Source organism: Scleropages formosus, chromosome 7 (genome assembly GCF_900964775.1).
Source record: "Scleropages formosus chromosome 7, fSclFor1.1, whole genome shotgun sequence".
Lineage (NCBI taxonomy): Eukaryota > Metazoa > Chordata > Actinopteri > Osteoglossiformes > Osteoglossidae > Scleropages > Scleropages formosus.
Window position 1 is genome coordinate 29,543,328 of NC_041812.1, and position 72,089 is coordinate 29,615,416.

The 72,089-nt window shown below is 44.2% G+C and overlaps 1 protein-coding gene across 1 annotated transcript; it reads left to right on the top strand.

The window, feature by feature from the left end:
- Positions 1 to 13,674: 13,674 nt before the first annotated feature.
- On the top strand, positions 13,675 to 44,443 carry LOC108929030 (cyclic AMP-responsive element-binding protein 3-like protein 1). The gene is made up of 12 exons (XM_018743318.2): positions 13,675 to 14,091; positions 25,631 to 25,832; positions 28,912 to 29,072; positions 31,395 to 31,461; positions 33,208 to 33,365; positions 34,891 to 35,040; positions 35,949 to 36,007; positions 36,777 to 36,845; positions 40,885 to 40,984; positions 41,283 to 41,409; positions 43,137 to 43,386; positions 44,045 to 44,443. Exons 1-12 carry the CDS (start codon positions 13,990 to 13,992, stop codon positions 44,082 to 44,084), a joined length of 1,485 nt encoding a protein of 494 aa, XP_018598834.1. The 5' UTR covers positions 13,675 to 13,989; the 3' UTR covers positions 44,085 to 44,443.
- The last annotated feature ends 27,646 nt before the right edge of the window (positions 44,444 to 72,089 follow it).

Here is a 72,089-nt window from a genome sequence, read left to right on the forward strand (position 1 = left end):
AGCCGTGCCTGCGTCCTCGGTTCCGCGTGACAGCACACTGCAACCACTGGCATTGTTACCATTATAAACACTGGAACTCCTGGAACGTTTACCACTATAAACACTGGAACCACTGCAACTGTTACTACTCTGCACAGTGGAACCACTGGAACCTTTACCACTCTGCACACTGGAACCACTGGAACCATTACCGCTATAAACGCTGGAACCCCTAGAACTATTACCAATATAAATCTGGAGGTACTGGAACAGTTACCACTATAAACACTGGAACCACTGCAACTATTCCAGCTCTGCACACTGGAACTACTGGAACCTTTACCACTCTGCACACTAGAACCATTACCACTATAAATACTGGAACTACTGGAACCGTTGCCACTATAAACACTTGAACTACTGGAACCGTTACACTGGAACCACTGGAACCTTTACCACTCTGCACAATGGACCCACTGGAACAGTTTCCACTCTGAACACTGGTGCCACTGGAAGCATCAACAGGCTGGAATATAGAGTTCTGTTTGGTTCACACATATTAGGTGCGACTGCTTACATGAGGTGCTCTGCACTGACATGTGGATGCTGGTGACACAGTTCATCCAAGGGCTACATCACCTGACTAAAAGGTGCATTAAGACTTATTGTGCTGCCCATGACCCTATTTATACAGAACTCTGTTGAACCTGGGACAACATTCATGGGGTCCCTCTAGCACAACCTCTCCATAAATATGAGATTCATATTTGCTTTGTACTGGACTTTGCTGGAAATAGTAGTGAACATTTTATTTTCCTTGTTGCAAACTGCCAGACTGTTTTCAATACCCTTAACAGGGATGTACTGAGGACATGGAACGTGACTCAGTGCTGTGCAGAAACCCAAATACCTTCCCCTCTGGTCAGTAGTGAAGCCAGGACACGGATGGGGGAGGGTGGTCAGCATTCCCAGGACATTAGAAAAGCCCTTCTCTGTGAAATGTCAACGCTGGCAAATTAGATGAAAATCAAAATACGACTAATAATGAAGAAATGGTAGGGTTAGACAAAAAATGTTTTCCACATTTCTGCATGTAGCGTTGTGGTGGTTTAGCGCTTGTCCCAGAAGCATAGGGCGCGAGGCAGGGTACACACTGGACGGGAACACCAGTCCATTGCAGATCAATCTCACACACACATACACGCGCACACACACAATGGGGCAATTCACTTATTCTTGTAAAAAGCACGTATAAAGGCAAATATAAGGAGAGCATACAAACCCCAACGCTGAACTGGATTTGAACCAGTTATCCGAACCCACAGCCCAGGAGATGCGAAGCATCACGTCTCGATGCTATTTCACCGTTCCACCCAAGAAAAATATTCACCCTAAAACATCAGTCCTTGGGAAAAAATGCGGAATTGTCAGGTCATAGGCGTAGGTCATAAATGCCTAAATCTTCGACAGTGCGTCCACGCTACTTTTTTCTTTTTTTGCCCCTTCGCAGGCTGAAGTCTGTGCTCCGCCGCTGATTTTGGGTTTAAAATAAAATAAAGATTGGCTGAAGATGCCGACCCTCATGTTTGCCCTGTCCCAGAAACCTTTACGTCACCTTGGGGACGAGCGTTTACGCAGCGCCTAATAGAGCGTCGCTAAGTGTGCGGGGTGATAGGGCACGTTAAACTGATTTAGCGCAAACATGTTGCTGATGCTGCAAGAAAACATATGGTCTCTGGTCAGAACCGTATGAAACAGCGGGCCCTGGTTTTAATTTTGCTTTTGTTTAAAAGCACAGTGAGATTGAAATATTTGGGATCCTGCATGCTTGGGCATTTTCTCCGCAAGAGACTACGACTGCTTCAGAAGATGTATTTGTTTTATGGGCCTCTTTAATTTGAGGAGTGGAGCAAATTGAAAAAGACTTACAGAAGAAATGTTATTCTGTGTTTGTGCATAAAGGCGTTCTGGTGATATTTACAAAGCAGACATAAAGTTCTGCAGAGCTGAAGTCAAGTTTGGACTGTGTTTTCGGTGATTTCAGTCATATTTCCACGAAGAGACAATTTTCCTCCCCATTTATCAACCAATGTTGGTTTTATGTTCTGGCTCACATAGCCAATACATTGTGTACTACTGCGCACTTCCAGAAATGACTCCATGTTTTCAGATGAAAACGAATCACTTGTTTGCACGTGATATTGCAATGCTTTGCCTTTAATGTTTCATCAATAACTGGGCTACAGCTTGGAACACGTTTCAGTCTTTTTTCTGAAACTAAAAACTGCAATTACATTTTTTACCGCCAATTTCAAACACGTAAACAGACGACGTGCAAATCTCATAATTTCCCTGCACATCCAAATAACATGTTACAAAAGGGATGTTACTGGAAGAAGACCTGTATTGTTGTGATGACAATTTTTATATGCTGTGGTTTTATTTAAAATGTTAATAATATCAGGTAATAAAAATGTCGATAACCAAGGACATAAATGAAAACTCTCCCGACACAGTTAAATGAGCTTCCAAATTGTTTGGTTTGTTCCTGCATGTGTAGTAAAAATATTTTATTAGACTTTCTTTCTCCAGCTTGATTAAACTGTAAAATGTGTGTCTTTGTGGACACTGACTGCAGGAAGTGCAGAGGTGCGCATCGTGGAAAGGGTTAAAATGGGCCCTGGGGGGCGAGGATGGTTTTATAAGAGGGGAGGAAGCAGCGCTGCTCAAACTGCTGCTCGAACGCAAGGCGTGCAGGCGACCTTGCTATTCTCGCTGCGCGCTAGAACTCTTTTCACATCAAAAGCCTTTCTTCCCGACTCCTTGCATTGGTGTAATTCATTCACGGACCGGAATTTGATCCCACGTCTTCGTACGCAGGACAGGGAGAGACCACAGGGCCGCACCCTGCCCTTGCTGCCCGTATAATTGGCCTTGTGTAAATGATATAATTACTGATATTCTGCAGCGGGTTAAAGCTCAACTCAGAATTAAGTCACAGCCCTGCCCTACTCTTAGGTTCCCCCAGCCAGGCAGACGACTGACCCTGAGGCTTTCTATAAATACCCTCCTTTATTACAAGCTGGCGATTTGGATGCAGTGCGGTGCCGTCATCTTGGCGTTCCTGGGTGGAAATCAAAAGCCAAGCTGGACCCCAGAGCCTCTGAGATGTGTGTCACGGAGGGGAAAAAACACAATGCTCCCCTAACCAAATCCCAGCGGCTAAAAACAATGGGAAAGAATGTACCTGGACTGCTTCCATGCAGCGGGTTGTGTTTTAAACGAATGCCTTTTATTGGGCTAGTCAAAGCGCTCCTTCTCCCCTCACTTTACCCCTTGTCCTCCCACCTTAGTCACATCACATTACTCACTTCTCAGTCTTGTTCTTAAAGAAGGACGCCCACGCCAGCTTCTGATCACGGGGGGAACGCAGACGCGCACGCCTCCTCCGACGTGCGCAGCGTGAGCCTCCCTGCTCTTTAAGCGCTCGACGCTGCATTGTTAACTGGAGGATCTAACATACCTGGAGGACGATGGAGTTGCCTTGTTGACCGTAGATGTCCCCGGGAGCAACGGTGGCAGGGGAGAATCAGCACTCTTTGCTCTCTACGCTGGAGATCATGGACCAGTCTCTGTGCGACCCCCTCTTTCCCTGGAGCCACTTGTCACAGCTGGCTTGGGTCATAAAAAAAGAGAATTGGGGCAGCAGGTGGCGTAATGGCTAGAGCTGTAAAAATGACCCAGCTTCATAACTGTGTAAATCACTGTAAGCAGCTTAACGTTCAAGGTTGCTTTGAGCAAAAGCATCAGCCAAAGAAATGTAAGCGCAAGCAAGTCGCCTGAATGATGCAGTAGGAGAGCTTAGTCAGAGAAGTCTTAGTTTATTCTAAAACCCTTGCAGTGACTGTAAACTTGAAAATGTGAAATGAGCAAGACAGCTGAAGATGCGACGATGTTATGAAGCAGGGATTCTCGTTCCTCCTTGAGACCGCTTTAGAGTGACGTGCTCCGAATCGCAGATTCGCTTCCCAACCCCCCCTCGTTACAGCCACTTGTAATTCATGCTCCCAAACCGCTTCCAAATGTGATGCGATCAGGTGCGCCTGCTGTGCGGAGAGGACAGCTTGACCGAGCTGCGTGCTGTGGAAAAATAAACCTCAGCGACCCCGTGTTAGCCTGACACTTCCGATGAATCACACATCAGTATATTTATGACCTTGACTCAATTTGCTGAGGCTTCGCAATAATGTGATGCCTTATTCTTAGGTGCTCAGCACAGGTCGCCTTATTGCCTGTTTGCTCTGTTGAGACTCACGTACACACAGAGTGTCTGAAACCGCTTGTCCCAAGTGGGGTTGTGGAAAACCGGAGCCTAACCTGACAACACAGGGTGCAAGAACGGAGGGGGAGGGGACACACCCAGGACGGGACACCAGTCCATCGCAAGGCACCCCAAGCAGGGCTCAAACTCCAGACCCACCAGAGAGCAGGATGCAGACAAACCCGCTGTGCCACCTCGCCCCCTCTGTCGAGGCTCTTGCTGAGTAAATCTATCGGCTTATTTTAGTCGACCACCTTCTATACTTTTAAGATAATTAACAAGTAGCTTGGTTTCTATTTTTGGGTTTTATTGCATAGCATAATAAAATTCTCATTTATAATAATAATGTGCATTAACAATATATAATAGCATCCATCCATCCATTTTCATGAACCATTTTTAGTGTCTTAGTCAGGGTTGTGGGGATTTACTCATTCAGAGATATGACGGAACACAATAATATTTGGGTATAATATCATATAGTATAATAAAAAGTATGATAGAAATGACAAGGGATTAGTCATCAGTGGTGCTGTGAGAAACTCAAGGACTGGAAATGTGACCTTTGCAGATGCCAGAATCGAACAGTGTGAGATAAGGGGTGTCATTCAAGCGCATTCTTGTCATTCTGCACACCGGCCTATCCCACTGAAACGTACAGTAGGCGTGTAGTAATCACGCCCACGTGGGCTGTGCTGAAATTGCAAACCTGACGCGGTATGTTTACACGGACTGGAAATACGAGGACGTCAGTACAAGAGGCACCGTCACGGAATATGTCTACGTATGTATGTATGTATGTAAGAGCCTTGATTTCGGTGAAAGCCCGGCCTGGATATCGGCAACCTCAAAAACATTTCAAAGGTCTGTCTCCACAGCAGTGCAGTAAAACTGTAGTAAAATAGGTCACGGAAAACAGCAACGTTAATGTGATTATTGTTGTTAACCCATATTTAGCTGAAGCCTTAGTCCGAGGTGACTTACAATGTTAAGTTTTGTACATTATGGTACATACAGTGATTTAGCTATTTGCACGACTGCTTGGTTTTTACTATATCAGTTCAGGGTAAGAATCTTGCTCAGGGTTACTGCAGCAGGAGGTGGGGTTTGAAATTCTACCAAAACATGAGGAATAACAAAATCCTCATGGTAAACTGAATGAAATCACTGCTGGGTGTTGTGATAAAGTTTCTAAAATGTTCCCTAATTGCACCGTGTTTTAAATAAATTACATGAGAAGATGTTTTTTTAAAAAATCTGAGCTTCTCACAACCTTTACTGCCCCACGCTTTGCCTGGCTGGGGTTGCAGAGTGTTTCAGAGTATTGATCACAGTTGTCAGCAAATCCAATACACGAGTAAAGCACCAAAGTCAACAATAACACATGGGGTCCTGGAAAGATAAAGGCAGACACATCCAGGACCTATGCAACTGCTCCATGGAAATACTTATGGAAGGAGGGAGCAGAGCACATTAAAATGAGCAATGGCTCCAGGCTCTGTGGGTCTCTGTGACTGATTAAGCTTTGGTTTGTGGATGGAGCTGATGTGGGGTGAGTTGGGGGGGGTGGAGTCATGCACTTAGTCACGCTTTGCGGCATGCGACTCGAGGCCGAAGGTGCTTCCCAGGTGCCGCGGAGCCGCGGCTCACATCCCCCCGGCCCCTGCCGCATGTCTCGGTGAGCGGAGGTCAGTCTGCCCCATGCGCTCCATATGTGCGAACGTGAAGGAGCTTACAGCTTCCCGACCCGGGATCTCTGAAGGATTACAGACCCGTCTCAGGTTGCCGGTTGCCCAGAGGTCACGACAGAATTTGTTTGGACCCACAGTCCGTTTCGCCATTAAATTCCGAGACCTGGCAACGTGTGCACCGGATGCTGCGCTTGTGCTTTGCTAATTGACCGTTTCTTCTGCCTCCGATGGCCTGATTTAAGGAGGCTCACGGCACAGGAAGAGTAATGAGGACAATGCTTTTTCAACAGATCCGTGTTCATCGCCCTTCGCGTGATAGATGTGTTCGTAAGCTGGTGCTGCTAACTGTACCGCGAGTGCAGATGTGAAGAAGTCAGGAACGCAGCGCTGCACCGCCGCAGAATGGACTTTAGGGCTAATTGGCGTGCTGGAACTGACCTGTGCTCTCCCTCCACGGCTCATTCAATTAGACATCCTTTGGCATAACAACACATGAAATGAACTTTGCTTTCCAGCTTTCAGATGAGATTTGATCAACGCCCTGTGGAGAAGCAAGAAAAAAACAAAAGACATCATTATTTCCATGTACCATAAAGTCCTACTTTATGCTTTAGCAGCATTTCTTCAACCAAGATGGAGTTGGAGTAAAACAAACGAATGTGCAGTGCTTATTGCTGAGATCATAAAATGGGACAGAATGTCCATTATGTCAGGTCTGGCAGCTAATAGATCCAGCGATTAGATAAAACTGTGTTTCACAGCTGTGTTTTATGCCAAAAAAATGGAAACAGTCTGGATGAAAATGGCCAATGGGGCCTGCGTAAAGGGCTTTCAGAATCCCAGCATGCAGCAGATCAGATGAGTAGAAAACCAGTAGAGTACCCTACCATGCTAAGTGTGACGGGCTCCCTCGGTTTTGACGGTTTAAGGAATGTTCTCTTTTCTTATTAACAGCTATTTAGTTGACGAATGTCATTTTTTGCTGGAGCAATACAGGGTAAGTAGTTTGAAGAAAGGTGCTGTAAAAGGACTGGGGGGCGTGGTGGAGCGGCGGGTTCGGCCGGTGCCCGCCGCGTGGCGGTCCGGGGCTCGAGTCCTGCTTGGGGTGCCTTGCGATGGACTGGCGTCCCGTCCTGGGTGTGTCCCCCTAGGCCCTGGCTTGCCGCAACCCCGCTCAGAACAAGTGGTTCTTGACAATGGATGGATGCTGCAGAAGGACCAGGGATTCACATTGCGATCCCTTTGACCCCAAAGTGAGAGCTCTCACCACTATGCTGCCCGCAGATACCGTTGATTCATCCTTTCTTGCACGTGTCTGCGCTCCCTACTTGAGCCTGGTTCAGATGAATGTTGAAGATGAGTGCAGATGGGAGCTCAAAGGGTCACGCTCCTACACTCAGGAGCACTCAGCGCTCAACACACAGCAACCCAACCTTTCGACTCCATTAGGGTTCGCAGCACAGGCTGGAGGAGAGCCGCTGCATTCTTTACATTGCCCTCAGTTACACTCATTCATTTCCGTTCAGTCCAAATGCATTTTTAAAACAGACTTTGATGAATATCCGCTGTGACAATGGTATTTTTTAAGAATTTCTTGTGGCTGACAGTTTGAAGAAATGTGAATGTAAATGTAAAATATGCGGTGACAAAAAAGAAGAATTGTAGGACTAATCAACGGACAGTTTCTATCCTCATATATAAGCAATAAAAATATGAACGTGTTAGAGACAAATATTCACGCTGTCCATGTTAAATGTACTGTTGAAACCATATAAGTCACACAGTTTGGGAAGCATCACTGCCCATCTCGATCGCTGCCATTCGCGGTGTAATTTTAATGGAACCAGATGATTTCGCAGACACGTTGACTCAGTGGGTAGCGTTGCTGTCTCACAGCTGCAAGGCCGCGGCTTGTGCGTGTCTGTCTGTATGGAATTTGTGTACGGAGCACATGTTGTGCATTTACCTGTTGCCTGGGTTTCCCCTCCAGATCGAGCAGACTTCACACATTACGCTTCCCCGGGTTTGTGATGGATGACTACAAGTCGGATTAGACCAGATTTAATTTGCGTTATTTTTAAATGTAATATTTGCAATGTAGGGTAGAGGTGTTGACGCCCGGCCTTGCGGTAGAGAGAAGAACGATTGAATGTGCGCTCTTACGAAACCTTTCTGTTATGTTTTCAGGTACGTGTGAAATGAGAAGTTGTGGACCTTCAAGACCAGGAGTGCGCACCGTTGATACGGTGCATTGAAAACAAAAAATGAAATGCTGATATACGGTATGCATGCGTCTAGAGAGCTCCATTTTCAATACACACACACATATTGTCTGAACCGCTTGTCCCATACGGGGTTGGGGAGGGAGTTGGAGCCTAGCCTGGCAACATAGGGTGTGAGGCTGGAGGGGACACACCCAGGACAGGATGCCAGTCCATTGCAAGGCACCCCAAGCAGGACTCGAACCCCAGATCTACCGGAGAGCAGGACCCAGTCCATCCCACTGCGCCACTGTGCGCCCCCCCCCCCGTTTTTATTAGCAGGTGGTTATGTGATATCAAACTGGAAATGACTGTGGCTGTTTCTCTAGGACTGTTTATTATCTCAGTGCACCAGGATCTCTGTTGACACATAATAATCTGACCCAACTAACATCGCTCCCTTTTCAGGCACAAGGTGTGTGTGTGTGTGCGCGCATGTATTCTAACGATCAACCTGGTTTGCCTTGATAAGGATCGCAGGCTGTGTGTGAATGACAAACTCCTGACACACACGGAAGCCGGAGGAGAAATGAGCACAGACGGAGCCATTGAAATATCGGACTACATCGATTGCTATCGCAAGTCCTAGATTACACCTGCTGGGGAGTATTACACAGCAGGGCTTTGTGCGCTGTTGCACAGCCACGCCGAGGAGCATGAGGTGTCTGTTACCTCCGACAGAGTTGTCTTTTGTGACCCGACTAACTTCCTTTCCCCTACCTGCGTTATTTACTGCTCCCGTGCACCAAGAAATGGTAAACTGACTGTATTATTTCGGAGGCTGTTATACATCTGCGGATCACGAGTTCACGTTGTTAAGATGAAAATGGGGCCACCATAAACGTAACATGTCGGTGAAAGCAAACGCTCATTTGGTTCGACAAAATTATGAACACGTTTGTCTTGCCGTGTGCGTCTTTCGTGGTCCGCAGTTCATTATAGTGCGATCGTTTTCCCCGAGGGAATGGATGAGTTTCCACAATGCTGCTGTATAATTAAACTGAAAACAAATCAGACGTCTTCGCGTTCGTAAGAATGAGGACGCTGCTCTGGGCTCTCGCATTATTGCTACCGGTCATATCCCTTTAGGCAAATGAGCACTTTACCTGTTCGTTGTATTTGTTGTATAATGCATTCTTGAGGATTATGTAACAGAATGTCACTGGCAGGTGTAAAAGGAAATTGGTAGGAGATCAAGGTCACCAAAGCTTCAGGGAAATAGCTGATTGAATTTCTGAGAAAACTAGAACAAAATATGCACCCGAATACCATATCCCCCATCCAGGGCATATTTCACGGAGTGTCTGCGTTTAACATGGAACCACCTGAGTGATTACTGGTTACAGCAAGTAGGCCAGAAAGGCACAAAGGCAAACAGACAACTTGCTGGTGTTTGGAAAGTAAACACAGCCAGATGCTGCTGTGGAGGATGCCTTGATAATTAGTTGATTTATTTACAGGCCATTATTATATGCTTTGTTATTAAGTCAAATGAGAGAAGGCAGGGGGCAGCCGGCACCATAGTGGTTTGCGCTGCTGCCTTTGGGTTCAAAGGTCAGGGGTTCAATCTCTGCCTCCGGCAGCCTTGCGTAAGGTATGTACCGTAAGCTGCTCTAGTAAAATTATTTGCTTTTAAGTTGCTTCGGAGAGAAGTGTCAGCTATACAGATAAATGTAAGTCATATTTATCTGACACCCTTAATTGCGGCAACACGACAGTCTAGATACAGACGCACACATGCTTTTAGGATTCTGATGTGTAAATCAAATCGTTATAAAAGTTCTTTTGTGCTAACTGCGGTTAAATTATTGAATAGAGAATTCCAAAACTGAGATTTTAGATTGGTATACAGTAGGTTTTTAATGTATTTTGATTGTTGCTTTATTTATTATTTTATTGCATGTTATGGTACGTATAAGGGGGTGGGTTGGTCCAGGTCCTGCTCTTCGGTGGGTCTGGGGTTCTTGTCCCACTTATGGTGCCTTGCGACAGGCTGGCGTCCCGTCCTGGGTGTGTCCCCTCCCCTCCAGCCTTACGCCCTGTGTGCCGGGTTAGGCTCCGGTTCCCCGTGCCCCGTCTGGGGCAAGCAGGTTCAGGTGGGCCTTGCTCAGGGTTCCTCTATCCACCCATGGTATGTATTGTTTTATATGAGTCCAGTGTCGTGCACTGGCCGTGTCATGGTTGTCCAAGACAAATTTCCCAGAAATGGGACAATAAAGTATATTCTATTCTATTCTATTCTGTTCTATTCTGTGGAAGTGACATTCCTCCTCAATCCACTTGAAACGCATATCTTTTCGACTGTGGGAGGAAACCCATGTGAACGTGGGGAGAAAATGCAAACTCTGCTCAGACTGACTCGCACTCAAACTCAAGTCTAGGCCCACAGCCCGGGAGCTGTGAGGCATCGGCGCTGCCTGCTGCACCGCCATGTTGCTTTACTTACGTTTGTGTTGTTTCTCACGATAAATGGCAAAGGGCCCATTCACTATAATAAAGTCTACAGTCCTGTGGGAAAAAATACATGTGAGAAAAATTTATGGTACTTCCGATATAGATCCATAATTTATGTAGCGCAGGACAAAACAAGCAACAGTTTGCTTGTAATTAAAAAAAAAAAAAAAAAAACGCTGTTGCAAAGAAATCAGAGTGGGAGCCACGCAATATTTCCAGGACAGTAACATTGCCCCCTGTGAAGATCAAGGATGACTGTGAAACCTCACTTTCATGACTAAGATCTTCTAATTGAGAAAGCATGCAAGGCTAAAGACATACAAATATTGCAACTTTAAAAAAAATCTCCAGTGTCTGGTTTTATCTGCCTTTGCTTAGTACTGGAGCTCAGAGATTGAGGGGGGGGAAGAAGCAAACAGATGCACGACGAATCAAGTACATATTCAGCCTCGTGCTCATTACGGTCCTACGGCAATTTTATGAGAGGAACACGTTTGGAGAGTTGGGTTAGAGCTGATTCAGAGGTTTAGTGTCATGGTTTGGCTGAACATGGAGCGCCAGCACTACTTCCAAGAGGCACCCAGTTAACGTCTACAGTTAAACTGATTGTCTTTATTGTGAATATTTCTCTTCTTTGCTTTTGAGTTAGTGGGGGTGCGGTCCTCCTCTCCGGTGGGTCTGGGGTTCGAGTCCCGCTTGGGGTGCCTTGCGACAGACTGGCGTCTTGTCCTGGGTGTGTCCCCTCCTCCTCCGGCCTTACGCTCTGTGTTGCTGGGTAGGCTCCGGTTCCCCGGGACCCCGTATGGGACAAGCGGTTCTGAAAGTGTGTGTGTGCCTGCCTTTGAGTTGCAAAGTAACCATTTCAAGGCAGTTCTTCAATAACATTTAGGAGAGAGAGAGAGAGAGAGTGTGTTTTCATGGGAGATCTCCTGGCTGAAACTTTCCGATGTGATGGAGATGCCGCATGTTTGTGTTACCAGAACATTGCATCATTCATGATTAAATGCACTGGAGAGGTCCCAGGCCCTTTAAGTAATTAAGTTATGCTCACAATAAACTATCAATAAAAAAAAAACAGTAAAAACAAGGAAATAGCTCTTTCCTCTCAAACAAGCCCAGCAGGTTATGGTATTCGCATGAAAGCTAGCAGACAGATGGATGCTAATTTAATTAGATTTTATTGCCTTTGACAGAAGACGCTCCTTGTCAATGTGGAGATTGCATAGAGAATGGTTTTTTCGACAGTCCAGAATTGGTTTTATGAACCATGACAAAGGAATGGGAAATTCCTGAAGATTATTTCTGCATTTTTGGAGCAGTAAAACCAGTTGAATAACCAAGTCTCTTTTCCATGTAACTCTATCTTCAGAACGAAGAAATCCTATTCTTTAACTAGAAGGGGTGTGTTCATATATATTAGTATAGAGAACAGCCAAAGGATTATCCTCCCCAGCAGTTTTGCTTTCAGTTGTTGATATTTCATGATGATTAAAATCTTTTGATTTACATTACATTTACTTAGCCGATGCGTTTTTCCAGAGTGAGTCACAGTGTAAAGCTGCTTATGATTTCCTCATTTATACAACTGGGTAATTTCAACTGGAGCATCTCAGGATAAGTATAACTAAGTATTGATCAAGAATACGAAAATAGGGCAGGCTTTTCAACATGGATACTTGGAGCTCAAAGTAGCTCTAACCGCTGTACTACCTGCTGGCCCACTACTGGCGTTCTTGCAGTATAAGTTAGTGCCATCATTCTGCCCTCTGTAACTAGTACCATCTCATACGTGCAACATTCAGCGTTGTGCGGTAAAAGACAAAATAAGGCATACATACAAATTTGTATTAAAAATGGCCAAAGTATTAAAAACGTTGAGCTCAGTCAAGTGGATGTGTATTTTAGTAAATACAGTATCTCAAGCAGATTAAACACATACATTGTTCTAATACAGAAAAGCTGTCCAAAATACTTAGGTCAAGGGTCATTATTTTAAATGCTTCCAAAATAAAATAGTGTCCGTAACTTCTACATACGCATGTTTCCCAGTCTATAATTACTGTAATTATAAAACTTGACAAGATAAACTGGCACAGGTCAGTAAGTGAAGAAACATAAGCATCCCAGTGCTACAACTGGGAGAGGTGATGAAGGAGTTTGTCAGGTAACACCTCTAAAGATAGATGTTCACTGACTGACCACATGCTCAGGTGTTGTCTTCGGCGATACGATGTACTCTTTTCTTTTCAGGCCAGCCCTGCCAGGGACCGGTGACACCCAGCAAGGACTGCAGCTACAGGATGGACAGGATGGACAAGATGGAGATTGAGCCCCACAGTAATTCTGAATTCTGCAGAAGAGACGATGTCTCTGAAGCTGGTAGTTTTTTTTTGGGGGCTAAGTAAGACCGTGGACTGAACATATGCTGACATAAAACAAATGTAATAATTTCTTGTGGATGTAAAGTACGTTATGAAGGTTAGGGTACAGTAGAGGTTAGCGTTAGGGTTAGGAGACAGTAGAGGTTAGGATTAGGGTTAGGAGACAGAGGTTAGGGTTAGGACACAGCAGAGGGTAGCGTTTGGGTTAGGAGACAGTAGAAGTTAGGGTTAGTGTTAGGAGACAGAGTAGGGGTGATTCCGACCTGGTCTCAAAAAAGCAAGGGCAACATTGGCAATAGTTCTCATTTCATCCCTGCTTGCTGCTCCAGTTTTTGCCCTTGGAAACTTAGAAATGCATAACTACTGATTAAAAAAATGTGCATTGTTGATACAGTATCTATGGCAATTCGGTTTTATTAGTAAAGAAAAACACTTTCATGGATTTTTAAAGTTGACAAGTAATGTGACAATTATTACGAGGCGAAGCATGCGCACTAGACTTAAGAAGTACTGTGACTTTAAGTGAGAAATGGGCGGGGCTTCCGAGAGACCGAAGAAACGAAAAGAAGGCGGAGCTTATATAAATATTAATCATCTCATTTGTTTCTAAGAGACAATCTGTAGCCGAATGTGACAGAATTGATAGACCCCTGAGGAAGAAACCTTACCGCCGCATAGAAAGAGCGAAATAGTATGATAATAATAACGGAAAGGCAAACGTAATCCATGTTAATGCAATTTCTATAGTATGTTCACCGCGTTTTAAAAGTCGTCTCGCGACGGACTAGGGGGGGAGCGCGCGCCGCGAGCGCGACACTGAATGACATTTTTCCAGAAGAAATTAAAAAAAAACCTCATATTTTAGGTGGTTTTCACGTGGATGACATAAGCTCGAAGCCGTGATGGAAGGCATCGTGGACAGTTTCACAGCGGAGAAACTTTTCCCGAATCCCAACCTGTTGGACCTGGAGGATTTGAATGAGTCTGATTTCCTCACCAATGTGGTACGTTATTATGTAACTCTATCTTGTGGAATCACGGATCGTGGATTTTCTGCCGCGATTAGTCAGGAGGCGCGTGCGCTCCGCGTGGTGGTGGTGGAACGGTCTTTTTTTCTCGTTTTTGGAAAGCAAGTGAAGTGTCAGTGAATGATGGACACTTAGTCCGTTCGTCCTTTGCTAGTTGTTCATTGCTGTCATTTCCGCGCATGTTATACATTCTTTTGACTTGGTGTAAAAAAAAGCGAAAAACTGAAAAATGATCCAAATGCTTCGTCTTACCCCGTGGACTTAGTCTAAGAGAAGACTTGTGTGAAATACTAGCGTGTGCTTGTTATTTCAATGAAATACGCATTTTTGACATGATCCTGAGACAAACTGTGTCTCTAACGGCTAATAATAATAATAATAATAATAATAATAATAATAATAGTAAAAAGTCTGTAATACTGGCACTGTGGTTTTCCACACCTCCACTGTGTGCCCCCACCCCCTGTCATGATTCCAGGAAAAAACATCCATGGAAAGTCATGGAAAAGACGTGGAAACAATTTGGAAAGGACTTGAGATGCTCTCCATACCAAAAGAATGGCAACAGAGTCTCTTCGCTCATATTTCAGGGCTAATCTATCTGAATCGGCTAACCCCGACCCTAACTTTCATCTGAACCCTTTCATGACATGTAAGAAGAAGTTTACCTCAGTCCGCTAAACCAAACCCTGACCCTCGTGGTAAGGCACACCTTTGAAGAACTGGTGTACCTCGGTTGGCTAACCCTAACCCTAACCTCGGTTGGCTAACCCTAACCCTAACCCTGCTGGGCAGTACTCGGAGATCAATAAACTTGACATTAACTTAAGTGTCTCAGCCTCTCGGTTCCATAATAGACCATATGTCCAACAACTCAGAAGCCCCTTGGTACTTCTGCCCATAAGCGGGTATTTTAGGCCTGCTCTCAAAGGCTCTCTTGTGGCTCGGGTTGGGCCGAGAGAATGGTCTGCATGTTTGAATCCATTCACTTGGGCTCTATGGCTGGAGCCACTGTTCTTTTTGGGGTGTTAGACTGAAGGCAGTTTGTGTGCTCTGAGGCCTCCGCACCTCGGAGCGGCCCATACTGGCCATGTGCAGAGAATCAGAAAGTCGGGCAGCATCTGTGAAAGGACGCTTTTGTGCGTTTACGGGGTACTACAGGGCCTTTAAATGTGTTTGTAACTCTCTGAATGAAAATACATATGTAGCGGCGGTCATTTTTCCCTGCTGGTGAAGGATTAAATATGGGGTGGCAGTGCAGTGTTTTACCTCATAAAATTTTAACTGTGGCACTTGTCATTTATAGGTTGGTATTAAGTAGGATTTCTGGTTTTGGCTTGTGACGTTGGCCTACGTTTCAGCTCGTGCATCAGTAAACCTTGACATGGAGGAAGTGGTTCAAGGTTGCTCGCAGCTAAGGTGAGAAGGAGATGATCCATCCTGCAAAGTGTGATTAAGGCTCCCGCTAAGACGTCTACATAAAATGAAGCCCGGATTGATGACTGTTCCATCGAGAGCCTCTCCCTAGGATTTAATGCTGTTGTCTGGGCTAACGATGCAATATCACGGAGTATTCTTTTCACCAAAGTCACATCTGTCACTCACGCCACTCCTCAGCCTTTACCTGTTTTTCAGGCTCATCTCCACTTCTGACAAAGGTGGACGTTCCTTGAAGATCATTCTGGGGAACATGACGTACATTTAAATGCAGGAATTGTTTCTGACTGGTTACAGGACAGTCATCCCGTGAGCATGACACTCAAACCGTTGTGTATCGCTATCAAAAATTATAATTATTATTTTAGTGCTCACTGTCTAAATGGCTTCTACAAAGACAGCTAAGATAAGTTGATTCACTGTGGAATAATACCTGTTCAGTAACTGATGCCCTTTAATGATCCTTTTCTGTAACTGACATTAGCAGGAACTTCCAGAGAAAGTGGCGATAGAAGTCTTTGTACAGTGAGGGCTTGGCTGTGAGAATTTCGCAAATTAGCCCCTACCTGCACAGCCAGCTGCTGCCTTCAACTTGCTTATTTGTCAACTAAATATTTGACAGTTGGACCAAGTTTAAGGAAGCTGTCGCTTTTTCGTGAAAATGGGGAAAAACCTATTGCCAAACTGGAGAAACTTGCACATCGACATTCAGATTGACAGACTGCTTTATATCTTGCTCACATCTTTTGCTAAGTTAATTAAGAATTAATAGTCATTACGCAACAGTGCAAGGAAGGTCATTCAGCACTGGCTGGTTACATTTGCCAAGGAGGGTTTTGTTTTAAGGGGTGAGAGGTGACATAATTCTTCCCCTTGGAATAGTCCCCCCCAAAAATTGCTGTTGTTGGACATGAGCCAGCAGAAAGGAGTGTCAAATTAAGTTTATTTTTAATGGCCTGAAGCATATAGAAGAAGAGCATTGAGTTGGGTGTGGGGCGACACACATGGCATAGTCTACTCAGGGCTGAGACGACTCCCTCGGTTTGGTGGACAATCTGGAAGGTTACTTTAGCACACCTCATTTGAAAGACATTAGGTGTCCTTCGATGGCTTAGATGGTTGGAATGGATTCACAAATCTGCCCGTCTTGCTCCCTGGCTCCTCACAGCTATTTTCGTTAATACTCCTGCTGGCAACTGTTGCTGTCAGATGGGTTCTGTTGTGCTGCACCTTTCTTCTATTAACTGGGCCTGGTGCTGTTCCATTAAAGGTGATGGATGCTGCGCTCACTGGAAGTGCACTGAAAGTCCTACACGACACTGGCGCGCCCCGATGCACAGGTTCAAGGGATCGGTTGCCTTTTAGAAGCCATTCATCTGGCTTGGCCTCTTGCCGTCTGCATGCCGTTTCCATGCACTTGCAAAACAGGAGGTATTAAAAACATTTTAAAGGGAGTCGCCGGTAATTCATGGCAACAAAAAAGTACAAAAGGTGGCTATTTAAGGTGTGTTCTTAACGACGCTGTTATTCATTCCAGCCACACACGTGTGTATTTCCTTGTAGAGATCCACAAATGTACACACGCAAGGAATCGTGCAGTTTACTGTACTCCGAACCTGGACTGTTGCCAGCCAGTATGTGTTGTCTGAGGTCCATCAATATTTTTTCCCTGCCTCTGTGTGTTTTTAAATGCACCCACCGCAGGCTGGGAGGCTTTCTTTACGGCTCTTGCATGTTTCACAGTAACCACACATCACACACGTGACTGTGTGTGTTCCCCACAGTGTGATTATATGGTACACAGTGTTTAAAAGACTTGCAATGATTAGGAGTTGCACACTATGCTGTTTAGACTGTAGGGTCTCAACGTAGGTGACAGATGGCCAGCAAATTTATTACAGCTACAGGCGGTAGTTTTTTTTCTTTTTTTTTTTTTTTTTTTAAATAGGGAGAGTTAGGACTAAATTATTTTGAATGAAGTAAAATCCAGTGAAAATACTTTAGATCTTGGTGGTCCTTTTGCTGTTTGTTTTTTGGAGCTGTACTGTCTCACCGCACACATCCAGCCTCTTATGTGAAGCAGAGGACAGTAAAAAAAAAAAAAATCACTTTGCCTAACTACGCGTAGCTTCAGCATTTACCTGGCCTTAACCTCCCAAAATGGTATGAAAGCGTTTATCGGCTTGGCTCAGATATTTTTGGAAAGCTTAGTTGAAGCAGTCATTTTCAGCAGTCGCCACTTGTTATATCTTCATTGGTTTTTTTGCTTTTTTTGTGTTATTTCACGGGTACAGGTTTTCTCTTTGGATATTATTTTACAGGCAAATGCCATCCGAAGAGTGTTCTGAAAGGGAAGAATGGCTAAGGAACAGGAGCTGGAAGGGATAGGTAGCCTGCAGGTAGATTGAGAGGGGGGAGATATCCCAGCGTGCACTGCTCTACACTGGAGACCATCCCAGGAATGCAACCGTTGCCCTGACATCCCGCCCAGCGGATTTATGCCTTCTTGTAGATGACCCAGCACTTGCATTCACTAAAAAAACTTTTTTCTTTTTCTAAAAATAAAAACAGTCTTTGTTTCATCGTTTTCTGTTTGTGTTAACGTACGTTACTGTGACTAAACTTCAAGGCTGTGCTAAGTAGTAAAGGAAGTTAATATCTCTATGAGAATGAAGCGGATACTTCGGCGTGAATAGGAGGGGACCGGAGGAAGGTTTTAAAGGGCTTGCCTGAGTGGATGCTCAGTCTCCAAATCAGTTCAGCATGTGAGTGAGCCTGTGGCCCAAACGAGTTTCCTCATATCAAACTGCGACCAGAAAAAAGCAAGCAAATCTGGAGCACATTGTTAGGATGGAGTCGTGGAAATGAGCACGTGAAGCTGAGATGTGACTTCAGTGCCAGGCTCACTGGGCAAAGTTGAGCTTTATAAGCCTCAGGACCCTAAGAGCTTTGGGTCAATAGGAAAGTATGTGTACCGTTTTCCATATGGACGGTCTATATGGCACTCTCTGTGTTCCATGTCAACGGGCCTTATTCCACAGTCCATATTCTACACTTCATATGAACAGTTCCATATTCCAAATGATGGACATTTACGCCCCGCATTTTTCAGCCAACGTGCCCATCGTTTGGTCACCCGTCAGTGTAAACGTGCTGTGTTTGAGTCCCTGACACTTTTGCTTTGGATTATGCAAAATCGTACTGGTTATTTTCTATTTCAAGCTCTCTCTGAGGAAACTTGGTGCTGCAGCATATTGTTTTCCTCTGGATATGTTATCATGGAATATTTGCACGCTGCAAATATAGTACAGAGTTCAGTTTAATCTCCTGAAGATGAATAGGAGTAACGGTGTCATACCCATGTAATACTAAAGAACAAGGACTGCGTCAATAAAAACAGAGCATTTTTTCTAAATGAATGGCACCTCATAAGGTCAGTGTTGTATGGAAAGGTTTCACGCTGTAGCAAATATCTTTTAAAAACTGCTCTGTAATGGGATGAAAGTTTTTGACTAAAATAAGTGGCCATACCATGTATCACAAGGGTAAGCCATGTAAATACTGCCTTTCAGCAGCATGTCCCCGTTAACCCGTATGGCGAACCACAGTACCATGGTGTCCGGCCTGTCATTGTCTGATTGTCGCTTTCCATCTGACACTCCCTAAGCACTGGGGGTAAATTACAGGTCACAGAATTGACTATGGCGTACAAGACAGAGGGTGGAGAAGGAGCACCGCCACGGACTCAGATGTCCGGCCTTTGTGGGTCTTTGGCCGAGGAAGGGGTCTTTGCTACAATGGAAGTGGCACAAAACCTGCCGGAGGATGGTGGCAACGACATCAGAACTTCATCCGCTGAAAGAAGATCGTTGAGTTGAGCACGAGGGAGAGGAGCAAGAAGAAACAAAAAAAAAAAAATTATACAAGTTTAGCTTGAGTTCCAAGCGGTGAAATTGCACCCTTGCGACCACAAGCAGCTATGAGTGGTGTCTGCATGATGGAAGAGACAGGAGCACCAACGGGTTCGAGATGCGCTGACGGTCAACCATACCCATAAAAGTCTCAGCAACTGGACATATTCCTGTCACGAATTATAGTTTTGGCAAGGCACTGCTTGAATGATCTGCAGCTGAGCGTGGTAGATCCAGCCCCTGTTTGGGGAATTGCAGTGTTTTATTGTTAAAATCTGTAGTTTATTGCCTTGTAGTAGCATGATTATTATGATGGCTCCTTGAATCTTTGGTCTGCTTTGAACATGTCCTTTCTTCACTGAGTGGTTGATTTGCTTCACCGGCCCATATTTATACACAGACGGGCAGGAACGGCATCTACGAAGAACTGCACTGGGAGGCAAAAAATGAGAAAGTATCTTCAGCCTCTATCTCTTGCCCCTCAGGGTGCGAGATGTCGAGTTCAGCCTGGTGCGCTGCAGCCATGGCAGGGTTGAGGAGCAACATCAGGTCACATGTGGCTCAGGTTGCGCGTGCAGCAGCACCTCGGGCTACGTCTTTTGTCCCAAACCACAGATGGAGAATATCGGTGTCAGAAGTAGCCCTAAAAGTCACGCCATACGCAAAGTCACATTGACACAAAGTGAATTTTTCGTTCAGATGCTGTACAGGGTTACCCCTCTCCATCAGTATCCGTGATGTCCAAGTGTTTCTTTCTTTCTTTAGGCTTTCTTAAGAAGTACAGAGCATACAACCAAAGAAATTTCCTCATATGCCATCTCTTTGTTTTTCTTATATTCTAAGCATATTAAAAAGTTTTACCCAAACGTGAAGCACCGTTAGTCTTGAATGTGCATGGGATAGAACTGTGCGCACAGCAGTGTCCCATTTTTTAAAAACGGGGAAAAAATACTTTTTTTCTTTTTTTTTTACTTTTGCGGAAATACGAGCTAAGATATTTACTTTTTCAAAGTGAAGATGCTGATATGCTCTGCTTTTTGTTGTTTTACTTATGGTGTTTCGAAAACAAAACTATAAAAATATAAAGCAACTCGGCAGGATCTTAACTGTAAAAATATGGGGAAAACACAGATTTCTTTTATTTCCAGTTTTAGGCAAATGAGAGACATTATAGCCATTAATGGGCAGTACCTTTTTTTTTTTTTTAACAATAGTAGTACTAAACCTTAGTGTTTCCACCAGAAAGCCACTTTGCACAGCTGTAAATAGTGGTGGCCTCCTCCATGCTAACCTTGCACTCCAGTTTGCTCACGTGCCGCTGCTCAAAAGGCCGGCTAATTTGCATGATCCGCTTTCATTGGTCGGAATGGAGCCTGGCTGATTGGAAGAATGCCCCATTTTTTTCTGCAGGAGTCTCACACACTCTGTCTCACACACACACACACACACGCAAACACACACAGTCATGTGGAAACACACACAGCTGAAATGTTGCTTCAGTTTATTTGACTTTGTTTTTAAAACCCTAGAAATTCCTGCCATGTGGGGACCATGCGTGATTTTATTTTTTATTTTTTAAGGTTTCAATGCAGGACAAAACAGCCTTAACTAAGTAACCAGCATATTGTGTCTGAAGTGGCATTATCGGGAAGCAAAATTAAAGGACGGAATATTTTCAGCTTTAAATGCAAACAGACAGCCTGGTATTATTTGATTGGAAGCACTCGGGTGGTGATTCAACTGCGTAAAGACGTTTCCATTGTAAACAAGGGTTCATTTTTATAAATTGTCGTCTTTGCCTTCTTTTGGAATGTATGTCAAGCGTTTGATTTATATGATGCATTGAAAATATAGTTTCCATCCGTTCGAGAAAAAGCAGCAGCATTTCTACTTTTGAAATTTGGAGGTGAAGGGTAGCCAGCGGAAGTCTTAAGTCTCCCAGCTGTATGATAAATCTGACATGAAAAAATGCCCAAATACCACAGGGTGAATTATAGTATCCTAATATGCTTAAAATGTTTTTAATATGAACTCTTTAAAAGGTCCTTTATTGTAAACAGTATCTTGGATGACGGCTCCAGGGTAAATTGGAGGTGAACTTTCGAATTCGTATCTCAGGGTTATATAAGTCTGCACTGACTTCCTAAGCAACTCAAATGGTAATGAGGATGTTGCCAACATGTGCCTTTGGTAAAATCCTCCATGCCCTTAATGAGAAACTCTTGAGGAGATCAAGACTTAGTAAAGACAGGCTTTAATTGCACACATGTTAAAAAAAATCCTACCCGCTTAATTCAACGGCACGCTTCTGCTGCCGTGCCAGAGGCTGCTTCAACCTGGGGGGCAATTCTAATACAAGTTTCCACGAGTAGGAGTCGGGCCCTGCTCCCCGCCACCAGGGCGCTTGCTTCCATTGCACAGGTAGCGGTGCCAGGCCATCCACCTTGGCCTCGCTGGCTGTATGCACTGCATGTACTTGTGCCAGAGAAACAGCTGGCGAACTGGTGGTTTCCTCCCCAACCCTTCCCCCAAAGCAGAGAGCTAATGCTTTTTTTACCCAACTGCCTTGACTCCGCACTCTGATTTTGATCTGTGTCCCCCCGCATGTCCCCCGCCAACTCTTCTGCTCCTGTTTGCTTCATAGCCTCAGGTAACTGCCATGTCCAATACCCTCAGTGGCATTTTAGAAGCACACTTTGTGTTATCCCGATACATGTATTGAGTTACTCCCACTTAATTATTTTAAGTGTGTGTTGAGAGTACAGTCAAGGCAAATTATAGGGGATCTCCGCTCTAACAGTTTTTTTTTTCTGTTATAACAATACAAAAATGCAGTAAAGCCTTCAGTGACATTCGTGATTTGAGCCAAGGACTTTTTTATTATGGAAATTTCGGAATATTTCATTCGCGCTTACGTGGAAGGGGAAAATTGTTACACTTCAACCACTTTATATACATTTCCCTCCTAGCCTGGAAGATTTACCTAGAAGACGAAACGGCAGTATTACGTATGCTAATTCCAGAAACCTTAAAGAAGGAGTGATGCACAGATGGATAGACACAACCTCTTGATTTATTGGTAGAAAGAGGCTAGTTATAATTTTGTTCATTGTTGCATTGCAGGAAAATTGTGTTGAGCAGCCCTTTCGTATCACTGTGTATCTCTCTCCACATTATTTCTTGTTTTGCTGCAGTCTTCTGCAAGGGAAATACCTTGATCAAGGAGGAGGCGAGATCTGAACCCAAGTTTTTTGGGTATAGGGTGATGACTCTGTTCATTATGCCAAGTGCTTCCCCCAAAACTACATATCTTTACACCCTTGTTGACTTTCCTGTGAAATCCTACCCTATCTATACAAATTTAAATCAGTGTCTCAGAAAACCCGAGGGCTCCTCATTTTAAGGAACAAGATCTAGCGGTGTTTCTATTACTAGTACATGCTAGTACATTCCGCCATGGGTGGAGCTAGCAAACCCTACTATTTACCAATTAAATATGCACATTTTAGCAACACGTGCCTGTTCGAGTGTCTGTAATGGTGACCAAAACTGTATAACAGTTTTTTTTTTTGTGTTTATTGATTAGCAACATGAATGACTGTCTTCCAAATGATTCCTGGCCTTTTGACTTAACTTCCAAATTTTAAGAATCTGGATTTATGAAGGAGTCTGGCAATAGTAATAACATCAGTGAAGCATTTGATCAGAACAAATGTTATAAACAAATGAGCACATTGCAGCCAATTCCAGGGATGTGTGAGCGTGAATAGAAAACTTGAAAGAACATTAAAGAACAGTGTCACGCTTCTGAAACAATATTTTCAGTTTTCTGTATATTGGTTATTTGGGATTTTCTGCCTTCTTGAGTAAAATATAAAGTTCTTTTTTACAGCTTGCATGGAAAAAATGTCCTGCATGGGAAAAACTGCTTGTATTGGACACTGTCAATATTGTCCAGGAAGGATGGAGAAATTAAACAGATTATATTTTCATGAAGGATACAGTGAAATGTGTCTCCGGGAATCATGGGGTGGAACCAGGAGGTACTGCGTCATGGGTCCCAAGGAAATTGGCAAGATTTGGTAGGGATGTGGGTGGTGGTCCTATATTGGAAGGGATACGCAGAGCAGGTGGACGCCCCATGTGCACACAGCGTGGCAGCTGCGCAAGTCCCACGCTCTGGCCTCCTCAACAGGATGTAAACACCTGCAGGTTCCTTCACACCAAACCCGCTCCCTGCTTCAGCAAACAAAGCCCTCCCGCTTACCAGCGTGAGCTGACGTACATGTTTTGTTAAATACACAGAGCTGCTGTTAAATAGTAACGCTGGTTAGTAAACATTAGGCAAACGGGACCCTATAACCAAGTTCCTGATAACGCTGCAATCTCACCTTGTGTCTGTCATGGCTCGGCACTCTCGCCACTGAAAGTGACACCAAGTGCTGCTCTCTGGAAGAATGCATCAACACTTTTTCCCCAGCTTGGCTCTGAAATAAGGTCTGCTGTTGGGAACCTGAAATAAGTGTCTTCTAATCTAATTACAGGATGTTAGATCGACTGTTTTTGGTGCAATAGAGTAAATGACTTCTACCTTTTGTAAAGAAGGATATAAACTAATATATGCGAAAGAAAGACAGTAGATGAGACACATCTTCGTTTTCTCTTTCTCTAAGGAAACTTGTTGTACACTATGCAGATGACATTGGTTTTTTTTCTTAATTCACCACCAGTTATCAAGGCAAACGTTTTTCGTCATGATGCCGCTGTCCTCCAAAGACATATGGACCCGGCTTCATCTCAGAGCCACAGCTTAATAGGTCTCTTCACAAGCTCAGGTGTGTGAAGTTTCTGCTGCATTTTAAAGGCCGAGACCTCCGATTGATTCAGATGCTAGAAGCAGCCAAGACCGCCCTCGGCAGTGCCATCTGTGCTCGTGTTAAATGTTATTTGCAAACAAGCAACTTGATTGTTCCCTCGGCCTGGTTCATTAATTTAATTTCTGCCCCTCTCGATCGCTGCCAGCTTCCTAATTTCTGTCCTTGCAAATAACCATAATTTGTTCTCCTGAATGTCAGGGGGTAATTCAGTGTTGTGAAACTGTGAATCGTTCTAAAACATGCACAAGTGTGGTGCTTTTCATTACTGTTCAGTCATGTATTGTTATGGTGGAACTAAACGTCCGAGTTGCTGGTTGCTCCTTGAACGACAGGTAGATCAAGTAGGATTTTAAAAGCCCTAAGTGCGACGTGGGAAGATACTGGGGTTCAGCTAGTAGCTTTGTTGTCTAATGGCTCTTTCTTCATGCCTCTGAGTCTTGCCTTAGCTCTAAGTATGGTGGCTTTTCATGCTCTTGCATGCTTCCATGGGCTTCCTATTACCTTGTAGAACCCAAAGCCATGTTCTGGCAGTAAAGACTCTAAGTTGTCCTTAGTCAGTGAGAAGATGTGTTTATAGATGTGACCTCTAATGTATGCTCTGTAGAGAGGCTTTAACATTGTGCCTTCCCAGATTCTAAATGGATGGATGGGTGATGAGATTTGAATATGAAAAGTGACACTTTCTCAATTCTGGCAGATCATACAACAAGGAAGCCAAATTCAATTCTGAAGTTTTGTTTTATAGCTGTCCTCTCTGTGCCTTTTATTGTTAAGACTCTGAAGTATATGGAGAGCAGTTAAATTAGTTTAGCCATGGTAACAATCACTATAACTGGAAGCCAAGAGCTACACTTCAACTAAGCGGGCTGGACTACTGGTCTCCAAAACCCTTTTACTTACGCTTTTTAGAAATTAAATCTTGGATTAATGGCCCAAAATATTCACTCGTGTGCATCTGTGTTCCTTTAAAATTTCCCCACTGTAGTTTCTAAAGTTGAATGATTATGTGTTTATGGAAAAAAAAATCACCGCTTGTCTTTCTGTTAATTTCTCTGCAGAAAGACAAAGTTACAAGGTGTTTCGGTCAGACATTTCCAAAAAAGCCCATTTTCAGAGCTATATAATTAGTCCTCAGAAATGTGCGATGACTGAAAAATGTGAACTGTTGTCCAGGGAGCCGCTGGATTGAGGTCTGGGATTTCTGACGTTTCCATGGCACAGTTCAGGTGCTGTGAAACAAACTGTTCCCTTTGTGGTATGCTTCTGAACATACTCTTTGGGTTTTTGCAGCACTTCACGGAGCACATGGATGACTTCTCCAATGAGCTCTTCAGCACCTTCTTTGATGAACACCTCTTGGCAGAAAGAAATCCCCTGCTGGAGATGGAACTGGACCCCCCAGCTGACATTCAGGCTGAGCACAGCTACTCCCTGAGTGGAGACTCTGCCCCTCAAAGCCCTTCTATGTCAATTAAGATGGATGAGGAAGGAGGTAAGTTGTCATTCTTCCCCTGTTACACGAATCTTCGCATTCATTGAAGAGTTAGTGAGAGTTACCAAGAACTAGCCCTTGGTCTGGTCATTGTTGTTTAGAATCTTGTAGTCTTAATTGCTATTTGATGCGAAAGACCAATGCCAAAATCTGCTTGAAGCTAAAAGATCCTCCTTTCGGAGAAATTCTCCTTTCCTGAGGTGTTGAAGCTCTGTCTGGTTCTGTCACTGGTCCCACTGACAGCTCAGGCCCCTTTCTACTCACTCTCCTTATCTCCTCTCCTACCCTATCACCAGAAGTTCCATAGAGAACCAAGTCAAGCCCTCAGATTTAAATGCTGCATCCACCCCGAAGGAAGGCAGTCAGGGAATTCCAGGCATGCGGCCAACACACACACACACACACACACACACTCACACACCAGCAGCTCTCACAAGCTCTCACATTGGTAGCCATGTGTCTCTGCAGCTCTTACGCTGGATTGCGACTGCTAACGTATCTCTCTTTCTTTCCCATCATCTGGGACCAGGCAGGAAAAAGATATCAATAAAAAGAACTTAGGATTCGCTTTCAACCCCAGTCACACCCGGGTGCTTTTTCAGACAGGAAGGACAGTGAAAATAAACTTACAGAAAGGTGGGGGTGAAGAACTTGAGTCTTTGCTAGGGCCATGTCATGCTGAGCTTGGCTTAAAATACAGAGCAGAGCAAGTGACTGACTTCATTCTCCAAGCCTTATTTTAACACACATTGTTACAAGAAGGCTTTTGTTCATCATCAAATCTAAAGCCTCACAAAATAGGCTGGGCATTTTCAGCTTGAATGCATCGAACAATGGTTTCAAATCATCCAAAATGGAACGGGGCTCTGATGAAAAGCTTGCAGCCTCTATGGAATGACTTATTTTCGTGAAATTGTGTCAGTATAATTGTATGTGCCTGTATACGTATGTGGGAGTGTTTTGTTCTCTGCAAGCAGCAGTCTATTTTAATGCCTTGGATTTTTTAGATTTTTTTTTTTTTTTTGGATTTTGAAGCAACTCACTTTTTAGATATTTCACTGTTGCAGGTTAAGTACCTTGCTAAAGGATCCCTTCTTGGACTTGAATGTGCGACCCTCGTGCTACTGGTCCATATCCTTAACCACTTCATTGATAGCGGCTCATTATTCCCCCTCTGGGTCTTAAAAGGCCCAGTGTTGCAGATGTGGAGTTTGGAGATATGAGTGCCAGATTCATACTAGCTTTTCTTTTTCAGTAGAACTCCCCTGATTGCAAAATACGCACGCACAAACAAAATGCACCTGGCGCGAACAAGCCCCCGCTGCTTTATCACATTCTATTCCTTGATGCGGAGATCAAACCGGGAGCCCCTACCCCCTCTGGTGCGCAGAGAGCTGCTAATGATCACTCACCTCAGCCCCAGTATTGAGGAAGAGGGAGTCCTACTTACCGAGAAACAGGCTTGCAAATGTAAAAGGAGAACTTGAAAGGCAGACCACATGTGGACATCCAAGTGTGCCTTGATCAGCGAAAGCACGTTTTGCAGTGGCAGGTTGTAACCCTCTGTCTTTTTTTCTCACCAGTCCTCCTTGATCTACACCTTGTCACCCCCAACGGAGCATGCGCTGCTCAAAAGTAGACTAGAAAATAAGATTATTGTGAATATTTCAGCTGGATTTTGTTGATAGTTCCATCGCTGCATCCACATTTTTGCAGTACTTTCTTGTTGTCTGTTCCTGAGCTACAGGAAAGGGGTCTTCACTTTCACAGCCCTTACTTGTTTAGTGATGTTCTTGTCTCGATTATTGATGTTCAAACTCCATGATCTTTAGGTGGGCTTAGTGCCATCGAGTCAAAGTGGACTATTGGTAACCCCTAACATGGTTTTCACAGTAGAAGAGGGTACAAAGGTGTTTTACCATTACCATCTTAGACACAAGTCTTTGGACAATGGAAAGAACCCAGTACGATTATGGGGAGAACGTGCAATCCCCACACAGACTGAGTAGACTGTAGGATTCAGACCTACACCTGAACCCGCAGTCTAGGAGCTGTGAGGGACCAGTGTTACCCCCCCCCCCCATGCCATCATGCTGCAAAGATGCATCTTTCCTGATCAGCAAATATATTTCCATAGTTGCCATATCTGGGATTAGTGTCAGCATCTTCCATAAAGGCAGCTGTTCTTCTAATGTGCACGTTTCCAGAAACTTCCTTACAGTCAGAGAACCACATATGAAAGTAATTTATGAGGGCTCCGGCTACTGTGGAGCAATGCCATTTCCCATTTTAATATATGTGTAAAATGAAGCCTTGGGCTATCTGGTGCTATATTATACAGACTGGTAATTTTTCGGCTTCCAGGAACCCACGATTCCTTCATTTGCTGACAAGGAATATCAAAACTGCAGGAAGATGTTGCTTTGCAAAATTTTGAAAATAATGGTTCTTGATGCAGTTTCCGAAAGGCTCTCCCAAGGTGGAAGGAACCTAAGTTAAAGGATCAAACATGTTTACATAGAAGACCTAAAAGCCAGCCAGCCACCATTTATGAACCCCTATAACTTTTTATTGATAATGCTGTGCTGGCACAAACAAAAATGAAGGCTTGGGTTGGGCAGGCGACTAATTAGGACCCCTGCTCGCGCCAGTTTGGAAAAGCATTCTGGTCCAATGGGGACAACCCTCACTGTACTTTGGCCTGTTTCCTTTTCCACTCTCTACTGTTTCCCTAATGGGAGCTCAGCTTGCTTCTGTTTTGTGGTTTATGACACAACTTCGGGGCCAGCCTCTTTCCTCATTAGTCTGTGGCTGTAAAGGGCTGCTTCTGAGGCCTCACCTGCTGCTTTACTGCACCACCCAGCGTTTCATTAATGCCTTGACTGCCTCTCGTAAGAGGCACACTGGAGGCTCACCGCAGGAGAATGGCAGGCGCCGCTGGCTGCAGACCTCTTCCTAGTGGTAGCTGGGAGCCATCTATCTTGCCGTGCTTTTTTGATGGAGGATGTGGATCCATCGGAAGAAGGGTCACGTAAAGGTTCACGCTGGAGTTGTTTGTTTTTCCTTTCTGCTCCTTCAGAGTCCGAAGGGATGTGGTCCTTCAGCCAGGACCTGACGGCCATTCTGGTGAAACAGGAGCCCACATTGGGCCCGTCTCCCTCTCCGTCTCCCACCCTGAATCGGCCTGCCGAGACATTTGTCCTGGCCCCCCCACCAAGGAAGTTTCCTGTGGAGGAAATGGTAAGGTTCTGGAGTGAGACACAGAACAGTTAGAATTATGGAACAGCTTACTTTATCATCTTTCTCAGTCATGTCAAGGTTTTTGGGTCTGTCCTCTTAGGGAACCGCTTCTCATTGGTGTGGCCCATTACATAAATATCCACATACTGTCAGTCTTTTAGACGAAAGATGAACGTGTCAGTGTTATTATGGAGTGAAGAACTCGAAGCGAGTCAGAAAACACAGTTTCCGCTTGTCAGAATGTTGCAAATTAACTAATGTGAAAATTATAATTAGGTAAGGGGAGAGAATTTGCCCCAGGTGGAGGAATTTAAGTGTCTTGGGGTCTTATTCACGAGTGAGAGGAGAAGGGAGCGTGAGATCGGCTGCAGGCCGGGAACAGCGGTAGCAGCAGTAATGCGGTCGCTGTACCGGACTGTAATGGTGAAGGGGGAGCTGAGCCATAAGGCAAAGCTCTCCATTTACTGCTCAGTCTACGTCCCTACCCTCACCTACAGTCATGAACTCTGGGTAATGACCGAAAGAATAAGATTGTGGACACAAGTGGCTGAAATGAGTTTTCTTCACAAGGTGGTGGGACTCACGCCCTGTGACAGGGTGAGGAGTTCGGCCATCCGGGAGGAATTCAGAGTAGAGCCGCTACTCTTCCACATTGAGAAGAGCCAGTTGAGGTGTTTCGGGCATCTGGTAAGGATGCCCCCTGGGTGCCTCCCTTTAGAGGTATACTGGGCACGGCCAACTGGGACGAGACCCCGAGGTGGGCCAGGACCCGTTGGAGAGATTGTATCTCCCAGTTGGCCTTTGAGTGGCTGGGGATCCCCCGGGTTGAGCTGGAGGAAGTTGCGGGGACGTCTGGGCTGCTCTGCTATCCCTATTGCCACCTCGACCCTAGTAGGAGAAGCGGGCAAAAAAATGGATGGACGAATGGAAAATTACAATTTGTCAGTTATTTGGGAGCTGGTGCCCTAAAGGTCCTCCAGTTCTCTCAGGCTGTTATTAGGTAAATGTATAAAATAAATAAATTAGGCAATGTGTTACAGATAAATATGGAAAAAATCAGCTCTCGAGAGGGAAGTACTCGCAGAATCAGATGACTAAATTTTTGGACTGAAACAAATTTGTAACTTCCAGGATAAGAGAGGTAACCACACAGGCGAGATGTTCTCCACAACCATTACTGAGCCATTATAGAATAAATTCCATCAGCTCAACTTAGAGGTTCACGTTCCAGATTCCACTTCTTCCACATCGTCATCATTTCTTTTTATGGTTTCACAACAACTCAGCGTGGAGTCAAAGCCTGATGTCACATTTCCTAAATTAAATCCTAAATTGCTTCCTACTTCATTATGCCTATAGTATATATAATAGGGTGTTTTGGGCAGTTCTGCAGAAACTTGTCAGATAAGAACTGTGAAGTTACTTGCATTTACATTTTTGAATCATTTTGGTGTGGAATACAGTTTATTACAGAGGTGTGAAGTGAGTGTTAGGCAAGAGACTATTAGGCAATACACCCCACCTACCTGATCTGTATCAACAAAGAGTTATTAATATGGAGTGGATTAAAGCACATTTAAATGTTTCAGCATAGCATGAAAAAAGCAAAAAAAAAAGAAGATTCTGTCTGGAAACGTTGCTCTAATGGCATTTATCACATCATTTACAGTTATTTTTCAGATGCACAATATAATATATACAATTTATAATTCTCCAGGATTTCTTTTTGTTTCATGTGTTTTTGTTTTTCGTGATACGCTGGAGTAGTGTAATGAGGAAGATCTGTAAAAACAAGAAATATGGGGCTATGCCTATATTGGGTTTGTGGCAATCTGAAATCACAGTCTTCTGAGGCCACCCCATGCCTCTTTGAGAAAAAGAAAGAAAGTTCAGAAAAAGACCATATGAAGAGATGGATGGCACCCTGCACGCTGTATGTAAATAGTTTAGAGTGATTTTCAGCTGTGTTTACTGTCTGAGTTGCCTGCTGTGACCTGGCATTTAAACAGATGTCCCCCTCTTTCCTGGACAGTAAACAGATGGTGGTCTCTAGAAGGGCTTTTTCTCGCTGCCTATGGACCTTCCAGGTCCTCTCTCTGTGCCAGTGCTTGATGCTCCATGTGCTCCTCTAGGTCTTCCTTGTCAAGAGTCTACTGTATTTATTATGCAAGTAGGAAACTTGTTAGGCACAGAGATGATGAGTGGTACAGTGTTGAGCCACTGTAAATCATGTTGTTTGTTTTATTCTAACTGTTAGTTACTCAGATGCATGAGGTTCAGTTGATGCGTTCATGAGTCTTCTGTGTCATTGCTCCCCTTCAGGTCAACTCCATGCCAGCTATAAAGGCCGAGCCCCCAGAAGTGAACCAGTTTCCTAGTGGGTCATCGGGTGAGTCAGACACACTGCAGCGCACTTTGAGTTTTCCTTCTTGGCCTTTGCTTACCCATGCTAGACGTGTAGAACATTTTGCATTGGCTTTCTTTGTACACGTCTTAATAAATATTGAGATGGAAGACAAGGACTTTCTTGACACTCCAGAAATCCTCGTGCTGTTCCCAGCAAGCGAGCAAGGCTGGCGTTCTTTGAGGGGAGAGTTCTGTAAACGGTCAGCCTGGAAAAGGCCCTGATTTTTCTCCCAGATGGTTTTCATGCTCCACTGACCCAAAGCAACCCAGCAAAGTAAACAGTTTAGAGTGCAGCGAGGACGTGGCTAGCTTCCCGTCGCATTACTCCGAAACGACGTTCCATTTTCCCCGCTGACTCTCCTCTCCTTGAGTGCTCCATTTGCGCCGCGTATCGAGTGGCAGAAATGCAGTGTAGCGCTCGGCCCTCTTAACTCTCCAATTGTGTTTCCTCACTCAAGGAAGCCCTTTTTGAGTCTGCACGCACACTGCAGGTTTTCTGCCCTCTTAAGCTGCCTCGGTTCAGTTCAAGGGCACTAATTGTGAAAAACTACACTTTGACAACTGCGGGATTATTTCCTGCTGGTCAAATGGTGCGGAGCACAAGGGCTGCCACCTTTTTCCGGCACGGCTTTCTATTTTGATCCGACGCGTAATTATAAATGGTTCATTTAGGTGGCAGAGTGCTAGCAAATTACAACCTGCTTCAAGCTTCATGCTCCCGCTCTGCCCACAGTAAGATCAGTCATTCATGTTGGCTTGAACCTTTCCAAAAATATCGTTAGTGGAAATAATGATTGATATTTTTCTCAAGACGGAAACACATTTTGACAGGCAAGGCTATGAATACATCAGTAGCTCTAAAAATTCCGCATTGAGACATGCTTTTAAGTAGTATTAAAAAAATTTAGAAGTACGCAAGAGCTGTAACATCTCCAGTGACTTAGTGTTCTCTTAAGAAATTGGATTCAGTTCTCGGAGTTCACAGAGAAACATATGCGGCTAGCATTATAGGTGTTATGAGTTGCCTTGTTACAAATGTAAAAAAAAAAAAAAAACTGTACATTTGCATATGCACATTTGAAACACATCTGCTGTAATAATACAGTACGAAAAGGTAAAGCTGTGAAACGCTTTTTAAGAGGTCAGAGGTCATAGACCTGAGAAGAAGGAAGGACTCTCGGGTTTAGTAGCACATTTCCATGTGTGAATTCCATGAGTGACGTTTACTGCACGCTCCTGGCTTTTAAAGTACAATAAATCAGCGCACAGTATATCTGAGTGTGTGTGCGTGTGCGCATGCACTCTTGCGATATGACTGGGCCACCTCTTTCCACCCTAACTCTTCCAGTAATAACCGGACTTGTTTCTGCATACTTTGTACGTGGTCCAAGCAACATGCGAGGCCCATTCCGGAGTTTCTCAGTGGACAGAGGCGGCTGCAGAACCTCAGGAATTATAGCATTTCTTTATTTGACCTGGCTGCACTGGGGAAGCTGTTTGCCATTTTATATATGAATGTTTTGGTAAGGCTTCTATTTGAGGCTGGCCTGGCCTCAGATGAGTTCACATGAATAAGGCTGTCAGGTCTCAACTGGGAATATCTGTCTGTATCTGACTGGGGAGTAGCTTCATGCCTCTGGGTGCCAACATGTGTCCACTTGTCCTAATAACAATGTGTCCTAATGTTTGACCTCTGCACCTCTGCCACGCCCTTCCCCCTTTCTGACAGATGAACGGCTGCAGCTTCCACCCACCCCTCCCAGCAGCCATGGTAGCGACAGTGATGGGTCTCAAAGCCCTCGCTCCCTGCCCCCGCCGAGCCCGGCGCGCGTACAGCCCCGCACCTCTGCTGCCATTTCCAGTTCACCCCTCCTGACTGCACCTCATGTAAGTGTGCCCCACTCGTCCTCACTGCCCGTGGTATTACCCTCTTCTGTCCCTGTGACATGGCCCCCCCCCCCCCCCCCCCAGGTTATACAACGGGGAGCCTGCGCTGTCTGCACTCATTCATTATTTGTATGGATCAGTTATATCAGTGACTTGATTCAGTTTTTATTGGGATATTAAACACAATGCTGTTATTTTATTGTCTGTCCCCTGGGCCATGCTCCATAAATCAAAGTTTCCACTTGTATGTAGCCTGCAAGGACAATATGTACTTGTCTCAGATCTCCTTGTACAATCAAAGCCTGCAGTGTTGATTTATTTAGCTTGAGTTGAAAGGGTTGATTAAATTGTGATAGTACAGGCGTAAGTGTGTTTCAGAGTTGTGTGTGTGTGTGTGTGTGTGTGTGTGTGTGTGTGTGTGTGTGTGTGTGTGTGTGCACGCGTACGTATGTGCACGCCAACCACCCCAGGTAAAGGACGGCAATTTTGACTACTGTGCGGATGTCTGAGCTGAAAAGCTTGAGAAAAAACTGTAGGTGTTCTGTCCACCTCAGCGGTTCAAGCAATGGTGAAACCCAGTCCTCTACCTACTGTTCTAACAGCTGCAGAACTAGGGACCATTGGCAGTGATCCGTCTTAGGCCTCACGCCTGCGGTGGTCCTCGGGAAAAGAAACAACTTCCCAGGAAGATGCTCATAACTCTTGACTCACTGAAATGATTCCTGTAACCATTGAAACCATTGTGAGCCAAGGCTCCTGGCAGTAGCTCTGTAGACTTGCTTTCTACATCAACAGGCCAGGAAACAATCGATGATGAATATTTACTGTCTCGCTTCTCTGTACCTGATCCTGGATGCCGTAGTGTCTACAGGACCAATAAATCTCAAACGCTGTATCATGACTCATATCATCAAAACTGATTTAACTGCTCTTTTCAGCCATGAGAGTTTTTGTGTTTTAAGACTCGTAAATGTGTCTAATGTGTGTGTGGCGATGGTTGAACGGTGTTTCTGTGCTGCGTTGGCTCCGGTTGACAGATGAAGATGCGAAAAAGGCACATTCTGTCTCCATGTTACTGATTTAGTTCTGTTTTTCTATCTTTGGCTTGACTACACAATGCAATGCTTTCTTTTCATTAGTTCCTTTAATTAAAGTTTTAATTAAAACAAGATCTTGTTCACTTGAACACTTGAAAGCTTTTAGCTTGAGCTTAAAGTACATCCTAGATCTTTCTGTACTGTCCGAAAAGTGTGCAGGGTTTTTCAGAAAGCGTTGTGCTGTTTTGTACATTGTTGTACATGTACAGCATGGAATATGACATTTCGTTGTAATATTAATTTTGCTGAGTAATGCTTCTTTGCTCTCATGCGTGTAAATCTGCACATTGTGTACTTATTGTCAGTCGTGACTTTTTTCCTTTCCATCTTGAAGATCTCAGTTATAAAACTCATCCAGTTTTGGCACTGTGAAGGAATGACCTCAGAAAAGCTCTGCTTTGACAGCCCATTTGCTCCTCTACTTCCAGAAACTGCAGGGCACCTCAGGACCTCTTGTGCTGACAGAGGAGGAGAAGCGTACCCTGATTGCAGAGGGCTACCCAGTCCCCAACAAGCTGCCCCTCACCAAGACTGAAGAGAAAGCACTCAAAAGGGTCCGCAGGAAAATCAAAAACAAGGTAGTTCTCCAAGACCCGCCCAGAATCACCCAAGCATCCAAACTATTATTAATGCACTCTGGAGGGCTGCAGTAAATCAGGTTAAACCTAGGGTTAGAAAATCCCAAGTGAAACACCACATTAAATGTGTAGCCATGTACTATAATAAACATAAAGTTAAGATGTGAGTTATACTGTCAGATGATGCTACGTTGAGGATTCTTAACCTTTTTTCATGCCATGGACCTCTTTGGTAGTCTGATGAAGCCTATGGACCCCTTCTTAAAATAATGTTTTTAAATGCATAAATAAAAATACATAGGGTTATGAAGAAAACCGCATTACAATATTATTGGTTACATTTATTTATTTAGCAGACACTTTTTCTCCGAAAAGGCTTCCAATGAACTCTATGTGGCGTTATCAGGCCACACACCTTATCCACCAAGGTGACTTACACTGCTAGATACACTACTTACAATGGGTCACTCATCCATACATCAGTGAAACACACTCTCTCTGTCACTCACACACTATGGGTGAACCTGAACAGCATGTCTTTGAACTATGGGAGGAAACCAGAGCACCCAGAGGAAACCCACACAGACACGGGGAGAACATGCAAACTCCATAGAGACTGAGTAGGGATCGAACCCTTGTCTTCTCTCACCACCCAGGCACTGTGAGACAGCAGCACTACTCACTGTGCCACCGTGCTGCCCATACCAGTTATGAAAATATTTACAAAAAGCTAATTTGTAATATTACCTAGTAGTAATATTTGTGCGTTTTATCAACGCCTTAAATGAAAACGCTGTACATTTACAGGTTAGTGAAAATAAAGATGTAAGCCTTTCCCGCCCATGTTTGGTTAAGAACCCCTGTGCAAGATTGAGATGATAGCAGAGTATCTCTCACATCCATTTCAGATTTCAGCACAGGAAAGTCGCAGGAAGAAGAAGGAGTACGTGGAGTGCCTGGAGAAAAGGTACAACCCAAGACTTTTGTATTCTGGTACATAACATTGCTGCAGATTCATATGTATCTTATTAATATACTTTAAAATAGACCTTAGATAGACAGAAGCTTTATTGATCTTCGGGGGAAAATTCAGTAAATGTAGTAATGCTTTCAGAAACTTTTCCATGTAAAGCTACATTTACTTATCAGACACTTCTCTCCAACACAACTTCCTATGAACTCTATGTAGTGTTATGAGCCCACACACATTATTCACCACGGTGACTTACACTGCTAGATACACTACTTTGAATGGGTCACTCATCCATACATCAGTGGAACACACACACTCTTGGTGAACCTGAACAGCATATTTTTGGACTGTGGGAGGAAACCAGAGCACCCAGAAGAAATCCACACGGACGCAGGGCAAACATGCAAACTCCACACAGCCTGAGCAGGGACCGAACCCACGTCCTCTCGCACCACCCAGGCACTGTGAGACAGCAGTGCTACTCACTGTGCTGCCGTGCCACCCCATACCTAACTATATGTAGCTAACAAGTTCAGTTCACTTGCTAAACACAGCTAGAAGTTTCATTACTCTTTAAACAAAAAAATGTGAAGGGTTTGTTGTATTGCAGCAGGCATCTTGCTTCCTCCTAAGTCTGAAATCTTTTGTAATTGGAACAATGTACACTGTCAGCGTCTTCAGATTTGCTGGGGTGCAATTGATTATTGCACTTTGTCAGGATGCGTGATTGCCGGGCCGTAATGTAATTTGTGTCTTATTCCAGAGTGGAGACGTACACCTCGGAAAATAGTGAGCTTTGGAAAAAGGTGGAAACCCTAGAGTGTGCTAACAGGTAAGGAGTTGGTGTGAGAGCTGGGATCTGGTTTGTATCCCACATTAGTGTTGATGAATCACTAATTTATCACTAGTCTGAGATTTAAATTGCGAAATTGCCTGCGGTGCCTCTATGACTGTAGCATTGCTTTACTGAACTGATAATTTGGAACTTCTACTGTTTTTATCAATTTAAATAAGGTTTTATGGGCCTTCTTATTAAAGCATCTTGTTCTGACTCTGAGTCTGTATAATGTTTGCAACTGACTTGTGCAGAGTTAATGAAACATTCGGTACAGAAAATATCTTCCTGATTATATTTTAGAGTAATATCCTTTAAAGTTCGTTTGCTTTTTTGCAAACCTATAAACGCCAATATTTTGTCAGCACTGTTTCACTTTCTACCCATAAGCCATAAACATGAGACTGAAATTTCCCTTTTTAAACATATTGAAGGATGGGTGGTTCTTGGGTGGCTGAGCTTGAAGCAAACAGTTGCCGTTTTGTTTAAACAGACATTAGAAGTTTCTAGAGCTTAAAATATACAGATGTTACTGCTTTGGTTTACGCAGACAGAGGGCTAAAATAACAATGTGATAATTTACTGTACATTGAAAGTGGATCATGTTTATAAAATGTTATCAAAACACATCTTCATATTTTTATCTGGGATAGAAAAATTATATAAAACAATATTGCATACAGTCCCTTGCTGTTTCCAGGTGAGATTTAAAGAAGAACGCTCAGAGTTCCACACTCAGAGTACCTAATTGAAAGTAAGAGTTTGATAATGAAGAAGCTTGGTGGTTGAGCAGTCCTGTTCTGACATGACCATACAAATCACACAATGCTGTTGCAAAGCTTTTTTTGACTTTGGTCTACCTTACGTTGCCATAACTAACAAAAAAAAAATAAATACAATATGTAGCATCTGTCTACAGGGAAACACAGTGATTCTAACACTTGTTGGCTTAAAAATACAGTTATAGGAGTATGAAGCAGTGCAACAGCTGAGCGGTTAATCTTATGCTTGCCATCGGAGCAGGTAGAGGCAATGAATTGTGGATGTCATGAAACTGGGATTTTAGTATCACAGTAACGCATTCATTTATTAGAGTATCGTCTGCAAGTTTAGCCGCCAGTTGCCTCTTTTTCACTTTGTCTTATTTTTGACAATACAGAAGACTTAAAAATGACCTTGCGGACCTATGTGGTTTCGAGGCAGCGTCTCCTCGTTGTGAAAATGGTCCAAGCGGTAATACCTGAAAACCTTTCACAGACTGATTTTACAGTGTTTTTGTGCTGTGCCGATGAAGCAGTCATACGCACAGATTTTTTACCATCTATCTAATAAGAAAGGGGATATTGGGCAGAGGTCGTCAGTGCTGCAAGCAACAGGATAAGGGCAACATTTTTATCTTTTCATGCTGAATTAGCTCAATAAAAAGGATGGCCGTTAATGTCGCCAACCTCAAATTAACAATGGACTTTTATAATTGTTTGGAGAGACGCAGCAGGATATTATGGCTCAGCCTAATTACATGGCTGTATAAAATCCCACTAAAGGTGTTGTCTTAAAACAGTCGCATAATAATAGGTGAATGAAAACCACCAAGGGAGACCAATGTGTATGACTCAGCTTATAACTCTTCAAACGAAACCCAAAGCAAGGCTAAAAAAACTCCCTTGAGGCCAGCGCTCCAATAGGGCTACACATGGCTTGAAAAACAAAAGCCCTGTTATTGCTAGCAATTTCGGGTGGACGAGGCAGCACTTTTTACTTTATAACAAGGCTTTTTTTCTCTCAAGCTTCTTATTTCGCCAAGTCAGTGAGCCACTTATACGAAGCTCGATATCTGCTCCGCCGGGAGTGCCCCGAACGGTGTATGAAAAGAGACGGGACGGTTTAAGTGACATTAAGCCGTTACCAGTTACAGTCTCTGCTGCACAAGCACAAGTCCCTCAGTTGGATGCCAGCTTGAAGCTTTTAATTAAACGTATTGGACCAAAGGGTCCTATTGGGGAGCGGGGGTATATTAAATTAACTTACACAGGGGAGGGCTGAGCTGGCTTCTTATGGTTCACTTAAGAGATGGTATATGATACCACGTGAGGACGCCTTTCTCGCTGACGGCATGGAACAGATGCAGCCTCCGGAAGTTTCTATGAGACATGTCAGTGAGGTAGATTGGACTCAATATAGACGTACCCGTTCAGCCCAAGAAAAATTCTGATCGTGACTTCTCTTATATACTCGTGACTTGCTTATCTGAATCAGTGTTTATCAGCACTAAGAAGAAACTTTAAACCAAAATATTATATATATATTTATTTATATTATTTATATTTTTTTATATTATATATAAATAGTATAGAAATGTAAGTCTTGCTACATGAAAGTAATGCTTTCTTTGTAGGGAACTGGCTCTATCTTGTGGTGGAAACCTGCATCATTGCAAAAATTTACATCTCAAATCTAATCAAATTGCATTCACAGCTGGAAGATCTAATATATAGATACATTTAATATGAACAAGTATTAAAATATCCAAGTGTCACCTTCTTTGATTTTTTTTGGTCCTATATTTATTAATTTTCCCCTTTATAAAACATTTGCATCAATATTTAAAACCAGCCATATAATTCTTTGCTTTCATAGACTTGTCTTCCAGGAAACCTATTCATCTGATTTTAAGTATTTCCATGAAAATATATGTCCTATAGTGCTATGCAGCTTTATAAAATTGAATTATAATGATTGTGTTGTACATCTGTGAGTGTAATGTGTACGAGAGCTGTGTGTGCGTGTTTTTATGGCCCCGTATGATTTGCACTTCCAGCTCCTTTCGCTGATCATCCATGTAGTCCTTTCTGCTGCTGCTGTCCATCCAGGAGGCAAAATCCCAGTATTTTTTGGACCTAAGTCAAGTCTCTGCTCCTATGACTGAAACAGTCACACTCCAGGCACTGAACAGGGATTCAAAACACTGGACATGAATTACACAATTTGTGAATTTTTGTGTGCTGGAAACATAATCAAATAAATGTATTTATTTTATAATCAGGACTTCACATCCTGAAAATTTTGTTTATTTTCCTCTGCAGGTCCTATTCGTAAATAATTTTTTTCAAAAATTAATCATGAACAGCCTTAGTGGACAGCAGCCAGATTTAACTTTCTTCACGTGTCAAGGTTCCTGTTGCTAATTAGTGATTAAAAAATATGTTAATTTACTTGATTAATATTAATGTTTTCATTGGAGCACACAACCAATACCCACTTTATGAAATATATTCTGGGATACACAGTATGAATGAATTAAATTAAATTAAATTAAATTAAATTACATATTAATTATTAAATATTTAACATCTATTAATCAGAGAAGGAATTCACTTTGGTTGCAGTAACATGCAATATACAGCATACAGCCATACACACGTACAACATAAAAGTACGTACATAAAAATGCAAAGTGTTCCAGCGGCAGTAAATTATTGTTTAAACTGACTCTTCTATCTAAACATGTTTTCAGTTCCCCAATTTATGCAGCTGCATATATTGCTGAAATAATTCAGTGGGGGTATTTTACTGGAGCCTTCTTGCTCAAAGGCCTGCAGCTTGGAGCCTCCCGATACTTGAACTCACAAACTTCTGGTTAGAAGTAGGGCTGTGGGGTCAGTACCCAAAACCGTCGTCTCCAACTCCAGTAACCCAATAATTGCTTCCGACTCCACGGCACTGGCACCCAAAAATTGCACGTTATTTTGGGGGTCGACTTATCCGGCGGATATAGGCCTAAACCTATATTATACCTCAAATTTTTGGGGTCGACTTATACGCCGGCATATACGGTGCGTTTAGTCGGAGACGGTAAGTTTTTTCCGACTCCGGTAACCTGATAATTGCTTTCGACTCCGCAACTCCGACTCCGCAGCACTGGTCAAAAGGCATCAACTTCACTACATGGCACAGATCTCAAGTGCAGAGCAATATGTCTTTGCTTTCCTGGAGCTTCACATTTTGTGTGTGTGTGCGCGTGTGTTTCTTTCTTCAGGTCCCTCCTCCAGCAGCTGCAGAAACTACAGGTCCTGGTGGCCGGGAAGGTGCCGCGCTCCTGCAAGATGGCATCCACGCAGACGGGCACCTGCCTCATGGTAAAAACAGTGTACTCCAACGCGCAAGCATGCAGGGACACGCAGTATGAATGCATTAAAAGCACACTGTACGCAGTAGACCGGATTTTGTCGGATATACCGTATAACCCCAAATGGAGCACGTAATTGCGTGGCGGTCTTTGCTCGCGTGACATTTTGTAACCTTTTTGTATGGAAACTTTTTCTGTGACCTTTTTGTATGGAAATGTCAGTCCTTGAAAGCAGGGAGGGAGAGCTGAGCGTGGTAACTGTTGTGTGCGCTCTTACTGATGTACTGATGTGCTTTCTCTCCCGCCAGGTGGTGGTACTGTGTTTTGTCCTGGTCCTCGGATCCTTCGTGCCCTGTCTACCCGAGTTCTCTTCTTCGTCTCACATAGTCAAGTCCTCACCTCTGTCTTCAGGCGACGTCTACGCAGCCAGCCACGGTACTTCACATGCAGAGCACAACGGATGCCTGCTTCCCTTTAAACTGTTTGCTCCAGGACTTGTGTTGTGAGCCTTCCATGACATGTTTTTCAAACAAACGTGTTCCAACGGTGGTCTAATGGCTAAATCCTTTATGCCGATACCTCACGTCTTAAATGCGACATTGAAATAAGTTCTGTGTTGTATAACAAAATACCTACATTGTTAATTCTTAAAGAATACGGTTTAGTTTTCTCTTCTTCTCTACAGCTGGGAGCTTTTTGTTTTCGTCTCCACAGTTACCAGCTGTTTTATGGAAATAATTTTGATAAAATGCCCCTTTTCATGTTTGGGTGCTTGTATTGTACCATTCCCTTCTCCGCTTCTCTATTGCACCACTTGCTGGAACGATGTTCAGCGCTCTGTGTCACCCTGGTGGGAAGAATGCTCTGTAGAAATGAATCAAATTAAAATAATCACCGACTGAAGTAGTCAACCTAAAGAAATAATTAGGGGGGGAAATAAAAATCCATCCATCCATCCATCCATCCATCCATCCATCCATCAATAGCTGCTTATGTATTTTAGGGTTGTTGTGGTTCAGAGCCTATTCCAGACGCATAAGGTGTGAAGCAGGGTACACCCTGGATGGGGCACCAGTCCATTGCAGAAAAAGAAAGCCACAGAAATCAAACAATGAGGGCAATTCAAACATCTGTAATGTGTACCTTTAATTATTGAAAAGCATTTAGAGTGTTCAAAAGCTTATTTGCAATATTTGGTTGCGGAAAAGGTTTTTGATTTTCGTACAGTGGTTCACTATTATTTGGCAGAGGGTGTAAAGAGCATTACTTTTAAGGCAGCATCTTGAACTCGCTGGTTGTCCGGTTATACCGCATAGCACCGTGGGTCAGTAACAAACTAGTACCAGTAAATGCAGCATTTACTCAATACATCATAGATATGTTGCCTTGGATATCGTTACCCGTCACCAGTCTCAGACGATGAGCTGGTCCCTCGCCAGGCTCTAAAATTGGAGTCCAGAGGGGTCACTTGTGAATGTTTCATTATCCACCCTTCCGCCAGTGCGAATGAATCTCCTTGGAGGTGCTTATGTCCGCGGTGCAGACTCCTGACCGCAGGTGTTCCCTCCATCCTTCGTCATTCCTGGCTCCTCAATTAGAGCGTGCATAGGGCCTCGTCCGACTCGTACGAAGCGGGGCCCCCGAGAAACTCGGAGACAGTCCCATTAAGCACGGCGTGGACTCGCTGACAGCCGTGGCTACGCTGTGGATGGCCGTGTTGCCATGGAAACAAAGGAGCGTAAAATACAGCTGGAACACAATGCATAACCATGAACCTTTAGAGATGAGAAGAGTACTAAGGCAGAGTGCTGCTTTGGCACATCACAAATGTGTTATGTTACATTTTCTCTTTGACGTTATATTAATTATAGTGAATCTAAGCAAATATGAGCAAGACACAATGAGAGCGAAATGTTCTCATATGCCAGAAGTGAAAGGAAATACAAATATTTGTAAGGGGAAAAATAAGAACTGTACAGAGATGTGTATTGAATATGAAGTGTGCTTTTTCTTTTTCCGAATAATGACGAAGGCCTGTCATCTTCCGAGAATGAGTTATGAACTGAATGCGCTCACGTTGGCACCAGGCATAGTTTTTTGTCACTGCACTGGATTTAACAAGCTGAACACCACTTTACAGTTCTGTGTGTGTGTGTCTGCAGTTCGTTCCCGAAGCCTCCTTTTCTACGAAGAGGGCTCCCCCCTGGAAGACGGCTACGGCCACCTCCTGAAAGTGAGAGAAGCGGATGACTGGGAGGGGCCGCCGGGAGACTACGTCAAAGACGGGCCCGTCCAGGGCCCCCTTGCAGAGCACGAGACGACCAAATACCTGGGCAAGGACCACACGGATGTAGTGGACTACAACAGGACAGGCTCCGAGTTCGCCCGCAACGAGGAGCGGTTCCTCCAAAGGTGAGTCGAGGTCAGGTCCTGCAGAGGACGTGTTTGGCGCCCCCTAGCAGCGAATCGGTTTGCTCGCCAAAACGACGAACGCAAGATTTTTCCGAAAGGAGCGCGGTTTGAATTCCCGCCCCTGCCATCGTAGCCTTGAGCAAGGCGCTTCCCTTCAGTTTTTCTAGAGAAGAAATTCCCTGCTGTGTAAATGGCTAAACGGTTGTAAGTTGTGCCTTTGGAGAGAAGTATCAGCTTGGGGAATAAAAAATAACCGCACAACTGTTCACTAAGCCAGTTGCTACCAGCGGGAGAAAAACCATACGCAACAGTCAGCGTGTTGAAGGGCCGATGTGTCACAGTGCATGATAAGTGATGAATGATGTGCAAAGAATTTATAGATATGAAATGTTTATGATTTGTGGTATTTTTATATCATCTAATAAATCGTCTAGTAACAAAGTAGATGTTCGTGGAGCCCAGCGGGGCATGTGCTTACATGCGGCGGTCTGTTCTTTTCGCGTTCCTGTTTGTAGTTTATCGTTAGACACCCAAGAACGATTGCGAGACGGAGCTTAGCTCTTCAAAAACTCCGCCCCCGACGTCACACGAAGCGTGACGCTTCCGTGTTTGATTTGAGTCCGTTGAGAGCGGTGCTTCCGTTTGCTGCCTCCCACAGAGAAACTCCCCCCGATGGAAGCGGCGCGGAGTACTTCTAGCCCCTCGGGAGGTCGGTGGCAGGCGCGCGAGGCTTTTGGCGGACCCTCGGAAGCGGGTGCCCTCTCCTGCCCTCTAGCGTCTGCATCTCTCTCTCTCTCCGTCTCTCTGCCTCTGTAAGGAAAAGAAAAAACACTCATGCCAAGTGGAGCTGGGCGCCAGCCAACCACTCAGCCACTCTGCCGACAATCACATTAAAACAGGGACGTTTACCCCCCCCCCCACTGCCTGGAATTGGATGTGAAGTAAGGGTCTTTGTGTGCCCCCTCTATAAATGTGCCTCTCTGTGATGTGTGGGGGCCACAGCGGGTGTGTGCTTTTCAGTACCCAAGTGGTGCTGAGCAGAGCCTACTGCTGTGTATGTGTGTGTGTGTGTGTGTGTGTGTGGGGGGGGGCGGGGGCGGGGGGGTGTCTTCACATTATTTACTCCCAAATATAAATCAGAACCACTTTTTCTCCGGCTGAATTCCCTGACAAACTCGGGGCCGACTCGTACGTGGCATATTTAGGACTCGTCCGTGACGCACGCATGAGTCAGGTGTCCTGGAGGCCGGCCGTCAGCTCGCAGACCCTTCTCACGCTGCATTCTACGTTACTGCATTTCATGTCAGCGCCAGCCTCCAGCTGCATGATTTGTATTATTTTATTTTATTTTATTTTATTTTTTTTTTTTTCGCCTGCGTTACGCTCTGTCCCATGTATTTATGCTTGTGTCAGTATTCCACTTTTTTTACTAGAAACTGCAAATGTGTTGAATGTAGTTTTACCCTCAGGCTCTTCCTCGGCGCAGTTTTTTTTTCCTTTTAGAATGTTGTTTTTCTATCTTTTCGGGTTCTCTCTAATTATTATGTAAAAGCCAAAAGATGTATTTTTATGGACTTTGAAACCATCGGTAATATATAAATATATGTATATCACTTTTAAGCAGCCGAAAAAAAAAATAAAAAAACAGAACAGGTTTCTGTTCTTAAAAAAAAAAATGGGTGAGAAAGGATACACCTTTTTCTTGTGTAAATAGTAATGATGTAATGTTTACATGATCCTCTTGGCCTAACTGTTAAACAGTTTGTCTGCTTTTTTTTTTTGTCCTTTATTTCTGTATTAAGGAAGTTTTGTATATTGAGATACGTAGATTTAAACATTTGTGGTCATTGTAGATAATGCGCCTGATTTTGATGGACTTCATAACTGCACACTGTATTTTGAAAACTGGATAGATTTCAAATGGTGCATAAAATTGAATAACTTGTTTGTTACATTAGATTACCATACTAGTGTTTTTCTTGGCAGTTTTCTCATATTGTAATTTAATTTCTTTTTCTTCAATATTCAGTATCCAAGGGCTTTTTCAGTATCAATCAAATACCCTTTAAGTAGCGCTGAGAACAGATTGTGATCTTTAAAATGTAACAGCAAAACTGTTTTTGTTTTTCTAGTAACATGGATGTTAATGCATTGGAGAAGATACAAGTGTTTAAAATAATGAAACCAATGTTTTTCACATACAGTTACAGTAAAAACTGTGTTTTCAGGACCCTGGAAAGGACCATAATGTGTAGATCTGTAAAAATCTATGAAAGTCTGGGGTGTTACGAAAGCGTACCATTTTTGTGTCCAACAGGAAGCTTTCGGAAGCTTGCTGCTGGGATACAGCATGTAAACCACGTGCTTCTGTAAAGAAAGGAGGGGATCCGCAGAATCCCTGTGAGACAATGACAAGTACGAGTGTGCTCGGAAAGAACCGGAAAGGCTTGGCACTTTGTGACACTTTTTGTGCTGCGCGCTTCTGATACCTCGGACCGTTCCGGAAGTTCTGCGCGACAGGCTGTCGTATTCTCGCAGACGACACCGAGGACTTCAAACTCGACGAGGATCGCGAGCCACAGCCGCTGGAAGTGAGAAGACCAGATTCGTTCAAAAAGCAGATCCCTTTCTATTGTGCCTTTACATCTTTTTAGTATGTAAATGGATTATTCTTAATGCCTTTCTCTATATGTTTCAGTGCAGTTTTGCTTTGATTTTTTCTGGATGTAGGTTTCTTATTATTCAAAATAGTACCACTTTCTGTGAGACTGTAGGGATTTGAATGTGACCCATCGGCAAAAGGACACCACTAAAGTAAATGTAAAAAAATAAGGTAGGACATAAATAATTTGACTTAGACAAAGGTGTCAGCTAAATAACGAATAATAAAATAATAGGGGCAGCTGCCTTTGGACCCAAAAAGCACAGGTTCAAGCCTGATCTCTTGCTGTAGTACCCTTGAGCAAGGTACTTCCTCTGAATGGCTCCAGTAAAAATTACCTGGCTGTATAAATGGGTAGATAATTATAGCCTCAATATTGCAAGTTGCTTTGGAGAAAAGCATCAGCTAAATGAATAAATGTAAAAAAAAAAAAAAATAGCTGAAATATAGTGTAGAAGAGACACATTTGTATTGACTCATCTAAAAGTGACACCATCATACAAAATTGCTGGGAATCAGATATTAGGCACACAGTTTTCTCATAAAGAAAGATGGGGAGGGAGGGGGCAGATGCTTCGATGAGGCGATAAAAGGAAAATGTGTAGCCTCTAAAACGGAGGTTAACGATAATTACGTACACTTGATATGTCAATTTCATGCAAGAGTCCTACAGAAATGTATGAACCAAGGGTTACAAACCAGATCCACTTACTGCCTTGCCTTGTCACACAATTTCACATTGCATTGTGCCACTGCTTCCTTGGAACACATCTGGGTTCTCCTGTTGCTTTTGTGCTTCATTGCCTTTGTGCGCATCACAGATAAAATGTATACTGTAAATAGGGGATGTATTTTTATATTGAAAATGTATTTTAGTTTTTCATGTTCCTTTTGGAAGCGATTTCCTATTATTTACCTTACATTACTGTTCCTGTACATCAAAGTGCATGTGTTTAAGTGCGAGGGATGAGAATGTCGACCTTCTGTCCATTTTCTATCTTTTATGTAGAAGTAGCATGAAGCAGAATATAAAAAATTGCATCAGCACTCCGTTGTCTGTCTTTAATTTTTCTTGCAGCTGCGTGAATGGAATTTGCGGTGAAAGCAGGTTAACCTTTTGATTTTGTTGTGGAAGCAATATAACATAAAACCATTGGTACGTCTTCACAGCATTGGATAAAACAAACTTCTGACAAGGCATCACAAATCCAGCTATGCTTTCTTTACTCATTACATTTGAACAGCTTCTGCATCTTAACCATTAGATCATGCAGGAATGTATGAAATTGTGCAGGTGATGATATAGTGAATAGAGCTACTGAATTTCCTTGAATCTGAATCTTACAGGTTGAAATCCTGTCTACTGCTGTAGTATCCCTGAGCAAGGTACTTACCATGAATTGCTCCAGTAAAGTGATCTACCTTTGTAAATGAGTATGGGGTGGCATGATGACAAAGCGAGTAGCGCTGCTGTCTCACCGGCGCGGTGCAAGAGGGCGTGGGTTTGAGCCCCGCTCGGTCTGTGTGGAGTTTGCGTGTTCTCCCCGTGTCTGCATGGTGTTCCTCTGGGTGCTCTGGTTTCCTCCCACCCTCCAAAGACATGCTGTTCAGGTTTCCCCACAGTGTGTGAGTGACAGAGAGAGTGTGTTTTGCTGATGTATGGATGAGTGACCCAGTGTAAGTAGTGTATCTAGCAGTGTAAGTCGCCGCGGTGAATAAGGTGTGTGGGCTGATAACACTACACAGAGTTCATTGGAATTCCCTTTGGAGAAAAGCGGCCGCTAAATAAAGTAACAAACAGGTAAAATTATTGTTGGTAGTTTTAAATTGTAAGTTGCTTTGGAGACAGTTGTCAGGTAAATAAATGTAAGTTATGACCAGTATTAATAATAATCCACACTGTACTCTTTCAAGTGTTTATAAAGCCACAACTGGAAAGTTTTTGAATTGTAAATATTCACATTTGACCAGTCTTTCCCAGGAACTTTCAAACACAATTTCCATACAATCATTTGAGTGTTCATTTCACACACACACACACACACACACACACATCGTCCGAACCGCTTGTCCCATACGGGGTCGCGGGGAGCTGGAGCCTAACCCAGCAACACAGGGCGTAAGGCTGAAGGGGGAGGGGACACACCCAGGACGGGATGCCAGTCTATCGCAAGGCACCCCAAGCAGGACTCGAACCCCAGACCCACCAGAGGACAGCAGGACCTGGCCAAGCCCACCATGCCACCATGTCCCCTCCATCAAAAACAGCTCTGCAAAAATGTAAAACTGACAACAGAAAGGTGCTATATAAAAACGACAAAGCAAACAAAGTTCCGTCGCAGCATCAGCGCAGAGAACAAACCATTTAAAAATGAAAGCCTTAACAGAGAATGGAAAAGTCATGAATGAATCGGTCCACCCATACAAGTTCAATAAACGCTTATCCTGAGCCTACATCAAGAGCACTGGGCGCAAGGCTGAGGGGGGGCACCATGGATGGGGCGTCAGTCCAGTGCATGTTAGCGGAAAATCTTGTATGTATTTCTGAAATATTCTCCCAGAGTCACTGCAGAGTCCTTCAACTCTCAGCCTTTCTCTTTGTCACACCTCTTACTTTGCTTTCAATATTGATGGTCTGATTTTCATAGTCTGCTGTACGAAGGCCACTGCCTAGAATATGAACATGAGTAGGAACGGGGTGTTCTCTTTGCACACCGTGGTCCAGGATACACCCACGTACGCACGCGGGCGGCATTATCGGAATCACATTCCAAAATCATCCAGGACTGCAAAGATACATAGAGATTTTGCTCTGACCAGGCAAGAATACGAGCTAATGGAAACTAGGCCTTCAGCTTTCATCTCTCTCCATTGGTCACTAGTGCAGGCCAATGAACAGAAGAATCCTGAGGATTCCCACAAGGGGGTGCTCGTGGATAAAGCTCAGAAATGTGATAACTTTCGCCAAAGAATGCTCTCCCTGTTCTCCATGTCCATGTGTTCAGCTTTCTTTGGTGTGAGGACCTTCATCTTGAACCACTCATCCTTATTTATTCATCCTTGGAAGCTGCCACTTGACAAGAGATACACCACAAAAAGATGGTCTCTTATGGACAGTCCTGCATAATCAGACTTCATAAGTCCCTACCTCCAAATCGGTCCTTTCTTCATCAGATGCTCATCCTGCAGAAGCATATGCTCCACTTTTCAGTCCTTAAGGGTGACTGCTTTATATTTACATCAAGTGGTGTACAACGCTGACATTAAATTTATCCTTCACAACCTCCAAAGGGCAATGGCTGGGGCAAAAAGTGTCTTTTTTCCCCAAAGCCATCCAACAGGATGTTAGTCTCACGTGGATAGATCGATCACTTTGAGAAGGAGAACACATGTGCACACGGTCGAAAACTTTAAATATCCCAAATGCAGGCAGTACTCTGTGAAGGTACTGTGACAGTGGATAGCTATTCACTCCTGCAGTGAACTATCTGAATATGGAAAGCTACAGTAAGCTTCACAAAGAAAAAGCAGCTCATCAGCTTATTTTCATGTCAGATCTTAGCGCCCTGGAGTCTGTGCTCTTCAGAAGTGCCACCGTTCCCAGCTGGATGCGATTCCTCATGGATTTGGTCTCGGGTTTCGGTGGAAGAGTCTCTCACGATGACGAGCGATACCTGCCGCTGATGCTGTCGAACGGCCACGACTGCACAAATGACCTGGCAGAAAGATGTAATCACAGCCTCGGGTCCATCTAGCGAAAGAATGTAACTGACACTGTGGGACAGATTCGTCCTTTTTTGCATGCAAATAGATACCCACGGTCCTCTGTTTGGTGTTGCCGCTGGAGGTGAAATATGAAGTGTTCAGTCCATTCTGACTCAGATCCATCTTCCTTGTCAGAGACGACCCTCATATCCTCACCTCCACATGTCATTTCTGGGCACATTTCAAAACATCCCTGCAGATAATAGCTACTCGTCCACGTCCACCGGTCACCACTGATTCGGGGTCAGCACTGATTTTTACACATTGATTTCTCAGCATCACTGCCTCTTATTTAGGCGGGAGCTGCGTATTTGTTACATGCCGTCTCAGCCGTTCATTTAATCTCCTTGTCTTTGAGTATTATGAACACAGTTCAGTCCCTGGGTACCTGGAAGGGAAGGAGAGCATCTTTTCATTCGAGAACTGCAAATAGAAGTGAGAAAGGTTATACAAGCAGGAACACTTGTGCGCGCTGGACCAGCGAGTCTCCCAGTTTTGTGACTTCTCACTGCACAGAGTACAAAACGTTCATTCTCTCTCCTGCCACGGCTACTGGCACCAGCTCTGTTTGCCAGATATTCGTTTGAAAATGCAAATGCAGATAATAAGTGAGAAAGTGAAAGAACTGAATAAGTAACTGGGTTTAGTGCGAATGTATAAGTATTCCTCTAAGAGCGTCAGAGGTCCTCAGACCCAAGAGACTGCTCAAGTGTGTTTTTACTCAGGCTCGCACTTGCCAATGTACAGTATAGGACAGATTTCCAACAGACCCGTATTAATGATGTGGGTAGTCTAAATTATACTGAAAACTTCAGAGGTGTAGGCAACATTATTAGAAAGGAAATTTAATTGCATGGCCAGAATGATAGTTGAATGTTTAACTGAACTTAAATTTCTACTGGAACTCAGGTTTAAAGCCAGATTTATTTTTCCAAACAAATCTTATGACGAGTTGCCCTTCTTACTGGAATACAAATATGTATGTCTGTATATGAACCTACATGCAACACACACACACAAAATATTATATCAAAAAAATGTGAACCTTCTGTCCCTTCATCTCATTAACCTCATTATTTAATGAGAACCAGCCTTTGTCATCTGACATAATAGGTGTTTAATTACCAGTTCCATATATTGGTTTAAAGCAAATCGTGTGTAGTAGAAAAACAAAGGTAGTGCAGGTGCAAAAATAAGTGAACCTCAGTTGGTTAAACCAAGTAGGTAACTAGATGCAGGGGTGCAACTCATAATCATTTTATAAGTTTATTTTAAGATTTAAGATTTAGACATGAGTTTAATATTTTGTACATTATTTTTATACACTAGAGACTGCATGGCAGACTGGGAGATGCGGATTGCTGCTGCTGCCCAGCATCACGAGAGACTATCGTACCCCATATCGCTTGCCTGGGAAAAAAAATCAAAATTTAAAGTATGGTTCCAACTGAATGCGCATCGCTGTCGCACAATCGTAAGGTCGAAAAATCTTAAATCGGACCACCGTAACTCGGGGATCGACTACATATACAATATGTATAAACTTGTTTGAATCCGTATTATAACACAAACTGCATATACTTTTCCATCATTACAACCTGGCCCTTGTGAACACTATTGAAAGATCCAAATTTTTCCCGTTCATAGAAATTTAGCAGCACCGATGGCATTGCTTTACCTCACAATCTGTCTGGGATCAGCGGTACATCTTCCAGAAACCTTCTTCCAGTGCACTCATCCACACTGTAGAGTGAGAGTGATGATTATTGTAGTGTGAATGGCTTCGATATTCACAATTTTATATTTCTGGCGTCCATTGCTTGGGTGCACAATAGGCTTTTGCAGTGATGCTTCTGCAATAAATGTGATGTAACTGGTCTATTCTGATTTTAAGGGAGGCTATATTCTCAGAAGGTGCTCATCCTCCCTATTCCCATGTGAGCACTCATTTATCCGCTGCCGTAGTGCCGAGCCCTGTATTCTACTCCTAACCCTCTCTGAAACTCATCACAGAGACTGACTCATCATCTCCAGAGACTGGTACTTCATAGCATTCCCCCGCTTCAAATGCACTAATGTGCCCAAAAATGTGCACCAAGATGCGCAGTTTGGAAAAAAGATTGCTATTTTGAAATCACCCATAGCAAAGCAAAACAGTCCCAGCTTTGGCAGACAGTAACATTGTGCAGCATTCCAGCAAATTTTAGCTCCCTAAAACATGCAGTTTCCTCAAAACAAACCACATTCGTAATTGCAAACGAGGGTCGCCCATGTTGTTTTACACCATTCTACCAGAGGGTCGAAGGGGGTCACAGCCATTAGCAATTAATCAGCTCAACACACATAGGACACATAGGCTTCACTAACACGTGGAATAGATTGGAAAAAAGAGCTAACCTACTTTCCGACAGAGTGTGACAGAAAGCACGAGTGCTTCGGCTCCAAACAGGCCTCTCCACCCACATGATCCCATTTGGAAGCTGATAGACCCACTGCAGGGGACACACGAGGCAGACGAGCAGGGAATGCGGTTGGGGGAGGGGGTCCGGACCTGCTCTTTAACAACACACACTAAGCAGTGTCTAGTCAGCTTATTCCTGACTGCAAAAGCATCTAGGCAGCAATGTTTTCCAAAGCAAAAGGTTCTGATGAATGTGGCGTTACGTGGGAATGGGGGATCACAGCGCAGAGATACACACGGATGGATGGATGCTGATCACAGACTTGCGGCAGAGGCACGATGCTGAGATGGACAACAATCCTTGCTTTCTTGCAATTTTGGTAAAATGTGATATTAGGAGAGGGAGACAATAGTTATATTGTAACTATAATATACACATACACTAGAGCATGTAGACGCATATGCAATGTTTTATAATGTGTGTGTGTGGAAAACAATGATTGCAATCCACTGACAAAACTTTTTGAAGTGAAAGAAAGTACATGCAGGCTGATGCAGGGAAATAGAGAACACAGTAGGAAATAAAGGAAGCAAAGAACATTTTAGCTCGTTTTTATACCGTCACTTGTCACAGTTCTCATCTGTTACACCTGCGCGCTTTTCTCTGTCCCCAGCAGCCAGTGCGCTTCAGAAAATCTAATAATAGTTTTTTTGGGCTCAATGTAGGTTCGATTTAGGATGAAGGTTGGCAGCCTGATCTTCAGGATGCTATGATTTTTTTGTTTTCGAAAAGCTCCGAAAGCAGGCAGAAATGCACAGCGCGCGTATACTCTGTGCTTCAAAAATAAAGGAGTGACGTGAATAAAACCCACTTGAGGGAATGTTTCTTTGCGTTCCATCTTTCCATCTATACAGGTACGAACGCGGGACTCAACCTGGACAAAATGCTCAAGCGTCAGTGTGCGAAGCCGCGCAAGGCGCACTGAATCACTGAATCACCGAATGCGCGCGGGATGCGCTCGCGCCGAATTCAGCTCGAGAGCCGCCGCGCGCACCGCGCACGGCACTTTCGGCTTCGTGTTTAACGTGCGCGTCGGAGCGACTCGCGCGGGTTGAAGGTGGAGTCACCTGACAGCGCGCGCACGGAGCGCGCCGATTCGCCGCCGCCGCCACCGCGCTCCCAGCCCTCCGTGCGTAAAATCGGGGCATTCGCTCGTAACCGGCGCAACGGGAGCGTCTCCAGCGCGATCGCGGCTTCTTCATGGCTCAACGGCACCTGTGCTGAGCTGCGAATGAGGGAATAAGGACCCGTCCAGGCTGTTACATAAAACCGAGCGCACTTTCCGTCCCCTCTCTGCCCTACTTCCGAGCGGACCATGGCCGAGGCGGCGGGCCACATCGTCGCGATCGCGGCGGACACTTCGGCTTGTCCACGCCGTCCGGCATCCCGTCCTGCCGCCGCCGCCGCCGCGGGCTCCGCGCTCCCGCCGACCCTGCAGGAGCTGAGCGAGGAGGAGGACGTGTTCCTGCAGGAGGGGGCTGCACGTGGAGCGGCGCGCCAGGTGCGCGCGGACGGCAGGTGCGCGGCCGCGGAGGCGAGCGGCCGCCTGGAGGATGAGTTCCTTCACCTGGCCATCAGGAAGCAGGTGTCCTACAGGTGAGGCGGGAGTCGGATCGCCACCCTGTCGTGCACCTCGCGCGTTTTCCTGGGAAAACAACCTCATCTTCGGAGGGGGGGGGGCGGTTGGGGGTGAGGGTGCGTGCGTTGCTCCGCGCGTCCTTTCCGAGCCCTTGGTGTAACACGCTGACTTTGCAGTTTGTGTAAGAGAGACGCGCACCGTGACTGCTGTCAAGGACACCTTTCTGAATGAATGAGTGAGTGTACAGTACAGTAGTGCTACAGTGTGCATTTACAGTGCAGTACAGTACAGTACTCTGCGTGACATGGACACCTGATCATTTCAGCACCGCGAACAGCGCCCAAACACACCGCTTTAGTCCCGCACAAACAGCATGTTGTGTGTGACACACTGTGGGCACATCGAGGCATCTACTGAGATGCTTGAGGACCTGTGACATGTAAGAGTTGATTCTCAGCGGCGTGTCATTTACTGTACGCCTATGAATCTGTGACCCATCACATAGACATACTGTATGAAATGCTTCTTAAGGGAACGTGAACTTTGCCAAACTCACGAGTGTCTCGCAAAGGACACAGATTCCGGAGACTTACACTCAGGACGGCCCTATGAATATTCCTGGCTGTTGAGGTCGAGTGACCAGACACCTCCCTGATCCACTCCCGGCCACCGGTTAGCTCACTTATTTGTTGCTGCTTATCGGGAAACTGTAAGTCATTATTAACTTTATTTACACTTTCTCACATCACATGTGAAAAAAGTTAGAGAGTGTTAAAATGATACAGGCATTAACAAGCCTTCACAGAGATAATAATAGCAAGTAATATATAGAGAAACACACACAGCTAAATACAGCAAAGACAGTTAAATAAGTGAGAAATGAGACAATAAAAACACAAAGCTGGGTGACCTTACTAAGAAATACATTTGATTTTTTTTTTTTTTTTTCCAAAAAGGAATAAAAGCGGTTTCTTCCTGATATGACTGCATTCTGAGTCTGTGGTAGGAGTTACAGGATGTTTCCATCTCCTACAAGAGTAGTTTAAATATATTAGCTGTTTTGTAACTTTACCACAACTGATTTATGCCACAGGCTCTGAAAATGATTTTGACCATCAGACCGAAATACCGCTCACACATTTCTAGAAATCCAAGGGGACACCATATTTAATTTCTCACAGTCCCACTCAGTGGCTATAGGCTGTACCTCATCAAATACTGAAATATGTGGATGAATCTGGCAGAATAAACGTGAAAATATTTTCCGTCGCATTCTGACTTCCCCGCTCCTCGCATTTTGTAATTCATTAGAATAAACTGTTTGCAAATGATAAAATAACCATTATGGGAGCTTACTTGATCGTAATGGATGAATGTAAATACAGGTTACATTTCATAAAACTGTCTGTTAACTGCAGATCTTGATAATATTATACCTGTTGTCACGCAACAATATTCCAGGATTTGTTCTATATCAGACACATTAAGGCATAACAACCTTTCATGTCCCGGGGTTGGATTGGAGACTTTTTGTGTGCACCTGAAACCGGTGGCATGCTGTGTTTTCCGCCTCTTAGCTCTTTCACAGTACAGCTGTCTGTCAGCGCAAGTTTGTCACTGCGGCTTCTGACATTTGCATCGGCAGCATCTAATTCCAAAAGCCGTTTCTTATGCGCATGACCCACATTTGCTCGCTCTGGTAGGGTATCCTTTTCCACTTTTACACTCAGCTGGGTGAAAGCCTGTGAAGATATGGTATCCAGCGGAACATGGAAACTAAAAACACAGGGAATATTGATTGATTACGGCTATTATGTGTGAAAATCTGCAATCATAAGAGAGGAATAAGTGATACATGGAACTTTGAGACATTTAAAGTGTTCTTTTGGAAATAGGGCTAAAGTGAGTTATCATTAGGAACTGAATCTTAGTACCACAGGTGTCCCAGACAGCAGGGACACAACTCATGAGAGGACATTTAAAGACATTCTGTAGAATTTGTGCCTCCAATGCAGTCAACAATAGCAGTAACAGGGGCAGCACAGTGAATAGCTCTTTGGGCATAGGTTTGAATCTGAGGGGAGGAGGAGACTCTGTGTTCTCCCTGTGTTCCAAGGACTCTGGTTTCTTTCCACAGCCCAAAGACATACAGTTCAGGTGGATTGGTGACACTAAATTGACTAATGCGTGAGGCATTGTGTCCAAAGTGGACCACCCTCAGTCTCTTATTTATTCATCTACCTGATGCTTTTCTGTAAAGCAACTTACATGTTAACTTACCTACAATTATTTACCCCTTTATACAGCTAGCTAATACTACTGGAGCATTTTTTAGGATAGGTACCTTGCCCAGGGTTAGTACAACCAGAGAGGAGAATTGAACCTGCAATCTTTGGGTCTAAAGATCAAACCACTACACTACCAGCAGCCTTCTACAAAGGGCTCCCATTATAGGCTCTGGACCTCCTTGACCCTGACCAGGACAAGCTGTTATTGAAAATTGTTGGATAGAGAGATGGATAATATTATTAAACCCACCAGGAATAGTAAACGATTTTGAAGCAAAGACTTGAAAATGTCACCAAGATCCGTTTTGAAACAGAAGAGATGAGATGAAGAGAAGAAATGAAGAGATGGCTTCTTCTGCCGGAAATGATGACTTTTTTTCAAAGTCCACTCCAACCCGCAAAAACAAATGAGGCTGCTTGTTCACACATGTCCTCCACCAGTTTATTGAGCTGACACTGGCATTACATCCTTAATTTGCAATCGGTGCTTTAATGAGATTTATGGGTAAACAGAGGTCGCGGCCCTTAGTCACGCCTGTGAATTTTGAATTTTCACAGCAGCATCCGATTGGGAACCCCGGTGTGCTGCAGAGCCTGCGCAATGAGTGCCGTGGTTAGCAATGCAAAGTGACATGAGTCACGGTGGCTGTGCAGTTGAGATCACCGAAGGAGGCTTATGTAACGGGATGAGAGGAAGCTGCGGGGATCAGGCGTCCGCGTGACGTGTAAAGGGTGCTTAAAGGAAGGCCGTGTGCCCTAACGCTCACAAAGGCAGGTCATTCAGACGCAGTGTCCTCCCTGAGATTGGTGATGTGATTCTGCAGTGGCGCCGTTTGGAAATTTGTGGTGCTTCGTCTACGAGGGATTTGGGGATTGGCAGATCCAGGGCAGGCAGTAAGAGTGAAAATTAAAGGCACCCATCAATGATGGAAGTAGCGGTCAGAAACCTGCCACTTGAATAAATAGCTTTAATTTTAGTTTTGCCTCACTTTCATGACACAGTGTCACTTGGAGACTTCGGCTGTATTAAAAATTACTTCCGAAATGCTTATGGACCCATGGGAGATGAATGATTAGACTGCTCCACAGCACTGAAATGTGAGCGATCATCGTGTCGGGTGGTTGTGATGATCGTCATTTGCAGGCCTGGTGTCGGCCGGTCACCTGGGCACTTGTCAGGGCTGTTTATGCACCGAGCCGGTCCAGGCACACTCGATTTGCTCCAGCATCTCCTCCATCTAATCGTGTTTCAAAGACCACAGTGTTTCATGTCAGGGCAGAGGCTGTTGGGTTATTGATTTTCCGTGTGTGGGATGGATCCATCAAAGGCCAGACTGCAGCTACAACCTGGTGTAAACAAAGTCTGGACACCCCTGCAACAGGTGCATAACCTTGTTAAGTAGTGTTTGGTTGCTATGTACAGAAACAGGAAGGTTTACATCACATGTTGTCTCCTGCGTCACCCCTTCTTGTACAAAACAGATGGAAGTCAATGTACTTACATGGAAACCCAAGCAGGATATCTTAGCATAATTCAGAATGAAGCACATTACCCATATTTCCATTCATTTTTGATATTTATGATGCATCTCCTAATGCATTCCATCCACTTCAAATGGCGCATCAGCTGTTTTATTTATTGCAGTTGTTCTGGCAGCTTGTGCAAACTTCTGTAACGTCTTTAATTACGATTCTTGAAATACTAATTGCATGTAAAGTACACACCTCCGTTTATAGACAATCCTTTTAGTGTAAATTAAAAAAACACGTTTTAGAAATGCAATTTAAGCACTTAAATTGATGTTTTCATTTGAAAGGATTTGGATAATGCAATTATACGGTGCAGTTAACAGGCGTAGACAAAATGTGAATGCAGAATGTAGACAGAACACTTATGCACGTCATTATTTGCACAGGCCTAATGAATGCATGTCTCACACACACACACACACACACACACACACACACAGTCTAAAAGTGCTTCTTCCAAGCGCGGTCCCAGAGAACCAGAGCCCAACCCGGCAAGGTTGGATGGAGTTGGGACACACCCAGGCTGGGATGCCAGTTTGCCACAAGGCACCCCAAGCAGGACTTGCACCCCAGACCCACCGGAGAGCAGGACCCAGCAAAGCCTGCTGTGCCACTGCACCCTCCCAAATGCATTTAATTGTTCCAGAAATAACAAAATAATAAATAAATAATAATGAAGCACAATTTTTTATTGACTGGGTGGCATGGTGGTGCAGCGGGTTTGGCCAGGGCTTGCTGTCCAATGGGTCTGGAGGTCCACTCCCGCTTGGGGTGCCTTGTGATGGACTGGTGTCCCGCCCTGGGTGTGTCCCCTCCCCCTCCAGTCCTACACCCTGTGTTGCCGCGAACCCACTTGGAACAAGCGGCTTCAGCCAGTGTGTGTGTGTGAATTTTTTATTGAAGTAACATGTAAATAAAGAGTGAGATGCATGTGAGTAAAAAGACTTTATCGTAAAGGATAGAGTTAGGTTCTAATTTGTGTGTTGTGCAATTTGGTGGCTCTGGCCTCACAATCAATAGGGTTTCACGGAGAAACGGCACCGTTTTTACAGGGTGCTGAACCTCGCAGGATGTGCTCATTTATTGACAGAGCCTACACAGGCTGAAGGAAAAGGACAGCAGATTATTCATTTCTGATGGCCTGGTTTGTATGCTCTACCTTACGCAGTGATGACCTGCTTTCTGTTAGTGCAAGAGCATCACTGGCAGAAATTGTTATACTCATGCCTTATGGTCACTAACAGTCACAGTATGTGGACCTGTCTTGTCCCCGAACTGGACACTGCTTTGAAGAAAAGTGTCTGCTGAGCAGATACATTTAAATATACACATCAGTGTGTAAAGCTGTCACACAGTTCACGAGCCAAAGAGTTTTTATAGCGTTGGCCCACTGTAAATTTTAGGTTTCTTTTAATCTCTAAGACAGGAAAAAAATGAAGTGACATCCAGCGAGGCAATGAATTAGTTTATGAGGGTACTTAAGAACTGAAGAAAAATTGGAACACTGTGCTGTCTGTCTCTGGTGGAGTGCTTTCATTACTGAGCGATAAGGACAGAGTCTTTATAAGCTCTATAAAGTGTGCAGAATGGTCTCATCCGGTATTGTGGCACAGCATAAATGAAAGGCATAAGCCTGCTTTTGTGCACGTGCATCTCGACGTGTCGGTGCCTAGCACTCCTGTATTCCCGCATCTGTTGTCGGTGTTGTTGCCATAGAGACCCAGAGAGGGGTCACGAGTTGGTTTCATCAGCCCGCCTTGATCAACAGCAGCCAGCACAAGGGCAGCTCTCCAATTTCCGATTAAAGAATGCAAACAAAGCAGAAATAAAGCACTGCGAATGTTCAGACTTATTTGGCTGACGATGCTGTATGAGGCGGACATACTCTATCTACTTTCATCAGCTCAAATGCAGTTAAGTAACATTTAGACTGAAAATATAAAATGTAATGTTTAAATACACGCCAGTTGACTCATCATTCGGACCACCTTTATTCCACTTGACTATATACTCAAGAATTAGGTTTTTGAATGCGTGTTTTGTGTTTTTCTTGGCTTTAGGTGATGTGTACCTGAAAGTTAATTGTTTCAATTTTATGTGCCTCTGAAATTCAGACCTTGGCTTTTGGCACTCATCTAGAAACAAGGTGAAACAAGGTGACGTTGTGATTTGTTGGCCCGACAGCCAAATGATACTAGGGTGCGTTTCTCCCCCTCATGAGACGTTCAGGATCCGAAGTGTGTGACTTCTTGTTTTGGCTCCGATATGGTGGATTGAGCTCCTTCATTCTCTCAGAACTGCTGAATCTCTTTCTGCATTCAAGAAGGGTCTCTGAAGTGACACAAGTTTTTTTTTTTTTTTGTAATGTAGCACACTGGATTTCAAATGAAAGAGCAGCTATGAATATAAAGCTTGGGTTGTCAGCTTTACCATGTGGGTATTTGCATCTGTGTTATCTGAAGTGTGTAGGGGTTACAGCTCTTTTTATGCATAGACCTTCCTTGGTCAGTTTCTCAGAGATGTTTACTAATTAACAGAACACCAAATTGACTTGTACTTTGTTGATGCAATTAAATCCAGAGTTAGAAAGCATTTAAAACAGTTTTACCATATTCAGCGCCTCAAGCTTGGTCCAGCACGACAGCTGTCTTGCTTACATGCTCGAGGATTGAAGGTATAGCTGTTTCAGCGGGACACATGACTTTCCGGAGGGGCTGCGTTCTCCTGCTGGACTTAGTTAATTTGTTTTTCTGGGAAGCAATCAAAGTAACCTTTTGCCTGGAAGAAGAGCGTGTTCGCACTTTGCCTTTCTGTGAGACAGTGTGAGACCGTGTTATTAAACCATGAAGCCCTTTATCAGTTCTTTTCCATCGGGGGCCTGTGGTACACTGTAGGTACATCATGCACTTCGAACTACTTTAATGTTAAACAATGTGATGTGGAGAAGCTGAAGAAAGAAGCTTGGTTTGGAAATGCCAAGAAATTCTCAGATTATGTTTTTGAAATATAATTTTGAAGTATGGTGGATGAGTGACCCATTGTAAGTAGTGTATCTAGCATTGTAAGTCACCACGGTGAATAAGGTGTGTGGGCTGATAACACTACATAGAGTTCATTGGAAGTTGCTTTGGAGAAAAGCATCTGCTAAATAAATGTAAAGTTTTAGTTTCATTACATTTCAGATTTTTTCTTATTTTTCTGCTCTTCTCTTTACATTTTTCCCTCTTTCGTAGGCCCAAAATATTTTGTAGGCCCTGGGTGCTGTCCCTACACTGTCTGATGTGAAAGCCACTGCTGGGTGCCATGTAGACGCTGGCGGACTCTGCTAACCCTGAGATAATTATATGTCTGGCTCCATCATTAATCAATCTGCTCTCAATCAGTCTGCTACCCTTCACAATGCAATTGTCAGATTATTTTGTCAGAGGAGAGCTCAGAAGAGTGACTGAGGCAAAATGAGTATTGATGTTTAAGCTTAGATTTGTTTCATTGGTCCAGGATGAAAAATCACAGCAGATCACTGATTCCAAGAAGAAATGACTAAATAAACACCATAGAAACAAAACAACAACAATAACAAGAACAGTGGAAGGACCTAGAAGCAATATTGTTTGACACTGTGAGCTTGATATTACAATACTTATGGAGGATGCTCTGAACATGCTCCATGTCCATGCAGAAGGACAGCATCATCTACTTAGTAAACGAACAAAGAGAAAAAGGAAGCTTTGCATCAAACAAGATACATTTCAATTTATCTGAAAGAGAGAATCCTCAAAGGGACGTAAATCGCATTAGACATTAAACAACATCACAGGCCATGTATGAAAGGTGCTCTGGGTTCCGCACACTGCAGGTGTTTTCCATATCCCTCTCTTTGTCTGCTAGGTTTGTGCATGTTTTTGTATACACGTTTGCGCTGGAGAGTTCAGTGGAACAGAGTTTATCAGCTGTGAATATGCCTTTAGAATAGCTTATATTTACATTTGTTCATTTTGCAGATGCTTTTCACCAAAGCGACTTACACCTCAGAGAACAGGAGAGATTTGAATGCCGACGTGTGATTCTAGAGTACAGTCAATTTGTCACATACCACTGTATAAACCTGTATACCCTACAGAAGTAGCTGCATAAAGGCTTTTCCATCCATCCGCCCATTTATCCATCCATCCATCCATCCTCTTAACCGCTTTGTCCCTCTAGGGTCGCGTTGGCAATAAGGAAATATGGCTACCTGGAATATGGCTTTTCCCTTATTAAAAAAATGCTATTAAAAATTATTAGACATAAACACATATGTGTTCATCATCTACTTACAAGATCAGGGGAGGAGTGAGTCCAAAAGAAGTGAGTTTTTAGACCCTTCTTAAATGTAGAGAGAGAGATTTAGCAGTTCTGAGTGAGAGGAGGAGGTCACTCCACTACATTTGAGCCAAAACTAAAAACTTTTGTGATTTTGTTTTTCGACCTCTTTTGTGTGGGACCAACAAGTGGGCAGAAGTGGGGGTGCATAGCAGTCTGTTCAGGGTGTAGTGAGTGATCAGGTCTTGTAGATATTGGGGCAGATCCACTGATGGTTTTGTAGGTCGTAACTAGAGTCTTGAATTTGATCCAGGGAGCTATAGGAAGCCAATGCAGAGGGACGATGAGGAGGGATACATGGGAACGCTTAGGCATGTCAAGCACAACTCATGCAGCAGCATTCTCTATCAGCTTTAGAGGTGAGAAGGTCAAACAGAAAAGAGTTGCAGTAGTCCAGGCTGGATGTCACCATGGCCTGGACAAGTAGTTGCATAAAGTTTTTTTGTAGGATAAGGATGTATCTGCAGGACTGGGTTGTGCTTCAATGTGCTGAGAGAAAGATAGACTTGAGTCAATCATTACTCCCAGGCTTTTAGCCAATGAAGTAGGCAAAATGAGCAAGTTGTCCAATTTGATAGAGTTCTTGACAGGAAGATAGACCATCTGGGAGGTAAGTGATCTTTTTTCTGGAGAAAGTGCATTGTAGGTGGTGATTAGACATTGAGATAGAGACATTAGCGACTGGACATCCAGGCAGAGATGTCTGACAGCCAGGGGGTTAGGGTTAATCTTCATACCATAGATGTTCTTTAATACCCTTCTACTTTCTATCCTCTTGCTTCAGACTCTGTTTAAAAGTTGAGATGTTGAAACAAAACATCATGATTAATATTTAACAATGAAGGTTAAAAATTTGCGATTCCCACTATTATCTGACGAGTCAAACAAAAAACTTGACGAGACAGCGAAGCAGACTTTAAAACTCTTGCGTGATATTTTTTGGTCCTTTTGCTTTCATGATCATTGTCTGATGCCAGACTGTGTTTCTGGCCTTTTTCCTGGAACTGGAGGACAACTGGACAAACCTTTAAGACACTTTTACAAGTAAAAACAACTCTTTCACCACAAGAAGGTTTAAAAATAAGGACTAGAACACTGAAAAAGTATGTTAAAAAGTGTAGGAACACAGCTGTACAGTCAGTATTTTGTTCAGCTGATGGAGTTTAGGCTCTTAGGCTTCATTGCAGTGTGATTACAGGAATGTCTATGTGTTGCATTATAATTAAAAAATTAAATTACAAGGTCAGAAGATTCAGAAAAAGGTGAAAATTTTCTAAGCAGCTATTTTTTTCTTTGGAACATGTCCACTGCTACGCTGTCACCATCCCACCTCTCTCACATGGGGCTCACTATGGTGAGCAGGGACCCAACTGAGCGCTGATAATGCAAAGATCCTCTGGAAGTAAAGAGCGTGCCTCTCAAGAACCCGAGTGCATCAGGACCTTATCTTGCCTTGATTATTGTTCCCTTTCGGGCCCGCGGTTACAGAGAAATGAGATGAGCTGCGATGATGGCTGTGCAGCAGGTTCGGGAGCCTCAAAAAATCTTGGGATGAGCGAAGCGGTATGAGGGTCAGGACACGGTGCCCCCTCGGTGTGTGTCGTGCAGGTTGCCATTTCATACACGCATGACTTTTCTGAGGAAGGCGGAGTAATTTTAAAACATGTTGTGCAGTTCTCAAAATTCTATCATTTACCACTATTTAGCTTTTCACCTTTGTTCACAAGGACTTAGGCTGTATTTTGCATACTAAGCTACCATTTACATTTATTCACTTAGCAGATGCTTTTGTCCAGAGCAACTTACAATGGATACTATCTAGTGTTGCTTGCCCACACACCTTATTCACCAAGGTGACACTATTTACAATGGGTCAGTCCTCTATACATCAGTGAAACACACTCTATGTGTCACTCACACACTATGGGGGGGAACCTGAGCAGCATGTCTTTGGACTGTGGGAGGAAACCCACGCAGACACAGGGAGAACATGCAAACTCCACACAGACTGAGCAGGAGTCAAACCCATGTTCTCTCGCACCATCCAGTTGCTGCAAGACAACAGTGCTACTTGCCACTGTGCCACCCCCAAGTATGATGAGATGGCAGACTGGTTAAGCATTTACTGTATCTACCATTTCAGAAAGGTGGATGTTTTTTACTCCATTAATTGAGGGAAGGTATCTTCATCAATGCTATTACAACAGGATGAGGATTCAGGTCCTTATCCTTTGATTGGAAGACATGGGCTGTAATTGTTACACTACCTGCTGCCGCTTTGGTGAAAGTTTTGTTAAAATGAAATTTTTGGAGGGAAGTGTTAAGTGAAACCTGTGGTCATTCCCACTTGTCAAACATGTACAGAATAAGTATACACTCAGTAGCTTTCATGCGTGTGCTGTTTCCTGCAAACCCATCCTCACCCCACTTCCACTCTTTTGTCCAGCGGCATCCAAAACATGGGGGCTCGACAGGTGTGAGCAATACAATAGATTTTAAGCCCAAATGTAAATTACATTGAGCATTTGCCAAGATGCATAATCACAAACTAATGTCTCTGTCATGGACAAAACTGGGAGACAGGGGGATAGGTGGACCCAATTTTGGAAATTTTTATTTAGAACACCAAAGTGAGCAAACCAGAACCGTAGTTGTGGACAGACAAAGATGAATCAAGGAGCGAACGTTGTTCTGGGAACAAGAGAGTCACGGTCGATCGAGCAAAGCTGAGGTCAGGAGCCGGAGACGTGGAAAGCCAGGAGCAAAGGACAAGGGATGACGAGGGGCAAGGAAGTACGAAGACGTAGGTGAACATTCTGTCGAAAGTGGTTCCACAACCAGGTGTGCAGGTACAGATTCTTTCATACCCTGGTGTTCTGATTCAAGGAAAGTGTGATTGGGTGGAGGGTGGCACAGTGAGTAGCACTGTTCTCTCACAACCCCAAGGTGGTGGGAGAGAACATAGGTTCAATCCCCACTCAGTCTGTGTGGAGTTTGCATGTTCTCTGTGTGGGTTTCCTCTGAGTGCTCTGGTTTCCTCCCACAATCCAAAGACATGCTGTTCAGGTTCCACGATAGTGTGTGTGTTCCACTGATGTATGGATGAGTGACCCATTGTAAGTAGTGTATCTAGCAGTGTAAGTCACCTTGGTGAATAAAGTGTGCACTGATAACACTACATAGAGTTTATTGGAAGTTGCTTTGGAGAAGTGTCTGCTAAATAAGTAAATGTTTCGGTCGAGGGTGTGACAATGCCTGACTACTGAATATTTTCATATTGTTTCTATGCCAAATCAGTGTAATACTTTTAACTACGTAACATTCAAGAAACACAGGAAAAGATGGTATACCCCCTCCGTATTTTTCAACGGCTGTACACAAGGACCCAGTCCAACCTCCAACATGAAACCACAGGGAACACCTAGCATAGCCACCATACATCTCCATGACCTGACACCAAGAAGCTTAACTCACTTCTCCAACCCACCCACCAAACCAACAAACTAATCCCACCAACAAAACCAAACCAGGTATAACCCACCAACAAAAACCAACCAAACCAAGCCCACCAACTCCAAACCAACAAACCAAGCCTAACCCACCAACACAAAAACCAAACCAAGCCTGACCCACCAAAAATCCAGCCACCAAACCAACCCACTATCAAAAAACTAACCATTAGACCAAACCATCAAACCAAGTCTAACACCACCACAAAAACCATCAAACCATCAAGCCACACCCAACAAAACCAAGCCTAACAAAAACCAATCATCAAACCAAACCAACAAACCAAGCCTAACCCACCCACCATACCAACAAACCACACCAACCGGGTACCAAAATGAGTATTTCATTGGGGTTATCAACTGGGCACCTCCCTTCATCAGTGTTTTATTGAATTAGGCCCACGACACCTCTGGAAGGCTCAACAGTGCAGTCCGGCATCTCAGACCCACCCCTCTCCACACACATGTTCGATAGCCTTCACCCCCAACTGCAACTCTACTAACTCAACCAGTTAAACTACACCTCCATACATACCTTCTAAACTTACCTCCATACCTGTTAAAAGCAATTGCAAATGCACCACTCCACAAATTTAAACTTATCCTAATTAACAAGGCCACACCTTCTTAATTATCACCAGCTGCCTCGCATTACTGACCACCTGCCGCTAATTTTCCAACGCTACACGCCTCCCTCCAACCTGTAACCCCAACTACACTGCTCTCTTTTCAACCATAACCACTGACTTGCCTTCTCAGCTGCCTCAGACAGCTCCTTCACTGCCGCCTTTAACGAGCGGCCTCTAATATCAAACTCCCCCAACAATACCGTAGCTGATTTAGCCACAAACCCTCTAACACCTACCTCTATCGGTCTCACATGAGCCTGCCATCCACGGTCCCTTGCCTCTGCCACCTGATCCGCATACTGTAACAGTTTCCGCTCGTATGCCTCCCCAGTAGCATCCTTGAATGGCACTGTTAACTGTAGAAAGTACACAATATGCTCACCCTCTAAATATAACACCATGCCTGGATGCAGTGAAGTAACAGCAATGACCTGGAGAACCTGGAGCTGCTTGCCCACATCAGTCAACAGCTTCCAGTCCTGTGCATTACCCTACTTACCAGGGCACGTCTGCCCTTGCAAAGTGCTACTCTCTCCTGCCCTCACAAAACCAATTGCTCTAGCTAAACTGCCAACAGGCAGAGAATTAACAACTTGCCACTTACTCTCAAACACACCTGCTAAACATCTAAGAACTTGATTATGGCGCCAAGTATAGCGCCCCCGCCCCAGACTAACCTCACCCCCTGACAAAATGTGCCTCAGTGTCACCACACCGCTACACAACTTACAAGAACCATCGCCACCTGTCCATTGCTTAACATTCTGTGGTGCTGGTAGCACGTTATAAGTCGCTCCAACAATAAACTTAAGGCGACTCGCCTCCATTGCCCACACATCTTGCCAGCGTAACTTCCTCCTCTCCATGCCTTCCCAGTTCACCTATTGACCCTTCTTAACTAATGATACTGCCTTTGCATGCCTCACCTCCTTTTCCTGCCCCCAGACCTGCTTAACAACCAGCCACCATCTGTCTGCCTCCACAGCACTCCACAACCGCCACATATGGCCAGAGCCAAACCCTGCCTTCCCTCTCTGCATGTGCCCAATCATGTCCAACAACATCAGCGCCCCTTTTGTGCTCTGGACTGCATCTCTAGGGTTCCATGCCCTACTTGTCCTCACTGAAGGCACCACCTTTCTCACAGTCTCAGCTTTTGACTCAGCTAGAGTCAGCTCCAAACCCACCTTTGCACACTTGTACTCCTCCACCAAACTTGATACGGGCAGCTCCAACATGCCCTTTCCATATAATGCTACACTACTTAAACAATGTGGCACTCGCAGCCATCTTTGTATTGCTGTACTAATAATCCACTCAAGGTTCTCCACCTCCCGAACAGAAAACTCATATACCATAAGCAGCCACCTAATACGTGGCAAGAGCCTGAACTGCAGACACCACAACTTCAATTTTCCAGGTAGGATGGACGCATCAATGCTCTTTATGCCTTCCACAACCACCTCCCTTGGTGCCACAACCTGCTTCTTGTCACTTAACACAGAACTGTACCATCTACCTAAGCTCTTAAGTGGCTTCTCCAGAATAGATGGAATTACTTCCTCATTGCAACAAAACTTCTCCTGTACAACTTTCCCACCATCCCCTGAGAGACTCTTCGATTTACTTGGCTTAACCTTCAGTTTAGCCCACTTCAAGTTATTGTTGAGTTTAGACAACAAATGACACATACAAGGAGCCGTAGCCATAACGGTTGTCATGTCATCCATTAATGTTCTCATAAGGGGTAGGCTCATCCCATCCCGCAGCCTCTCACCACCAACAACCCATTTGGAAGCCCTTATAATAACTTCCATTGCCATTGTGAAAGCCAATGGCGAAATTGTACATGCAGCCATGATTCCAACCTGCAACTGATGCCAAGACATTGTATAGCTTTCCGTACTAAAAAAAAACTGAATATCTGCAAAGTAGGCTTTCACCAGCCTCGTAACGCTTCCAGGAACCTTAAAAAACCTGAACGCCTCTCACAGCAAACTGTGTGGAACCGATCCATAAGCATTTGCTAAATCCAAGAACACCACACAGAGATCTCTCTTATCCTTCTTGGCAGACTGAATCTGATGCCAAATCATACTGGTGTGCTCCAAGCACCCTGAGCATCATGAAGCCCCGCTTTCTGCATGGAGGTATTAATCAGCCTGTTGGCTTTCAAGTATGCTACCAACCTCCTTGCCACAACACTAAAGAAACTCTTCCCTTCAACATTGAGAAGGCTAATAGGACTAAACTGGCCTATCCCAACAGCCTCCTTTTCCTTAGGAATAAAAATTCCTGCTGCTCTCCGCTGTGACTTGGGAATTACCCCCTTCTTCCACACAACAGCCATCAACCTCCACAAAAATTATAGTACACCCGGAGTACATTTAAACACCCGGTATTGTACCCCGTTTGGGCCAGGTGCTGAAGAGGCCCTTGGCTGCCACACTATATCTTGCACCTCTCCCCACCTCGGGGGGCACACATCCATTTCCCACTCTATCTCCCTTACAGGGGGGATGTCTACTGGCAACTCTAGTTCACCATCATGTGTATTATAGTATTGCTTCTATGCTCAATCACAGTCTGATAAATCCAACATCTCGATGTTGCAATAACTGTAATTTTATAATTATAATTATAAAATAATTACATTGTTTCTATGGCATTCTTGTCTTACAGAAGCATAAGTACAAAATTATATGAGACCACAGTTGTAGACGTGTTTTTAGTCAAGACATAATAATATTAAAAAGAGCTTATAAGTCTGGTGTGTGGGGCATGGTGGTACAGCAGGCTGGGCCGGGTCCTGCTCTCTGGTGGGTTTGGGTTTCGAGTCCTCCCTGGGGTGCCTTGCGATGGACTGGCTCCCCGTCCTGGGTGTGTCCCTTGCACCCTGTGTTGCCGGGTTAGGCTCCGGTTCTCTGCGACCCTTCTCGGGACAAGTGGTTTCAGCCAGTATGGGTGTATATGTCATATGTCTGGATTTTTTTCATTTTGAAAGATGTGTGGGCATGTCTTCTATCATCATTCTTGGACTGCAAGGAATGTACTCAACAAAACATTGCCTAAACTGAAGACTATACAAATATACTGTTCTTTTGGCCAAATGCAGCATATGCAGGAAGAGAATATGGAAAAATACATGTTGTTACACACAGGGGCTGGACACCAGAGGTAAGGTGCAAGGTTCTGTAGGCCTTGAGCAGAGACACATGAAAGGTGGGACAAATACGGCACTCTACTGGCAATTGCAAGCTGTACGTGACCAGATTGCAATTGCTCGCGGAGTGATGCCTGATTGCCTGATGACCTTAAACGGTCCAATGTACCTAGGGCAGAGTTTTTTGGATGGCGGTTTCAACCTAATGTCCTGGGTTGACTACCAGACCCTCTGCTCAGGCTGAAAGAACAGGGTGTGGTGTCATTTGTCCACCTGGCGTTTACTGTGCTGGATAAAAGAACCGGGTACAGTGTCGTTTGTTTGCTTGGTCTTTACTCTGGTAGCTAGATGCTCCTGGACCACGTGCAAGACCTCCCTGCTCTGATGGTACAAGGTGTCCACTGTTGGTATGTCACTGGGGTTGGGGTGCCAGGGAAATAAAGGAGGTTGGTAACCTAGGAGACACAGGAAAGGGGACAAACCTGTGGAAGTGTGGGTGAGGGCACTGTGGGCATATTTGGCTCATGGCAGGCACCACTATTTGTTCTGCTCCCGACTGAGGTAGTTATGCAAAAAGCGACCCAGGTCCTGGTTCAGGCACTCCACCTGACCATTAGCCTGTGGATGGTACCCCGAGGTAAGGCTGACAGATACTTCCAGCTTCTGACAGAATGCTTTCCAAACCTGCAAGGTGAACTGGGGTCCTCAACTGGATACTATTTGCTTGGGTAGTCTGTACAGGTGAAACACATGTTGAGAAATGAGTTCCACTGTGACCAGGGCAGAGGGAGGTTGGCCTATACGAATCAGATGGGAGGCTTTGGAGAAGTGATCAAGGACCACCAGGATGATTGTGTTGTCTTCCGAGGATAGAAGGTCTATAAGGAAGTCAATAGCCACGTGGGATCACAGCCGTGAGGGTACTAGAAGGGGTTCCAACAGCCTTGCAGGTTTCTGTGTACTACAGCGTTACTGGGTTTTTGATTGATTGAGCGGAAATGTCACTTGCCTCCACGAACTCCTGGATGTTCTTGCTGAGGGAGGGCCACCAGAATTTCTTCTGCAATAAGGTGAGGGTCTTATGGCAGCCCGGGTGTTCCGCTGCTGGGAAGTCGTGCACCCAATGAAGCAAGGTCTTAACATTACTGGGACATCGTCCTTCCCTTCTGGTTGCCCCACTGGTCCTGGTTCCTCTTCCTGCACTTCTCTGACATCCTGGAGGAGCTGCTATTGCACTGGGGTGACAAAATAGGAGGCGGGCAGGATGGACACCCCCCTCCGGGTCTTTGTCATGAACTGTAGACAAGGCGTTGGCTTTGGTGTTCTTGGGCTTGAGTCTGTATGAGACCGTAAATCTAAAGTGGATGAAGAGCGAGGCCCAACACATGTGCCAAAAATTGAGCCAGCAGGCTTTCTGCAAATACTCTAGGTTATGGTGGTCAGTTAGTACTAAGAATGGGTGAGTGCCCTCTGCAGCCAGTGCCTCCACTCCTCCAAAGCTAAGTTTGTTGTCAACAATTCCCAGTTTCCTATGTCGTAATTCCTCTCAGCAGGCAACATTTTGTGTAAAAAATATGTGCATGGGTGGAGTTTAGATGGGGAATGAGGCGAAGGTAGAAGTTAGTGAACCCCATGAATCCTTGCAATGCTTTTGTGCTAGGTTGGAGCCAGTCCAGCACCACTTGGATCTTCTTGGGGTTCACTTCTACCGCACTAGGACTCAGGATAAATTCCAAGAAAGAAACCGATCCGTATGGAACAGGCATTTTCCTGCCTTCACAAAGAGATGGTTATCCAATAACCGCTGCAGGACCTGGAAGATATGCTGTACAAACTCCTCCATGGATGCGGAAAAAAAGTCATTATGTCATCCAAATAGATGAGAACACACTTATTTATTAAATTCCCCAACACATGGTTTACAAAGGCCTGAATACCGAGGGTGTGTTAGTGAAACCGAAAAGCATTATCAAATAATTGCAGTGGCCTAAGGTAGTGCTGAACGCGTTCTTCCATTCACCGCCCCCCGATCTGAACCAAGTTGTACACGCTCTGCAATACTAGCTTTGTGAAAACCTGAGCATTGTGCACTTACTCCAGAGAAGCAGTGATGAGGGGCAAATGGTACGAGTACTTCACCGAAATGTTTTCGAGACCCTGGTAATCAATGCACAGGTATAACCCACCATCCTTATTACTGACAAAAAAGAACCTAGCAGAAACAGGAGAGGTTGATGGCTGAACAATGCTGGAAGCCAAGGCTTCTAAAATGTAATCTTCCATGACCTTTTATTCAGGTAGAGATAACAAAACCACTCTGCCCCTAGGGGGAGAGGCTCCCAGCAACAGATCAATTGCACAATCCCATGGTCTGTGCGGTGGCAGGGCCACAGCTCTTGACTTGCTAAAGATAAACCTTGGACATTGCCAGAGGTTGAGTTACCCCTTAGATTTCTATGAATGTTGCCTGGCATGGAAGTGACAAACAGATGATGTGCATTTTAGCATACATGACGTGAGTTTCCCAGTGTTCCAAGAGAAGACCGGGTTGTGTTTTGTCAACCAGGTATATCCCAGAATGATAGGGTTGTTGGGCGACTTAATAAGGTAGAACTATATGCTTTCCAAATGGTATGCCCCGATCTGTAGCTAAAGCTGCGCTGTTCTGGACTCTACCACTACCATCTCCAGACATTGCCCGTCGAAGGTGCTAACCTGTAACGCTACATCACAATCACATACTGAGATATCCTG

Excerpts from the sequence above, each read along its gene's own strand:
- LOC108929030 (XM_018743318.2), top strand. The coding sequence starts at position 13,990 with ATGGAAGGCATCGTGGACAGTTTCACAGCGGAGAAACTTTTCCCGAAT. Across the intron at positions 14,092-25,630 it reads CTGATTTCCTCACCAATGTG|CACTTCACGGAGCACATGGA; the intron begins GTACGTTATTAT and ends GGGTTTTTGCAG. Across the intron at positions 36,008-36,776 it reads GTGGAGTGCCTGGAGAAAAG|AGTGGAGACGTACACCTCGG; the intron begins GTACAACCCAAG and ends GTCTTATTCCAG.